This window comes from Phyllobates terribilis, unplaced genomic scaffold (genome assembly GCF_046119375.1).
Source record: "Phyllobates terribilis strain yellow unplaced genomic scaffold, ASM4611937v1 Scaffold_2__4_contigs__length_985480577, whole genome shotgun sequence".
NCBI lineage: Eukaryota > Metazoa > Chordata > Amphibia > Anura > Dendrobatidae > Phyllobates > Phyllobates terribilis.
Genome location: NW_027362762.1, coordinates 397671668 through 397743756, shown reverse-complemented (window position 1 = coordinate 397743756; position 72089 = coordinate 397671668).

Sequence of the window (72089 nt, the reverse complement as noted above, 5' to 3'; positions counted from 1 at the left end):
ATCCTGCGTACTCGTATGCAGGACTCTGACCCCCATCAATCACTCTTAACGCTTGTTCCACTCCGTCCTGCAGTCCTGACAGGAATATGTCCAGTCCAATATCCATTAAGTGAACACCGTCGGGCCGTATGAGGCCTGAGTTATCTCCCTCCAGTTGTCGGTGTTGTATCACTACACCGCCTCTGTCTCTTCTAAATTTTGTCATCCGAATATTTATTACCCGCCTTGTCCGTTCGATGGCCGTGATGTCTCGCGCACCTTGCCATACCGCTATCGGCACAATCTCTGACCATACTATAGTTAGTTTTGTGAAAAATTCTCTGAAGCGCTCAGTGTCTAGTTTCATTATTGCCATTAGTTATGCACTCTTGTGATGACCTTGGTAATTTCCCCGGGCCTGTATAACTAAGATGACCGGACCTCTTGCCTCTCTCCCTACCTTGATTACCTCCATTAGTACCTGTGGCCATAGCAGGCCTCTAATACCTCTCCAGTTGAAATATGTGTTATGAAACTCTAATTTCCTCCCGCCTGGGCGGACATTCGCCCTTTTTTCTGCCCAATATATATGCGAGTGGCCTATCACCCACACTGTTGGCTTAGCGTCACCTGTAAAAGAAACAAGCCACGTTAGGATAACAAGTCCGGTCTTATGTATCTCACCAAACATGTGGATCGCCATCTCCCTATCCTCTGAACTTCCGTTTCTGACAGACCTGCTCTTGCTGCTTCCGTGGCCTCGTCTATGTGGAATGAGTGTGTCCCGTAATCTTTGGGGTGGTTCCCTGTCGATGTTATGCATTTATTAAATATAGCTAGGAACTGGTATCTTGATAATGGTGTTCCATCAATGTGTGATAGGAAGAAATTACTTTGTGATCTGATGGTTATATATGTTTTTACTATTGTTACCCGACTCAGTGTACCGTTTGTGGGTTGTAGAAGTACAAAAGTGCCCCTGCCCGCTGGAACCGTTTTCGATAGGCGTATGCGTAGACGTATTGCATTATTGGCTATGACTGCGTCCTGGTGTAATAAGCCTCCACTGGTGGTAATTTTGGATTGAGGGACTAATTCGCTTATGCATAGCGCCCCGAAGAAGGCGATCGCAAATGCAGTAGACAGTAGTGTTGCTTCAAATTGTGAGTGTCATGTTAATGGTGTTAGGGATATGATGTGAGAAATCAGTTTTAGTGACACGGGACGGGACATCTACACTCCTGACTTGGCTGACCCCTTTTCCACCCTTTTATGGATCGTCTGATGATGAAACTCTTTGTCACATGTCCCCAATTCAGTAGTTGGAAGTGAAATGCTACTCCGGTCAGACACCGCTGCGCTGACGCCCCTGATATACCCCTCATCATTAGCTGGTGGAGAAATTCTATGGTGACTTGTAATCTGGCTTGTTCACATTGGTCAACCCGTCTGCCTGCTACTAGTCGTGTCCACTCTTCCCATGCCTTACCGTATGCTTGCCACGTCAACGGGGCAACTGACGCTCTGATTAATGGCATCAACTATGCGCCACTAGATCCCATAGGCAGGGTGGGCAACTGTTGCCCGATGGGTGGGCGTTGGGCAGGAGCTCTGTGAAAATCTGCCAATTGGATTGTGATAAAGCATTAGCAGCAGCTTTAGACCCCTCAGCATCGTGGCTAGCGCGGACCCATGCATTGTGTTTTAGGCACAGGAATGCTAGACGGCGTAGACGGGAGAGACGATGATGCCATCTTATTAATGCAGTGCGCTAGGCTGGTGTTTTTTGTTAGGAAGCGTATATTTTTGTTAGCCAGGAGAGCGCCCCATATTTCTATTGCTACCACTATTGGGAAGAAAAAAAATTTTCCGGGCTAGATGCAGCTAAAAATTATTATTAATTTCAAAGCTGGTGGAGCTTGGTATGGATGGCCTAATACAATGAGTACCACACACTGCTACTATGCCCAAAATTATTTTCCAGGCAAGATGCAGCTAAAAATTATTAGTAATTTGAAAGCTGGTGGAGCTTAGTATAGATGGCCTAATAGAATGAGTACCACACACAGCTAATATGCCCAAAATTAGTTTACAGGCAAGATGCAGCTAAAAATTATTTTGAATTTGCAACCTGGTGGAGATTAGTATAGATGGACTAATAGAACAAGTCCCACACACTGCTACAAGCCGAAGCCCAAATATTTTTTCAGAGCTAGATGCTGATAAAAATTATTTTGAATTTGCAACCTGGTGGAGGTTAGTATAGATTGACTAATAGCACAAGTCCCACACACTGGTACAAGCTGAAGCCCAAATATTTTTTCAGAGCTAGATGCAGATAAAAATTATTTTGAATTTGCAACCTGGTGGAGGTTAGTATAGATGGACTAATAGAACAAGTCCCACACACTGCTACAAGCCCAAGCCGAAATATTTTTTCAGAGCCAGATGCAGAAAAAAATTATATTGAATTTGCAATCTGCTGGAGGTTAGCATAGATGGACTAATAGAACAAGTCCCACACACTGCTAGAAGCCAAAATATTTTTTCAGAGCTAGATGCAGAAAAAAATTATATTGAATTTGCAACCTGCTGGAGGTTAGTATAGATGGACTAATAGAACAAGTCCCACACACTGCTACAAGCCGAAATATTTTTTCAGACCTAGATGCAGAAAAAAATTATATTGAATTTGCAACCTGCTGGAGGTTAGTATAGATGGACTAATAGAACAAGTCACACACACTGCTACAAGCCGAAATATTTTTTCAGAGCTAGATGCAGTAAAAAATTAGATTGAATTTGCAACCTGGTGGAGGTTAGTACAGATGGACTAATAGAACAAGTTCTACACACTGCTACAAGCCGAAGCCCAAATATTTTTTCAGAGCCAGATGCAGATAAAAATTATTTTGAATTTGCAACCTGCTGGAGGTTAGTATAGATGGACTAATAGAACAAGTCCCACACACTGCTAGAAGCCAAAATAGTTTTTCAGAGCTAGATGCAGAAAAAAATTATATTGAATTTGCAACCTGATGAAGGTTAGTATAGATGGACTAATAGAACAAGTCCCACACACTGCAGAAGCCGAAATATTTTTTCAGAGCTAGATGCAGAAAAAAATTATTTTGAATTTGCAACCTGCTGGAGGTTAGTATAGATGGACTAATAGAACAAGTCCCACACACTGCTAGAAGCCGAAATATTTTTTCAGAGCTAGATGCAGAAAAAAATTATATTGAGTTTGCAACCTGATGGAGGTTAGTATAGATGGACTAATAGAACAAGTCCCACACACTGCTAGAAGCCGAAATATTTTTTCAGAGCTAGAGGCAGAAAAAAATTATATTGAATTTGCAACCTGCTGCAGGTTAGTATAGATGGACTAATAGAACTAGTCCCACACACTGCTAGAAGACGAAATATTATTTCAGAGCTAGATGCAGAAAAAAATTATATTGAATTTGCAACCTGATGGAGGCTAGTATAGATGGAATAATAGAACAAGTCCCACACACTTCTACAAGCCAAAATATTTTTTCAGAGCTAGATGCAGAAAAAAATTAGATTGAATTTGCAACCTGGTGGAGGTTTGTATAGAGGGACTAATAGAACAAGTCCCACACACTGCTACAAGCCGAAGCCCAAATATTTTTTCAGAGCTAGATGCAGATAAAAATTATTTTGAATTTGCAACCTGCTGGAGGTTAGTATAGATGGACTAATAGAACAAGTCCCACACACTGCTAGAAGCCGAAATATTTTTTCAGAGCTAGATGCAGAAAAAAATTATATTGAATTTGCAACCTGATGGAGGTTAGTATAGATGGAATAATAGAACAAGTCCCACACACTGCTAGATGCCGAAATATTTTTTCAGAGCTAGATGCAGAAAATAATTATATTGAATTTGCAACCTGATGGAGGTTAATATAGATGGAATAATAGAACAAGTCCCACACACTGCTAGAAGCCGAAATATTTTTTCAGAGCTAGATGCAGAAAAAATTATATTGAATTTGCAACCTGATGGAGGTTAGTATAGATGGACTAATAGAACAAGTCCCACACACTGCTAGAAGCCGAAATAGTTTTTCAGAGCTAGATGCAGAAAAAAATTATATTGAATTTGCAACCTGCTGGAGGTTAGTATAGATGGACTAATAGAATGATGCTATGCCCAAAAGGTTTTACTTCACTAAGTGCAGTAAAAAAATTTGTATTCTATACACAGGTGGTGTAGCTTGCAACACAGATAGGCTTCTCCACTGACTAATACACACTGCAAGAGGACAAAAAGGATTAGCTTTGCTAGATTTAGCCAAATGCTGTGAAAAAAACTTGCACAGCACTGGCACAGACCTGCCTTGCAAAACTGATGTAACCTAGCCCTCTAAAGGACTGCAATTACAATTAGTCTTTACTCCCAACCTATCTATTTAATAGCACAGACCTGCCTGATAAAAGTGATAGGAACTGATGTAACCTAGCCCTGAAAAGGACTGCAATTACAATTAGTCTTTACTCCCAACCTATCTTGCACAGACTTGCCTGATAAAAGTCGTAGGAAATTATGTAACCTAGTCCTTAAAAGGACTGCAATCACAACTATTCCCTACTCCCAAGCTCTCTGTAGATTTGTGCGAAAATTGGCTTGAAATTAACAAAGTGTAGCGCACACAGCAACAGCGGTGCCGTTTAACACGCAGCTGCAGCAGTGAGAAAATGGTGGCGACGGGGAAAATGGCTGGGTCTTATAGGGCAAGGACATGTGACATACACTGCCAATGACACATGCCCTTGCTTGTGTGAAAAAAAGCAGTTCGCTCCGTGTGTGCGCTGCTGATAGGCTGACAGATTGCACCTCCCCACTGTAAATGCGAGAAAGAGAAAAAAAAATGGAGATCTTCATTATTTCTGCAGAGATCCATCCCCTGCCCCTACCCCCGCCCCGCGGTACACTCAAACTGTGTATTAACATTAATTTTCAGCATTACTGAGAAAAAATCCAGTTATGATTTTGGTGCATGAACTGTTATCGAACACAACCTCGAACAGCCGAATTTTTTTCAAATCGTTCGTGTTCGCCGAACGGCTCGAATACCGCCCAAAACAGCTCGAATTTGAGATTGGCGAACAGTTCGAGTCGAACACCGCTCATCTCTAGTTGGGACCATCAGTTGTGTTGTGCAGAAGTCAGGTGGAAACACAGATGATAGTCCTACTGAATAGACTGTTAGAATTTGTACTATGGCAAGAAAAAAGCAGCTAAGTAAAGAAAAACGAGTGGCTATCATTACTTTAAGAAATGAAGGTCAGTCAGTGCGAAAAATTGGGAAAACTTTGAAAGTGTCCCCAAGTGCAGTTGCAAAAACCATCAAGCGCTACAAAGAAACTGGCTCACATGAGGACCGCCCCAGGAAAGGAAGACCAAGAGTCACCTCTGCTTCTGAGGATAAGTTTATCCGAGTCAACAGCCTCAGAAATCGCAGGTTAACAGCAGCTCAGATTACAGACCAGGTCAATGCCACACAGAGTTCTAGCAGCAGACACATCTCTTCAACAACTGTTAAGAGGAGACTTTGTGCAACAGGCCTTCATGGTAAAATAGCTGCTAGGAAACCACTGCTAAGGACAGGCAACAAGCAGAAGAGACTTGTTTGGGCTAAAGAACACAAGGAATGGACATTAGACCAGTGGAAATCTGAGCTTTGGTCTGATGAGTCCAAATTTGAGATCTTTGGTTCCAACCACCGTGTCTTTGTGCGACGCAGAAAAGGTGAACGGATGGACTCTACATGCCTGGGTCCCACCGTGAAGCATGGAGGAGGAAGTGTGATGGTGTGGGGGTGCTTTGTTGGTGACACTGTTAGGGATTTATTCAAAATTGAAGGCATACTGAACCAGCATGGCTACCACAGCATCTTGCAACGGCATGCTATTCCATCCGGTTTGCGTTTAGTTGGACCATCATTTATTTTTCAACAGGACAATGACCCCAAACACACCTCCAGGCTGTGTAAGGGCTATTTGACCAAGCAGGTGAGTGATGGGGTGCTACGCCAGATGACCTGGCCTCCACAGTCACCAGACCTGAACCCAATCGAGATGGTTTGGGTTGAGCTGGAACGCAGAGTGAAGGCAAAAGGGCCAACAAGTGCTAAGCATCTCTGGGAACTCCTTCAAGATTGTTGGAAGACCATTTCTGGTGACTACCTCTTGAAGCTCATCAAGAGAATGTCAAGAATGTGCAAAGCAGTCATCAAAGCAAAAGGTGGCTACTTTGAAGAACCTAGAATATAAACATATTTTCAGTTGTTTCACACTTTTTTGTTAAGTATATAATTCCACGTGTTAATTCATAGTTTTGATGCCTTCAGTGTGAATGTACAATTTTCATAGTCATGAAAATACAGAAAAATCTTTAAATGAGAAGGTGTGTCCAAACTTTTGGTCTGTACTGTACCTAGAAGAAATTATGTTTTTCTTAAAGGGACTCTGTCATCACAGAATGACATAGAATCATAGAATGTTAGAGTTGGAGGGGACCTCCAGGGTCATCTAGTCCAACCCCCTGCTCAATGCAAGATTCACTAAACCATCTCAGACAGATGCCTATCCAGCCTCTGTTTGAAGACTTCCATTGAAGGAGAACTCACCATCTCTCGTGGCAGCCTGTTCCACTCATTAATCACCCTCACTGTCAAAAAGTTTTTTCTAATATCTAATCTGTATCTTCTCCCATTCAGTTTCATCCCATTGCTTCTAGTCTGTCTTTGTGCAAATGAGAATAAAGCTGACCCCTCTACAATGTGACAGCCCTTGAGATATTTGTAGACAGCTTTTAAGTCTCCTCTCACTCTTCTCTTTTGCAAGCTAAGCATTCCCAAATCCTCTAACCATTGCTCATAGGACATTGTTTGCAGACCGCTCACCATTTTGGTCGTTAATCTCTGAACTTGCTTCAGTTACTTCATGTCTTTTTTAAGATGTGGTGCCCAGAACTTGACACAGTATTCTAGATGACGTCTGAACAAAGAGAAGTAGAGCGGGACAATTATTCCACATGATCTAGACTGTATGCTTCTGTTAATGCAACCTAGAATTGTGTTTGCCTTTTTTGCTGCTGCATCACACTGTTGACTCATGTTCAGTCTGTGATCTATTAGTATACCCAAGTCTTTTTCACATGTGCTGTTGCTTAGCCCTATTCCTCCCATTCTGTATATGCTTTTTAAATTTTTCTTGCCCAGATGTAGGACTTTGTATTTCCCCTTGTTAAAAACCATTCTGTTAGTTGCTGCTCAGATTGTTTAGATCTTTTTGAATCCTCTCTCTCTCTCTTTTCTATTGTTAGCTATCCCTCCAAGCTTTGTGTCATCAGCAAATTTAACCAGTTTACCCTCAAATCCTTCATCTAAATTATTGATAAAGATTTTGAACAACACAGGGTCCAGGACGTGCTATAGCACTACAAAGTGCAGCTTTATTTGTAAGTTAGCACAGAATGACTGACTGTTCAAACCAAATACAGGTGCTCCGTATTTCATTGCGGGGCCAATAATTCAAAAACACCTTCTTGCATGCTTGGTAACACAATTCTGCTATTATTTTTGAGGTTGGAGGTGTTTTGACGGTATTCTCTGTATGGTAAAAATGACCTGGAAACATAATTCTACAGATCAGTACAACTATGTTGATACTAAAGTTGCATAGATTTATTTTTATTTAAGAGCTTAAAAAAAACTGAATTTTGTAAAAGAAAATATTTTTGATTTGTGTCGCCATTTTTCAAGACCGTTACGTTTTTATTTTTCCCCCAATAGAGCAATGTATGTGCTTTTTATTCTGCATGGTGAGCTGACGGATTTATTGAGCACTGATTCCGGTTATGTCAGCATGAGCCGTTGAACTAATTGGTTGTCGCAGTCACATGAGCTACAAAAATGAAGTAACCGCTGCAGCCGGTAAACACAGACCAGAGCAGCAACTGAGATTATATTAATAAAATGATATATAGGAGATTGAACGGGAAAGTCCTTTACAGAGTGAACTATGAAGGAAGCCCATTTTAAGATGTTCCTCTGTGCCCTCGGTCCACGGCACATTGTGAAGTTCAAAGATGTGACATGCCTTGGCCCGAGGGTAGATAGGAACGGTGATAAACTGGTCTGATCGGGAATTTATAAGAAACATAACTTAGATTTGAAATATGATAGCAATCTTGACAGAAAGTTGATGGAGCTTATTATAGTCAGTCGGGCTTTGCTCGGGTGTGTTTTATGATGAACCCGTCCTCAGCTGATTTCCATTGTTCCTTTCCTGTAATGAGACAGGACAATGGAAGGGTTTAACAGGAGTGCGAACACAATCTTAAACTTTCTAACATTTTCTATTGATGGCCTGGATATACACTGCTCAAAAAAATAAAGGGAACACTTTAACAACAGAATATAACTCCAAGTAAATCAAACTTCTGTGAAATCAAACTGTCCACTTAGGAAGCAACACTGATTGACAATCAATTTCACATGCTGTTGTGCAAATGGAATAGACAATAGATGGAAATTATTGGCAATTATCAAGACACCCTAAATAAAGGAGTGGTTCTGCAGGTGGGGACCTCAGACCACATCTCAGTACCAATGCTTTCTGACTGATGTTTTGGTCACTTTTGAATGTTGGTTGTGCTTTCACACTCATGGTAGCATGAGATGGACTCTACAACCCACAGAAGTTGCTCAGGTAGTGCAGCTCATCCAGGATGGCACATCAATGCGAGCTGTGGCAAGAAGGTTTGCTGTGTCTGTCAGCGTAGTGTCCAGAGGCTGGAGGCGCTACCAGGAGACAGGTCAGTACACCAGGAGACGTGGAGTGGGTCGTAGGAGGGCAACAACCCAACAGCAGGACCGCTACTTCCGCCTTTGTGCAAGGAGGAACAGGAGGAGCACTGCCAGAGCCCTGCAAAATGACCTCCAGCAGGCCACAAATGCGCATATGTCTGCACAAACGGTTAGAAACCGACTCTATGAGGGTGGTATGAGGGCCCGATGTTCACAGATGGGGGTTGTGCTCACCGCCCAACACCGTGCAGGACGCTTAACATTTGCCACAGAACACCAGGATTGGCAAAGTTGCCACTGGCGCCCTGTGCTCTTCACAGATGATAGCAGATTCACACTGAGCACATGATACAGAGTCTGGAGACGCCGTGGAGAACGATCTGCTGCCTGAAACATCCTTCAGCATGACCGGTTGGGCAGTGGGTCAGTAATGGTGTGGGGTGGCATATCTTTGGAGGGCTGCACAGCCCTCCATGTGCTCGCCAGAGGTAGCCTGACTGCCATTAGGTACCGAGATGAGATCCTCAGACCCCTTGTGAGACCATATGCTGGTGCGGTTGGCCCTGGGTTCCTCCTAATGCAGGACAATGCCAGACCTCATGTGGCTGGAGTGTGTCAGCAGTTCCTGCAAGATGAAGGCATTGAAGCTATGGACTGGCCCGCCTGTGCTGCAGACCTGAATCTGATTGAGCACATCTGGGACATCATGTCTCACTCCATCCACCAACATGACGTTGCACCACAGACTGTCCAGGAGTTGGCGGATGCTTTAGTCCAGGTCTGCGAGGAGATCCCACAGGAGACCATCCGCAACCTCATCAGGAGCATGCCTAGGCATTGTAGGGAGGTCATACAGGCACGTGGAGGCCACACACAATACTGAGCCTCAATTTGACTTGTTTTAAGGACATTACATCAAAGTTGGATCAGCCTGTAGTGTGTTTTTCCACTTTAATTTTGGGGGTGACTCCAAATCCAGACCTCCATTGGTTAATAAATTTGATTTCCATTGATGATTTTTGTGTGATTTTGTTGTCAGCACATTCAAGTTTGTACAGAACAAAGTATTCAATGAGAATATTTCATTCATTCAGATCTAGGATGTGTCATTTGAGTGTTCCCTTTATTTTTTTGAGCAGTGTATATGACATAATAGCCTCATTCCCCTGATGATGCCAGATTGGTGAAACATGTTGGGGACTCGGAGGCTATGAGCTTATTCACTTTTTAATCAGCAAATGTGATTGTGGGTCAGAGTTATGATGCTATCTATTATGATGATGGACTGCAGACGTAATGTGTGTAGCAATTAGATATGTGACTCTAATAACTTTGCTGGGAAGCATTCAGAAGTTTGCTAACTGCTAACAGAGACAGAGAGTACATACCCTCAGCAAGCCAAAAATCGCTATCTGTGTTTTTAATATAGAGTTTAGAAATTTCCTTAAGTACTTTATATAGAATAAAAGGTAATATTTAAATCACAGTCATTATGCATAGGGATTTTATTGCCTTTGGCAAATAATAAATATAAAACAGGTCCATAACTGCAAGGTGTAAAATACCTTCCACACCAATAATTGACAGCTTCGCACTCTGTTTAGTGGTGAAAATTGTACACATTACTTAAGCATTATTAGGACATCGGTAAGACACAGTAATGTAGAGGGGCCAGTCCTGGTGACAGGTATGTTTAAAAATTAGCTGATCGACAGCCAAGCGCTGCTGCAGTGATATCTGTTTCAAGTGCTGTCAACAAGTTCTCCCAAACTCCACAATGACAGATCTGTCTTATTATGCAGTTATTTGCCAAAAGTCATCTAATACTGCGCTAGTAAGCAAATGTGTTATTCAGGAGTTTCAAAAAGTAGAGTATCGTCTCTTGATTCGACAATGATGGCAGTCATATTGATTGTCAGCTAGCTCTTCTAGATACAGATACAACTAGAAAGAAGAATATTACACCAAACTGATTGAACAGGACAACTCAAGGACTATATTTCATATAGCACAAAGGGAGGCTGCTGCCAAAAAAAAACAGAATAACTGTAGCAGAATTACTGATAAAATTTATGGACCAGTTAAGATATTTTCCAGAGTTGAGCAAAATGAGCAAAATGATTTGCAGAACCTTAGTCTAGTACCCACATTAGTAGTCCGTGACTCTGTGAACTTCCTACTACCTGCCAGTATCCTGGACACCTCTTCTAATTAGCTGGTTCTTGCAACGCCATGATTACGTTATTACGTCACTGACTTACTAATCATAAGAAGTGTCTAGGATACTAGCAGGTAGTAGGAAATATGCAGTGCTCTGGTTGAGCTGTCACAAACTACCAGCATGGCCTTTAGACCAGGGCCCTGAGAGTCATTTTGCTAATCTCTAGTATTACTTATCCTCTAGGATCTCAAGCTTACCTTATGATTTTCACAGCTCTCATGATGCTACACTAGGCTGCCCAATTAAACACCACACCAGGGAACCTGGAAGCTTAGGAAATTCGCATAGCTCCTGTCCACAGCCAGAGAGCACTGTCATAGACCATGGACTGGGGTTGCACGAAGCGATCTCTACCTGCTATTATCACGTACTAGAGCACAGCCTACGATAGCCTATATAAAAGCCAAAGCAGGGAATGCAGCACAACATCTGTATTGTCAAAGTATGTCACACCTCACAGCTTAGCAATAGAAATAGAGAGAAAGAGTAAAGAAACACTCCAACTGAAATGAAAAGATAGGCTCTGATTCAAAACTGTGGTAAGACAACCTGAAATGTGCAATTTTTTTTTACTTTGGGTGCTTCCACGCCAATTTCAGCCAGCAAGTAACTGTGGAGTCGAGATGGGAAGAGTTGTGGCTACGCCAGTCCATCAAATTCATGAAAATTGTCTGTGCTTTTTATGCCAGAAATGTTTCTCTAGTCTTTGACTGGTGTAATATTTCTGGCGAGGCGTACAGAGGTACAGGCCACTGATAAGATGCACCTCTTACAGAATTTTAGCACATCTTATTCTCGGACACCCCTCATGAAGACAATTGAACGAAGCGTCAGTCTTAATGAATAAGTAGTGTGGGTGTTTGTATGTGAACAACAGCCGTGAAGAATGGATGCCATATGTTTACTCATAGCTATATACTGTATGTGGAGGTCACTTTGAAATGACTACGACTGTGTTTGTGTTAACCCCTTCCTGAAAGGCGATTTTTCCATTTTTGCACTTTTGTTTTTTCCTCCTCTTCTTCCAAGAGCTATAAGTTTTTTATTGTTCTGTCCACATTGCAATATAAGGGCTTGTTTTTGGGGGACAAATTGTAATTTTGAATGACACCATTCATATTATCATGTGATGTACTGGAAAGAGAAAAACTAATTCCAAGTGTGGCAAAATAGCAAAAAAGCGCAATTCTGCAATTGTTTTTCAAGTTTTTTATTTACCATGTTCACTATACGATAAAAGTGACCTGGCAATATGATTGTCCAGGTCACTACGATTATGCAGATACCAAACATGTATTGTTTTCATTTTTATTTAAGTGGTAAAAAAAAAAACGGAAATTGAAAAAAAATTCACTTGTGTTGTCATTTTCCAAGACCAGTAACGTTTTCAATTTTCGGGCGGTGGAGCTATATGACGGCTTATTTTTTGTGATCTGAGCTGATGTTTTTAGTGATATTATTTTGAAGTAGCTACAGTGTTTTGATCCCCTCTTATTGCATTTTATTGCAGTCTTGCAGCAGCCAAAAAAAATGTAATCCTGGCGTTTCGATTTTTTTAGCATTACACAGTTTACCAATCGGGTAAAGTTACTTTATATTTTTATAGATTTGACTTTTACGAAAGCAGCGATACCAAATATGTGTATTTTTTTATTATTGCACTTCTCTACAGCCAAATTGGTTCACAGACAAAAACAGTTGAACTCAACTATTTTTGTGGTGCTGAAAACTAATAAAATTTGCTGATTGGATATAATTTTCAAGATCCAGAGGAAATTGCAATTACTTATGACACCTTTCATGCAGGCTTATAGAAAAATTGTGTCTTTATTATTTCATCATCATTATAGCATTGTTAGTAGCTAGTCTATTTCATCATGTATTTAGTCTATTGAGCCTTCAGAATTCTATCATCTTAGGGTGACCAATCAAAAAATGCCAACTCATCTCTGATGTTGTAATCCTAATTACAGTGGCATCACCTACTTTTAGGATTTCTTAGCTTACTTTCTTAGCATACTGACATGTTTCTATATGTTTTCTCCGATATGCCTCCTTCTTACATTAACAAAGTGGATAGTTTTTGCTACATATGCGGAAAAGTCACTTTTGCGCCACAAAGGCAAAACTTGACTACCGTGATAAGTGAAGCCTACAACCTGCATTTTGGCTGCAGAATAGGAAATCAGGACAAGAGTTGGGCTCCACACATATGCTGCAATACATGTGCATCACATCTTACCCAGTGGTTGCTTGAGAAGAGGAAATCTTGCCTATTGCAGTCCCAATGCTCTGGAGAGAGTCAACCGATTACACTATCAATTGTTATTTCTGCATGGTGCCCCCCATTAGGAAATAAGTTTCAAAGAAGAAGTGGACTTTACAGTATCCAAACATTCCATCTGCAATACACCCAGCACCACATACAGAAGAACTGCTGGTTCCAAAAGCACCAGAAACATTTTCTGTCCAGTCAAGTGAGGAAGAAGAGGGTGCTTGTGTCATGAAGCATCTTCCTCTCATGACCCAGACTATCTGTCAGCAACCTCAACTGAACCACACCTCATAACACAAGGTGAACTGAACAATATTGTCAGAGATTTGAATCTGCCTAAAGCCCCTGTCACACTAAGCGAGATCGCTAGCGAGATCGCTGCTGAGTCACAAGTTTTGTGACGCAACAGCGACCTCAGCAGCGATCTCGCTACGTTTGACACGTAGCAGCGACCAGGCCCCTGCTGTGAAATCGCTGGTCGTGTCGAAATGGCCTGGACCATTTTCTGATCGTTGAGGTCCCGCGGGGTAGCATGCATCGGTGTGTTTGACACCTTACCAACGACCTCGTTGGGGACTCAGAACTGAGACACATAGGTGTGCATTTGCGTTGCATCGTTGCATCGTTATATAGGTCGCTACGTATCGCCGTATCGTTGCTGCATCGTTGGGAAGATCTGACTGTTTGACATCTCTCCAGCGACCACACAGCGATGCAGCAACGATCCCTGCTAAGATCTGCTCTGCTCCAGGCTACAGCAGTGGAATCTCCTAGAGGCCGATGTTCGTATTTCTTTGTTCCACAACCATGATAAAGAAAAGATCTTGTCCAATACTTCTTCATGGAGGGCGATCTTGTGTCATGCAACAACATCAACATCAACATCATCTCGCCCCCTATCTGTTGGTGTCTCCCAAGGTTCAGTTCTAGGACCCCTACTCTTCTCCATCTACACCTTTGGCCTGGGACAGCTCATAGAGTCTCACGGCTTTCAGTATCACCTCTATCCTGATGACACACAAATCTACCTTTCCGGACCCGCTATCTCTCCCCTACTAACCAAAATCCCACAATGTCTATCCGCTATTTCATCCTTCTTCTCTGCTAGATTTTTAAAACTTAACATGGATAAAAATGAATTCATCATCTTTCTACCATCTCATTCATCCCCCCCCACCTGACCTATCTATAAATGTCAATGGCTGTTCACTCTCGCCAGTCCAGTCCCGCAAGCTCGCTGCCTTGGGGTAGCCCAGGACTCTGATCTCTCCTTCAAACCACATATCCAAGCACTTTCCACTTCCTGCCGACTCCAACTCAAAAATATCTCCCAGATCCGCACATTCCTCAACCACGAATCTGCAAAAAACTAGTGCATGCCCTCATCATCTCCCGCCTCGACTACTGCAACCTCCTCCTCTGTGGCCTCCCTTCCAACACTCTCGCACCCCTCCAATCTATCCTAAACTCTGCTGCCCGACTAATACACCTGTCCCCCCGCTATTCCCCCACCTCTCCTCTCTGTCAATCTCTTCACTGGCTCCCCATTGTCTAGAGACTCCAGTTCAAAACCCTAGCCATGGCATACAAAGCCATCCACAACCTGTCAACTCCATACATCTGTGACCTAGTCTCCCGATACATACCTGCACGCAACCTCTGATCCTCACAAGATCTCCTTCTCTACTCCCCTCTTATCTCCTCTTCCCACAATCGCATACAAGATTTTCCCCATGCATCCCACCTACTCTGGAACTCTCTACCCCAACATATCAGACTCTCGCCTACCGTGAAAACCTTCAAAAGGAACCTGAAGACCCACCTCTTCCGACAAGACTACAACCTGCAGTAACCCTCGCCCCACCATACCGCTGCATGACCAGCTCTACCTTCACCTACTGTATCCTCACCCATCCCTTGTAGACTGTGAGCCCTCGCGGGCAGGGCCCTTGCTCCTCCTGTACCAGTCGCCGTCATGCTTTGTTCAAGATTATTGTAATTGTTTTTGTATGTATACCCCTTTTTCACATGTAAAGCGCCATGGAATAAATGGCGCTATAACAATAAATAATAATAATACATTACCATTCAAAAGTTTGGGGTCATTTAGAAATTTCATTATTTTTGAAAGAAAAGCACATTTTTTTTCAATGAAGCTAACCCCTCTATACATTGTTAATGTGGTAAATGACTATTCTAGCTGCGAATATCTTGTTTTTATTGCAATATCTACATAGGTGTATAAAGGCCCATTTCCAACAACCACCACTCCAGTGTTTTAATGGTACATTGTGTTTGCTAACTGTGTAAGAAGGCTAATGGATGTGTAGAAAACCCTAGAAAACCCTTGCACAAGTATCTTAGCCCAGCTGAAAACAGTTTGGCTGATTTGAGAAGCTATAAAATTGACCTTCCTTTGAGCTATTTGAGAATCTGGAGCATTACATTTGTTTGTTCTATGAAACTCTCAAAATGGCTAGAAAAAGACAACTTTCATGTGAAATTCGACAGTCTATTCTTGTTCTTAGAAATGAAGGCTATTCCATGTGAGAAGTTGCCAAGAAACTGAAGATTTCCTACAACGGTGTGTACTACTCCCATCAGAGGAGAGCACAAAAAGGCTCTAACCAGAGTAGAAAGAGAAGTGGGAGGCCCCACTGCACAATTGAGCAACAACACAAGTACATTAGAGTCTCTAGTTTGAGAAATCGTTGCCTCACAGCTCCTCAACTGACAGCTTCATTAAATAGTACACGCAAAACGCCAGTGTCAACGTCTACAGTGAAGAGGCGACTCCGGGATGCTGGCCTTCAGGGCAAAGTGGCAAAGAAAAAGCCATATCTGAGACTGGCTAATAAAAGGAAAGGATTAATATGGGAAAAAGAACACAGACATTGGACAGAGGAAGTTTGGAAAAAGTTTTATGGACAGAGGAATCAAAGTTTGAGGTGTTTGGATCACACAGAAGAACATTTGTGAGACGCAGAACTGAAAAGATGCTGGAAGAGTGCCTGAAACCATCTGTCAAGCATGGTGGAGGTAATGTGATGGTCTGGGGTTGCTTTGGTGCTGGTAAAGTGAGAGATTTGTACAAGGTAAATGGGATTTTGAATAAGGTAGGCTATCACTCCCTTTTGCAACGCCATGCCATATAGGGCGGCACAGTGGCGCAGTGGTTAGCTACCCTGTGGACAGCGCTTGATTGGAACCAATTTCATCCTATAACACGACAATGACCCAAAGCACACAACTATTTAGGGAAGAAGCAGGCATCTGGTATTCTATCTATCCACTCCGGCCAGCGCAATCACCAGATCTCAACCCCATTGAGCTGTTGTGAGAGCAGCTTGACCGTACGGTACGCAAAAAGTGCCCATCAAGTCAATCCAACTTGTGGGAGGGGCTTCAGGAAGCATGGGATGAAATTTCTCAAGATTACCTCAGCAAATTAACAGCTAGAATGCCAAAGGTCTGCAATGCTGTAATTGCTGCAAAGGGAGCATTCTTTGACGAAAGCAAAGTTTGAAGGAGAAAATAATTCTTTCTAATAAAAATCATTATTTCTAACCTTGTCAATCTCTGGACTATATTTTCTAATCATTTTGCAACTCATTTGATAAATAAAAGTATGAGTTTTCATGGAAAAAAAAAATTGTCTGGGTGACCCCAAACTTTTGAACGGTAGTGTATATTATATACCTAATTTAAAATGCGCAAGGCATGAGACCCTCTCTCCAAATTTTTAGAGGGTCATCATGTGGACCTCGTTCATAATTTTTAGAGGGTGATCATGCATCTCTCGCTCCAAATTTTTAAAGGATCATCAGGCGGCCCTCACTCATAATTTTTAGATGGTCATCATGCAATCCTCGCTCTTAATTTCTCCCGGGTGTGCATGATGCCCTCCTTCATAATTTTTACAGGATGTGTATAAGCCCTACCTATGCAATTCTCTTACATATATATATGTATACCCACCAGGGGTAAATGCTTTTCAGCCCTTGCACATAATGCGTAGGCTTTACTAATCTAGGAGTCCCACTCCTCAAAAATGGGAAAAAAATCTTTTCTGATGCTCTCCTCTAAGTGTCTTCTAGAGGTCTTCCACTTAGTGCATAGGCTTTATGAGTCTAGGAGTCCCACTACCTAACAATTTTAACAGAATGTGTACGAGGCCCTCCTTTATGTCTAATGCAGAGTGTATCGGAATCTCTCTTCCTTCTAATTTTTGGCAGTTCTTGCATTGTCCACATTGGCTTTGTGAGTTTCAGAGTCCCTCCTTCATAAATTAAACAAGATGTGTCTGACCATGTCACACACAGCACATGCCCAGATAAGGTTGTAAAATTTTAAAATTACATTTACCAGTGACTACCGATGGGTGTAAAACACCCAGACAAAAAATATGAAAAAGGTCCTAATTATTAAGCAACAACCAGAGGAACAACCTCTCTACTATGTCATCTACTGTAGTCATAAGTGACAGGGAAATATAGTGAGAGATGGCCCAGCTATTAAGGGATGGAAAATACATTTTCTTTCTCTTTTTAATTTTGCCTCATATACAATTATACAGGAAAGAATGTTTCCTATCATTTTTTCCTGTAAAATACACTTTAGCTTTGGTTTTATATGTTTTATTGTCAGTCCATAAAAGTGGAGTAATACTCAGACAACATTGTTCCCAACAGCGACCTGGGAGTCAGGGATTTGCCCAGGTGTCTTCCCTATGCTGTTCCCATTCCATTTGAGTGCTGTTTCCATCCATTTCAGAGATTTTCCTGCTACCCCAGCCCTCCTGTTAGGGTCTTTCAGGGAAATGCTCGAGTTTCCCATTGACTTCCATTATACTCGGTACTCAAGTCGATCCCATATGTGGATCTGACCTGCTCGATTTAAGTACCAAACTTCTCTGGATTATTATTCAGGGAAAAAAGTAGATGCACCATTTTAATCAAGTCTCACATCTAAGACTTAACTCTGCTTCCATACATAAAGGTATGAAATACTCAGACACTTCACAGAGATTTAAAAAAATGTGAAGTTTGTTATATATTTTATATGTGCTGGTTACCTCCTATCACTCATGAAGTGCGTGCAGCAACACTCAGGACAGGAAAAACACAGTGGAGGAAACCGACAAGAAATCCATGGCTGCTGTACTGCCCTTCCTCCAGGCATGCTAAGGGAGGTTACCACTATAAAATATGACAAGAGTGACAAAATAACAATTGTGTGTATAGGATATAGTGTGTGTATGTGTTTCTATATTTGTTGTTATTGTATGTATGAGTGTAGTGTCTACATACAGTGGTACATGTGGGAATGTGTGTGTTTTTCTATGAGTGACTATTAAAGGGAACCTGTCAAAAGTTTTTTGCCTTATAAACCCTGTCCATCACCTTTAAGATCATAAGAATGAGGTTCCTGCAACCCCTTAATATCCTCAGATGTGCCCCTTTATACCTCAGAAAAAGTGTTTTATACTTGCCCCGCGCTGTATGTAAATTTCACGGTCTGGTCCGGTCCGATGGGTGTCTCTACATTGTGATCAATGTCGCTCTGGTCCCTTCAAATGCCACCCCCCGTCTCTTCAAACGCCGCCTCTTATAAGTGCATGTACGTAGATGACGTCTCTCTGTCATCGAGTAGTTCCCGTAGTCTTGCGGCTGTGCAGTGGAATCGGAAAGCTGAGCAGGCGCGCCTCATTGTACCCTGTTGAACAGCCAGTGATCCCACTGCGCAAGTGCGAGACATCTTTATTGGTAGAAGAGAATGAAGTAAGAATGGAATTTAAAGTTGCGGAAAAAGATTAGCAGGATCCTGGTTCAGCGGCTGAGTCATTACTCCATGGCAGCCGAACCAGAATACTGTGAATCTCCTACTTCTTACAGCATCTCTGGCACCTCTTCTGATTAGTAGACCCCAGGACATCACTATGTGACATGCATGACATCGAGGAGGCCTACTAAGCAGAAGAGGGGCCAAGGAGGCTGTCAGTAGAAGGAGCTTTACAGTCCTCTGATGCAGCCGCCATGGACTACTGATTTGACCACTAAGCCATCGTCCTGCAAATCTTTTGATTGAACTCTAATGCTAAATATACATGTAAATAAGAGACAGTGTGTTTTTGTATGGAATGTTTAATTAATATTATATTTATACTCATCTTTTTCCGTATATTTCTGTAGGAGACCTGTCTCCACCATAATGTTTGTAATTCTTACTAGGTGCTTCCCCGTTCATAAGTTTTGAATATATTCTGCATTGAGTGACAGCGGTCATCTTATGATTGTTATATAACAATCAGAACACATGATTGCTTTATCTCTGGCCATGCACAGTACAACTATTATGACACTGATGTTTGTTTTTGACTTCGGTGGTAGGTATACAGTACTTAAAGGGAACATGTCCTGATTTTTATTTTTATAGTAATAATTAGTGATTATACAATTAATTATTTTTAATACAAAATGAAACGTTGCGTTGTAACATTTTTTTCTTATTCACTTTTTCTCCAGTTGCTGAGGGCTGCCATTTATTTGCAATTATGTAAGTGTCTGAGCACGACATTTACACACCGCAAACACAGCAGCCCCTGGACATTGGAAAGGCTGCAGTCAGTGTCTGACCACATCTCCTAGACTCCTGCATGGTGCGCAACACAATCAAGAAGTTTACAACCCATGGCACTGTGGCTAATCTCCCTGGATGTGGACGGCAGAGAAAAGATAATGAACGGTTGCAAACCAGGATAGTCCAGGTGGTAGATAAGCAGCCCCAATCAAGTTGTTCCAAAGAAATTCAAGCTGTCCTGCAGGTTTAGGTGTATCAATGTCAATGCAAACTATCTGTCGATATTTGAATGAAATGAAATGAAATGCTATGGCAGGAGACCCAGGAGGACCCCACTGCGGACAAAGAGGCATGAAAAAGTTAGACTGCTGTTTGCCAAAATGTACATGAGTAAGCCAAAATCCTTCAGGGAAAGTGTCTTTTGGACAGATAAGACCAAGATAGAGCTTTAAGGTAAAGCACATCATTCTACTGTTTGCTAAAAATAGAATGAGACCTGCAAAGAAAAGAACACAGTACCTACAGTCAAATATAGTGGAGGTTCAAAGATGTTTTAGGGTTGTTTTCCTGCCTCTGACACTGACTGCCTTGACTGTGTGCAAGGCATCATGAAATCTGAAGATTACCAAAGGATTTTGGGTCGCAATGTAGTGCCCAGTGTCACAAAGCTGTGTTCGCATCCAAGGTCATGGGTCCTCCAGCAGGACAATGACTCCTTACTTCAAGAAACACCCAGAAATGGATGGAAACAAAGCCCTGGAGAGCTCTCAAGTGGCCACCAATGAATATATATCTAAATCCCATTGAACACATGTGGAGAGATCTTAATATTGCACCCTTCAAATATGACACATCTGGAGCAGTTTTCAAAAGAAAAGTGGTCCAATATTCCAGTTGAGAGGTGTAAGAAGCTTGCTGATGTTTATAGGAAGCGATTGATTGAAGTTATTTATTTCAAAGGGTGTGCAACCAAATATTAAGTTGAGGGTGCCAACAATTTTGTCCGACCCATTTTTTGGCGTTTTCTGTGAAATTATGTCCAATTTTCCCTTTTTCTCTGTTTTTTGTGTTGTTCCAATACACACATATGAAATAAACATGTGTATAACAAAACATGTGTAATTGCAATAATTTTCTGGGAGAAATACTTTATTTTCTGGGACAATTTCAAGGGTGCCAAAACAACTGGAATCAAGTCTCACTTCTCAGCTCAACTATATTTTTAGGTGTATAAATCTTTTGACTCTACACACAAAAGTATAAAATAAAGACTCAGACACATCATGGAGAGTTAAAATCATGAGAAGTTTATTAGATATTTTATATGTGCTGGTTACCTCCCATCACTCACGGAGAGTGTACGCAACACTCAGGACAGGAAATACCCCCAGTGGAGGAAACCTGTAGGGAATCCATGGCTGCTGTACTGCCCTTCCTCCGGGCATACTAAGAGAGGTTACCACTATAAAATATAATAAGTGTGACAAAATAACAATTGTGAGTACAGTATATAGTGTGTGTTCAGAATATTGTATGTCTGTGTGCGTGTTGTCTGTGTACAGTGGGGTGTGCATTTTCTGTATGTGATTATTAAAGGGAACCTGTCACCAGTTTTGTCATGTGTCAGCTAAAACTATTATGTTAATCAGTGCCTGTGCTCCTTCCATAAATGGTTTTATAACCCCCTGACTCCCCATGTATAACCCGAAAAAACCTTTTGAAGTTCTCTCACACTGTATGTTAATCCTGTCGGCCCAGTCCGATTGGTGTCCTTTTTGGGTTCTATATTCCTCCTCCAGGCTGCTGCTCACCGTCCACGGTGATCAAAGCAGGAGGATGGTGAGCAGAAGCTCGGAGGAGGAATAAAGAGCCCAAAAAGGACACCTATCGGACTGGGCCAACAGGATTAACATACAGTGTGGGAGAACTTCAAAAGGTTTTTGCGGGTTATACAGGGGGAGTCAGGGGGTTATAAAACCATTTATGGAAGGAGCACAGGCACTGATTAAGATAAGTTTTAGCTGACACATGACAAAAGTGGTGTCAGGTTCCCTTTAAGAATACTTCTCTTCTTTCTCCAGTTCTTCATCCATCACGTCATCTAGATGTTCTTCTCCTTGTAGGTCCAGCAGCTATGTTCCGCATCTGGCAATGTTCTTCTCCTTGGAGGTCCAGCAGCTATTTCCCCATTTTGCAGTGTTCTTCTTGTAGATCCAGCAGCTATATTCCCCGTCCGGCAATGTTCTCCTTGCAGATCCAGCAGCTATGTTCCCCATCCGGCAATGTTCTCCTTGGAGACCAGCAGCTATGTTCCTCGTCCAGCAATGTTCTCCTTGGAGATCCAGCAGCTTTGTTCCCAGTCCGGCAATGTTCTCCTTGCAGATCCAGCAGCTATGTTCCTCGTCCAGCAATGTTCTCCTTGGAGATCCAGCAGCTTTGTTCCCAGTCCGGCAATATTCTTCTCCTTGTAGGTCCAGAAGCTATGTTCCCCGTCCGGCGGTTATGTTCCCCATCTTGGCAGCAGTACATCTAATTGTTATAAAAAATTAATAGAGGAAAACATTATAAGCATATTGATGTTATCATTCAAGTCCTACTTTATGAATTTCTCATTACTAAGAATAAGACAGTGGGTTTTATTTTACAAAACGTACTGATAGTTCATTTTCCACATTGTAAGAGGAATATTCTTCTTACCAATATTCATCCAGAATAAATTATCACTTGGGAGAAATTTCTTTTAGATTTGAACTTTACATTTATATCCTTAAACCCTTTTGCCAGACCAACATTACTCTTACCAGAGATGAGCATGGATCTGCTGTTTCGGTTTCCTCCCTTGTGTCTGTCCGGCATTAGATGTTCTCATCCTCCTTGCATGGAATGATGTTACAGAGAGAGCAGGATGGGGCATTATTCCTCCTGAACCAGCGCACTGCCCAGCTGTGATGGACGTTTCTTTCTCTCTTCCATGCCCAATGGTCAGGGTCTTGTGCCATGATCTAAAATGAAATAAATGATTATAATCAAAGCGTAAAGGCAGTATGTCACCATTAATCATAATCCAATTTGCTTATATTTTAGACCGGATGATGCTGGTGTTATGACTTTAAAAATCCATCAGAATTACTTTTTAACTTATTAAAGTTTTCCTGCTTAATATTTAAACAAGCATTTCATTAGTCAGGCTATTACTGTACTCATAAAATGCTCAATCAAATATCAGGATTAAACCACCATTTTTATGTGAAGTTTAAAAGTAAGTACAACAGCCCCATCAGATGTAAGTGATTTATTTGTATACAGTATACTGTTTTTATTGTGATATCTGGTTACATATCAGCTTTAAATTACTCTTGCTGCATATTGCTAACCAGATCACAGGTGGTCCGATCCACCCAGGCCCGAAATCCCATCCTGGAGAGCAGCACGTCGCGTGAGTGTAGTAGACGGTCCTTCTTCATACTCCACGTCCATCCGAGGGCCCAGCGGTAGATCTCCCGTTGATATGGCACGTCCTCTTCAAACTGGATGGCTAAAAACCTGGAGGGAAGAGGAATGAGACCAAATAAATGATAGTACTCTTCAGAAGAAAATGCAGAAAAATAAAAAGCAACAAGTGCAATTATCATGTATTTAGCTGAGTGGTAGAAGAGATATTTTGTTTTTACAATAACATAAAAAAAAGTTATTTATATACATAAATGTGTAATAATAAAAGAGACTCACAGAGCTGGAAAGAAGAAGGTTCTGTATTCTGAAGTTCGCAGTCCTGCTCTCCTAAAGTAAGCGATGACCATGGCGAGGAGATACTAGAGGGATGAGAAGCAGAGTTAGAGGGTCTATATAATTCAGAACATATATCAGTGTATTCCTATGTTTGTTAGTATCTGTCCACTATTACATAAGAATAAGCCCTTTATTTCTTTATGATGAATCTTCTCAAATTTGAATGATTTTCTATCCCTCAATACTAATAATACCTTGTCCGAAATCTTAAGACAGCTGTCTCTGGCTAGAAAACACCTGATGTATTCTTCTTCTACAAATATGAGAAAAACAAGATTATTTCACCATTAACTCTTTAATCAAAACCTTTGTAATGCCACCGATCCTAAATAAAAGGGGTTATAGAGCATTTAATTAATGATGGCTTATGCTCAGGATAGCTCATCATCAATATCAGATTGGTGGAGATTCAATACCCGACACCCACTGATCAGATAGTGATGAATGATTTGCCATCACTATTTAAGTAATGATTAACCCTTTTAAAATACAATAAGTGGACATGCTATAAAACCTCTATGAGATATCATTATACTAAGTCCCAGAGGAGGAAAGTGAGCGGTTCAGAAGAGTGAAGAGTCTCTCCTGAAGAACACTAAGCCTGATTCATCATTTGTGGGTTTTTTAGGTTACTTTATGTTTTTTATTCGCGGTTTTCAGCAAAATAGCACATTTTATTCATGAATTTTGCATAAAATCCAAACTTGTCTTTTTTTGTCTTTAACTGGTTTTGCAATTTTTTAGCAAGAAAAGTTGCATGCTTTGCAAAAAGTAAAATAAAATGCATCAAAATAACTAGCGTACATAAAATCCCTCCAGAAAACAAGTAGAGTAGAGTTGTATCAGAAAGTCACATTTCATGAATCTGTCTAAAACACCTGAAAAAGCCACATAAACGTAAACATGCAATGGTGTATTGGACTCATTGACCTCATTATTGGGGCTATGACATTAAAGTCATTTATTTCTTTGGTATCAGATGTCTCCGCTGGCAGCAGAATATCAGTCTACTGAGCTAGAATTCTCTAGAAAAGCACATACCCAATAAAAGCCAAATGATTGTATTGTAGATCGGTAGGATGTGGAGTAATCTAATCTGATCTAATATGACCCAACATAGTGTCCGGTCCTGTCTGCTGTATGTCTGTCTTATACTAGGTGTAATTATAAGAGGCTGATGGAGAACAATCTGCCCTACATGTTTCTGTAACATTTAGATTAATATTAAAATTCATGTAATATAATCTAATACTTTGCATCTGGAATCCGTGGAAGGTGCAATGAGTCTTACCAAGGAGTGTGAAGAAAGCTGCCCGCTCTTCTGGCTGCGGGATGTCATCTTCTGTCTTCTTCCTCTTGGCCGCTTCCTGGGCGGCAGACTGTGAACTGTGATAGAAGAAATAGATATTTTAGTGGGAATTTCTCATTGATTTCTATGTATTTTGGGCTCATTCACACTTGTGCTTCATTACAGGGGGTCTTTAATTCCTGATGCACATTGATAGCAGTTTGTGTTGACTGATCAGTCAGGATCAAGTCTTTACAAAAATGTAGCAGCTGCAAATATACGCCCCCTGCTGTGCGATTTGTGCAATGCAACAAATGTAAAATTGTATGGGAACCCGTGATTCACAAATAGTGGCGACTACTTCTCTAATTCCATAGTGATCTGTTGTATCCAAAATATCCATCAGAAAAGCGAGTGTGAGCGTTTCCGTACCAGCAATCCAGCACTTACATCCTGATGGGTGATCTCCTCATGGAGGATCTGATATTAGTTCTGTGCTGTAAATGGTGTAAATCTGTGTAGCGGTGAGATGTAATGGTCACTATGGATCTGCTGGTGTATGGAGGGTGATGGCTGCAGTGATGTAACCTCATCTACTTACCACTCCTCTTCATACTGGGCGATCAGTTCTCTCTTCCGCTTCCTCATGGCCATCCTTCCTCTTCTTCCTGGAAACATACAGAAAAGGTTAAAACATGAATATGTGAGGCATAACTTTTTTTAAAGACCCCCTATTAGGGTATGTTCACATGTGAAATTTTTGGCACATTTTTCCTAAGAAAAACGCAGCATTTTGCTGTTCTGGTAAAGTCTATGAGATGTCTGAAATCTCGTGCACACGCTGCTTATTTTTTTCCTTGCAGACTTGAAGCAGTTTCAGATCTGCAGCATGTCAGTTCTTTCAGAGGTTATCACCCACTTTGATGAATGGGGAAAAAAACACATAAAAATGCATCAAGATAGCTCACAAAAACATGCAAAAATACAAGCTTTTTATGTAGGATTTTTCTTGCCAACAGACAGGTTTTTGATGCAGACTGAACATGTCATATTCAACATATCTACATACCCATAGAGTTCTACTGACAACCTAATGTGTAACCCATAGATTAACTCCATTACATGTGCTGCACTATTTTCACCGCTTGTATATGTCTACACAGATTGATTTTATGTCTTATGATAAGAAAAAATCATCTACATTGTACTGCCTGTAGTGTGATCTGTGACACCCCAGGGGTCTGGTTGCCACAGTGATAGAGATATTATGTCTGAGAGCAGGTGGGAGGTCCTTTGGTCAGGGATCCTGTGCATGCCACACCTCCTGCCCAGTCTTGGGAGGGGAAGAACTTCCCCTGTATAAACCCTGGGCTGAGGCAGGGTTAGTCAGTCAAGGAGAGTAGAGACAAGAAACAGTCACAGGAAGAAACAGCAGAAGCTCAGTGGGAGCAATACTACTACAAGTCAGGGGCTGGCAGCTGCAGAGCTCGCCCTGACTGAGAAGCTTTCTTACCGGACCCGGCGTCCGAGGCTGTGGGGACTAACTCTTACCCAGCAGCAGAAGCCGACCGGCAGGGGATTTCAGGTCCTCAGGCCCAGAAACCCGAAGGCACGGTCACACGCGTGGGACCAGCACCGCCATCGTGGAGCGGAAGCCATTAGAAGGCCCCGACTCACCGGCCATACGGGTGAGCACCACACGGTACACTCAGGGACGTGGGCTACTTATATCCGCTTCTAGCAAGGTAGCCAGAAGAGTGCAGTCAGTTTGGGAGGCCTACAACTCCGCCTGGCCAGGGGAGATCCCATCTGCTCAAGGACTGACCAGGCCCCGTTCACTAGCAAGTACTCCGGGAGGGTCTATCGTTGTTACCAGTAAAGACCCTGAATTACACCGCACCGTCTCTGAGTGGTTCCTGCTACCCCCATCATCCATCTGCTGCCCTGAGGCCATACCCCTCCCGTTGGGGGTTATACCATCTACGCTGCACCATCCATCCACCGGCCTCAGCGGACTGTCCTGCAGCGGCAGCTCCATAGCTGCATTCAACGGGTGGCGTAGTCGTCCTACATCTACCGTTGTTACATCGCCGCTCAGTTTGACTCCCTGGGCACGGACCGGGTCGCCGCCAATAGACTACAACCCTCAAGAGATCCGGCTCCGGGTAAGCTCCCGCGTGCGCAACGCAGCGCGACACAGGCCCAGGGGCGCGTCAACTTTGGCGTAGTCGGCAGGATTTCGTGCCCGCAACCACCGGGTACTGCGTGCCTGAAAAGCAAAGACTGTTCAAACTTACCAGTGGTGAAGATTCCCGCTATCCGTGGAGGTTTCCCGCCATCTGGCGCCATCTTCTACCTTCTTCCCGCCATCCGCGAAGTTTTCCCGCCATCCGGCGCCATCTTCGACCTTCTTCCCGCCATCCGTGGAGTTTTCCCGCCATTGGATGCCATCTTGAGGACGCCGCGCGGGAAGAAGGGGGGCGTGGACTCCGAAAGCGCGCGAGAACTGAAGCCCCGCCTCACGTCCGGACGTTGCGTAAGGTCCTGGAAGGAGCCCAGCAGACGCCGACGTCACCGGAGCGCGACGGAAGGTCCTCAACCCTGACGATCCACTGCGGAGCCGCGGCCTACGGAACAGGATCATCGCAAGGTAGGCCACGGTCCACTAGGGGGGAGGAAGATGTCGGATACAGAGGAGAGCTTCACTGCCTCAACCCCCGCCAGCGCTACCGCTGCTGCAGTTATGCCCTTCACCATGCCCTATATCCCGGGAGCAGCTTGGCTACCCCAGTACTCAGGGGAGTCACATACCCTGCATGACTTTAGAGAAAAGCTGGATAGCCTCTTCCAGGTGTACCCCCTCACAGAAGAGCAAAAAGTGAGCATCCTGGTGGCCCAACTAACCGGGGCAGCCAAAAGGGAAGTAAAATCCTGGCCACCTGGGAGGAAGACTGTCGCAGGGATACTAACCCGGCTGAAGGACACCTTTGATACCCGCACCTCAGCCGAGATTAAGCTTAGATTCTACGGGTGCAAGCAGCGAGCGCATGAGAGTATAAGGGACTATGCACTAAACCTACAAGAGGCCCTGAGGGCCATTAAGCAGACCGACCCTGATGGAGTGGGAAACGAGGACAGGCTGTTGACCGAACAGTTTATAGAGGGACTGTATTGTAATACCCACCGAACCCAGTTGCGGGCAATGGCCTTACAGGATCCCCATCTGGGCTTTGCACAGTTCAAGGACAGAGCCATCCGGGTGCTCCGAGAACCGGCACCGGGTGGCGTTGTGACCCACAAGCGCCCTGCTATCACTTACCACCAGGAGGCGGCGCCCTTGTCGGCAGGGCCTGTGGGAGCTGATGCGCAGGCTTTGGACAATGACCCGGCTCCAGACCTACACCATCAGGTCCAAGAGCTAGCTAAGAGCGTTGCTGCGCTAACCCGAACTGTGCAGTCTTTACAGGCTTCCACCCCAGGGAAGATCCAGCTGGCATCCGGACCGGAGGACATCCCGTGGCGTCGACCAAGGAGGACCCCACCGGCCAGAGGAAGACCCAGTGACCGATACAGCGAGGACGGACGACCCATCTGCCGCCGCTGCAATCAACCTGGATATATGGCAAGGTACTGTTCTTTAAACGGGCACAACCTGGGGTAGAGGGCCAACCCCCAGGAAAAAGATCACCAGGCCCATCGAACTGGCGCGACAGATATGTGGGAGGACGTCCAGTCTTGCCTGTGGTACTGGATGGCATTCCCATGAGTGCCCTACTGGACACCGGGTCACAGGTCACCACCATCCCGTACGTGCTCTTTAAGCAGTACTGGAATGACTCGGATATTACCCGCTACCCTGACGACGACTTGAGTATCATCGCCAGCAATGGCCAGCCCGTGCCACAGATCGGATTTAAAGAGGTGACCATCAAAATCGGTAGAGTCGAACTGGCAGCACAGGGACTGATCATTGTAGATATTGACAAACATGAGAGTCACCCAAAAATAACTCTAGGAACTAATGTAATTGAAAATTGTCTTGCAGAGGTGATTTTCCTTTTACAGCAGGTTGCCAAGAACGCCAGCTCCGGCGAGCAGCGGGTGCTCCAGAAAGAGATCCGGTCACTGATGCGACGGCAACAGGTGGAACTCTCCGGCGGTGAGATTGGTAGCGTAAGAATGTGTGACCCTTTTCCTATTGCCATGCCCCCAAAAAGTGAAATGATGATTTGGTGCCGGGCAGCTATTGGTCTGAGAGGTAGAGATTACCAGGCAATGGTAGAACCAGTTTACTCAGACAGTAGGCCCACCATTTTGACAGCACGGGGGGTGGTCAATGTACGCCATGGGAGGGTGCCCGTTCGCATAATCAATATCGGGGAGAGGGAAGTGTACCTGCCCCGGTATGCCACGCTAGCCAAATTATATACCATCAACCAAAACTCTATACAGTCTGTGGAACCCTTGCCTCCATCTCACCCGGAGGAAGGTAACGGCTCTAAGAAAGTAATGGAGGATTGGTGTCAGCAACTACACTTGGGAACTGACTCCACTCCCTCCCACCAGAAACAGGGAGTCTACCGGGTGGTTCAAGAGTATGAGAGAGTGTTTAGTAAACACCCGTTAGACTTCGGGCGAGTCAAGGGGGTAGAACACCGCATCCCCACGGGAGATCATCCTCCCATAAAAGAGAGGTATCGACCCGTACCCCCTGCACATTACCAACACGCCAAGGGGATGCTTAGAGACATGAAGGAGGCTGGGGTAATCCGGGATAGCTGTAGCCCCTGGGCAGCCCCACTAGTTTTAGTCAAAAAGAAAGACAACACTATGAGGATGTGTGTAGATTACCGGAAAATCAACCGTATCACACACAAGGATGCGTACCCTTTACCAAGGATAGAGGAGTCTTTGGCTGCTTTAAGATCTGCTAACTTCTTCTCCACCTTGGATCTCACTAGCGGGTACTGGCAGGTTCCTGCAGCAGAGGCGGACCGGGAGAAGACCGCATTCACCACCCCGATGGGACTTAGCGAGTTCACCTGCATGCCGTTCGGACTCTGCAACGCTCCGGGAACCTTCCAACGACTAATGGAGTGTTGTCTGGGCCACAGAAACTTCGAGACGGTCCTGTTGTACCTGGACGATGTCATCGTATATTCCAAGACGTATGAGGACCACCTGAAACACCTGGCGGAAGTGTTCGAAGCTCTGGCAAGTTACGGCCTAAAGGTGAAACCCTCCAAGTGTCACCTCCTGAAACCAAAGGTGCAGTACCTGGGACACGTGGTGAGCGCTGACGGAGTGGCTCCCGACCCTGATAAGATCACCGCAATTAAGGAATGGCCAAGCCCCTCCAGCGTAAAAGAAGTGCGGCAGTTCCTCGGGTTGGTAGGCTACTACCGAAGGTTTATTCCCGGTTTCACCAAAAAGGCAGCACCTATGCAGGACCTCCTGATAGGCCAGTCCCGGAAGGCCAAGAACCAGAAGCCGCCCTTCAAATGGGAGGAGCTGGAAGAAGAGTCCTTCCGCCAGCTGAAGATGGCCCTCACGGGGGACGAAATCCTGGCGTACCCGGATTATAGCCAGCCCTTTATTCTCTACACCGACGCCAGTAACATCGGGCTAGGAGCCGTACTGTCCCAGATCCAGCAGGGGAAGGAACGAGTAATCGCCTACGCCAGCCGAAAACTGCGACCCACCGAAAGGAACCCCGAGAATTACAGCTCATTTAAGTTAGAGTTCCTGGCCGTAGTATGGGCAGTCACCGAGCGCTTTAAGCATTACCTCGCTTCTTCCCGGTTCACCGTGTACACGGATAACAACCCGTTGACACACCTGGACACGGCAAGACTCGGTGCCCTGGAGCAGAGGTGGATGGCCCGTCTGTCCAACTACGAGTTCACAATCAAATACCGGGCAGGACGCTCCAATACCAACGCGGACGCCCTGTCCAGGATGCCCAACCTGCCGGACGGAGGAGAAGATCCGGAGGGACTGGAAGAAGTTGAACTCCCTGCGTTCCACCGTCATGGGACTATCCAGTATTCCCACCGGGTAAGGAGTAAGCAGGCTGCTACGTTGGACCCCTTACCCCACTACAACTGGGCGGAAACACAAGACAGCGACCCTGCCGTCCGACTGGTGAAGGAGATGCTGACTCGGCCGGAGGCTCGCCTTGAACCAGACGCTCCGGAGGAAGCCAAACAACTATGGGCAGAGAAGAGTCGACTGTTCCTTTACAAAGGGAAGTTGTGCCGCAGAATGGTTAACTCCCGGACGCATGAATTACTCTGGCAAGTAGTGGTGCCACGAAGAGACGCAGCCATGGTGATGGAGGCATACCACGACGGAGCTGGACACTTCGGGTGGAAGAAGCTGGAGTTCCTGCTGCGCGAGCGGTTCCACTGGGTAGGCATGAGGGGAACCATCGAGAAGTGGTGCAGAGACTGTGGCCCGTGCAACCTGAGAAGGAAGGACCGTGCCAGCCAGAAGACTCCCCTGCAGTCCATCGTCACCCGGCAACCGTTGGAACTGGTAGCCTTGGATCATGTAAAACTGACCCCAAGCAGAAGTGGCTACGTCTACGCGTTAACCATCGTGGATCATTACTCCCGGTTTCTGGTTGTCGTCCCCGTCAAGGACTTAACGGCTCAAACAGCAGCTAGAGCCTTCCAGCAGCACTTTTGCCGTCCACACGGGTACCCGGACCAAGTGCTGACGGACCAGGGACCTGCCTTTGAAGCGGAGGTCTTCCAGGAATTCTGCAATCTGTATGGCTGCCGGAAGATAAGGACGACACCCTACCATCCGCAAACTAATGGACTTTGTGAGAAAATGAACCAGGTGGTAATGGATCTTCTAAAAACGTTGCCCCTGGAAGAACGCAGTCTGTGGCCTGAGAAGTTGCCCGATCTGGTGGACCTATACAACCACATCCCGGTAGGTTCCACCAACTGTACCCCGGCTTACCTAATGAGGGCAAGACCTGGTAAGTTACCTGTTGACCTGGAAATGGGAGTCCTGACACCCGAGGACACTTCACCAGAAACAGACTGGGACACAGAGAGGCAGCAGCAGTACCGGAGAGTACAGGAGAGCGTGGAGCGAAGTCTCTGTCAGGCTAGGGAAAGACAAGAGAAAACTTACAACCAGTATGCTCCCGCTGTTCCCCTGGTACCCGGAGAGCAGGTCTTGAAGAGGAAGAGACGGCTCCACAAGTTGGATGACCAGTGGAAGAAGGACCCGTACACCGTACTGCCCTCAAGCCACGAGAACCCGAAGGTTTGTACCATCAGTAAAGACGGAGGGGAAACCACCGCCATTGTATCCCGGGACCACCTGAAGAAGTGTCCCGAACAACTGAGGAACCCTGAAGAGGAACAAGAAGACCATCGACCCGTAGAGGAAAGGGAAGATATGGTTAGTACTGTGCTCGGGGACTTCCCTCGGTGTTGGACTCAAGTCAATGGTGCAGTTGTGGTACCCGTACTCACCTTCCTCCAACCAGCATCCCAAGCACCTACGGAGCAACAGGTAGAGCTGGAAGAACAGCCGGTCCAGGAGGCAGAAGACTCCACACAAGCAGAACAGGAGGATCAACCCTCTGCTTATAGTGAGCCTGCCGTACCCCTAGTGAGACAAAGAGCCGGTAGACAGCTGCCCAGTTTACCCTTGACAGCTCCTACACCCTGTAGTTCAGGGCCAGACAGTCAGCTCCGTAGGTCCACTAGGGCCACTAGAGGCCAGTTACCCGCACGCTGGAGGATTTGAAGTGTATAAATTGTTTTATTTATGTTTATCTGTGTATTGTTGCTTGTGTATAATTTTGTGTTTCCAGTTATTTTTAGGAATCCTTGGTGGATTTACCGGGAATCCTTGTACATAGTTGGAGCGTAACCCAGGATGGACTAGAGACTGTTAAGGACTCGGGGTAGGACAGACCCCTACCTGGTTACGTCTCCCTGTTTTGGTGAAATGGACACCTTGCTTTCTTCAAAGACTGCACCCGGTTACGGACATGCCGTGACCACCTTTATGTGTTTCTTATTGTATTGTTATTGTTATATCTTGTTATGTTTTTCTAAAATATGTTTAGTCCCGGAGTACTAAATTTCACTAGGGGGGAATGTGACACCCCAGGGGTCTGGTTGCCACAGTGATAGAGATATTATGTCTGAGAGCAGGTGGGAGGTCCTTTGGTCAGGGATCCTGTGCATGCCACACCTCCTGCCCAGTCTTGGGAGGGGAAGAACTTCCCCTGTATAAACCCTGGGCTGAGGCAGGGTTAGTCAGTCAAGGAGAGTAGAGACAAGAAACAGTCACAGGAAGAAACAGCAGAAGCTCAGTGGGAGCAATACTACTACAAGTCAGGGGCTGGCAGCTGCAGAGCTCGCCCTGACTGAGAAGCTTTCTTACCGGACCCGGCGTCCGAGGCTGTGGGGACTAACTCTTACCCAGCAGCAGAAGCCGACCGGCAGGGGATTTCAGGTCCTCAGGCCCAGAAACCCGAAGGCACGGTCACACGCGTGGGACCAGCACCGCCATCGTGGAGCGGAAGCCATTAGAAGGCCCCGACTCACCGGCCATACGGGTGAGCACCACATGGTACACTCAGGGACGTGGGCTACTTATATCCGCTTCTAGCAAGGTAGCCAGAAGAGTGCAGTCAGTTTGGGAGGCCTACAACTCCGCCTGGCCAGGGGAGATCCCATCTGCTCAAGGACTGACCAGGCCCCGTTCACTAGCAAGTACTCCGGGAGGGTCTATCGTTGTTACCAGTAAAGACCCTGAATTACACCGCACCGTCTCTGAGTGGTTCCTGCTACCCCCATCATCCATCTGCTGCCCTGAGGCCATACCCCTCCCGTTGGGGGTTATACCATCTACGCTGCACCATCCATCCACCGGCCTCAGCGGACTGTCCTATATTTATTTAAAGTCACCAATTCTTAACCTATTTATCCATAATCACCCCGTTATCTATATTTGGGTTTTTATGGGGAAATCATTTGCTTTTTTATATCCAATTAATTTCAGTTTTCTGATAATATAGATCCCAACTGTCAGAATCCGGGATGACATAAATCTGCAGCTTCTTCATCACACAGTGATACTCACCTCTGTAGAGCGGCAGGCAGCGGCTGTCAATCAATCCGCAGATAACAATCCGGGTGTAAATCAATCCGCAGGTAACAATCCGGGTGTAAATCAATGAGCAGGTAATAATCCGGGTATAAATCCAAAAAAGAGTCGCTTCTATCGATCAATAAGGAGCCGGTCCTATCTCTAATAGAGCTATCGCAGACTGGCACCAACTGACAGTTTTTTTCTTGCTTTAAGTTCAAATCCTGCGATGCGATTGGTTGTTGGTTGCGGCACATGCCATGATGATGCGGTGATAGATTTAAAGGGAAAGCGCAATCTAATAATATTATAAGGAGATACAGTGTATTACTTTATTATCCATCTTTATAGTTTTCATCCTTACTCTTGTTAGTGTTATTTGGAAAAGCAGCCATGTTGTTTCCATGATTGTAATACAATATGTCATACATTTATAGACTTTTTGCTTTAGGTTTTATCAGTGAATGGGATTTTACACTTGTAATAAAACCTCAGCTTGCTCTTTTCTGACGTCCTCCCAAATTATTTGATGTTTGGAAAACGGCAGCAGTGAATAATGGTGACACTAAAGTCATGTGATGTGAGATGTGTGATGTATACATATGATGGAGCCTTCAGTGTATATGGAGTAAGAATAATTGTCATTTGCTTTCTTGCTTCCTGTAAAGTCAATATGTGAAGAGACTCATTATTTAACCAATTAAACCCCAATCATGACCAGGCACATTTTTTTTTTCAATTTGAGCTTTCTCAAAATGATTTTCTTGTTCGGTTATTAACAACATATTTGCTTCCTCTTCAATTCGTAATTCTTTAGGCCTATCATTTATGGCATTTTTATATTTATGTTTTTTTATTTTTAAAATATAAGTGAAAATATTAATTGAAAAAGGAAATACATGTTTGTTTTACATATTTTTTTCTATTTTTTTTTATGACCACAAAGACTGAAAAACAACATTTTATATTGTGTTACCCCCAATACATTACAAATAATTGTATATATCGGACATATGGGGGGTTAAAACAATGGTTTGCACTAGTAGTGGCTTGCCTCTTTTTGAATATTGTTTTATTTATTGCCTTTTCTTTACGTTTTACCTATTTCACACATTGTGCCCCCATAAGGTGGTAGAATAAGTCAGGAAACATTAACACATCTTGTTCTTGCTGATTTGCTCAGTAACTGGAGCAGCCATATAAGCCACATAGGGCAAATTCCGCCTCCTGTTGGCACCTCCATAGCTGATGTGGATCAGACCCGGCAGCCCCTGCTCCATCCTGACACCCGGCGATCACACGATCACTAGGACCGGGCGAGGAATCGCTCTTATTGCCTGAGTCCTGAGTCAGCTGCACAATTTCTCCATCTAAGCGCTCACTCACACAAGCGCATAACATTGCTGAGTGCTGTGCGATAAAACATAGTATAGCACTCGGACCAGTGATATTCTATGGGGCAGCTCAGATCTGCCATTAGTTTCTCATGCCGATTCGGAGAACAATTGCAGCATGATGCTAGTGCATTCAATAATTGAATCGTACTCACCCATACAAGTCTATGGGTACGTGCTAAACATCGAACTGCACTCGGATATCATCTCAGTGCAGTGCGATTACCACAGACCCGGCAATGGAGGAGATGGAGAAATTACTTTCTCCATCTCCTCCGGATCTGTGCCAATCTATTCCTTTATTTTTTCAGAGAATTATTGTGGATTTCAACCCTTTGACCAAGTTTGCACAGATGTCCTCATCCTCCCAGAGAAAATGACTCAGCGGGCAATGCAATAGCATACGTGCCTCAACAAATATCTGTATATAGGTTGTATGACACACTATGACAGGGTTTTTTAAGTTTTTAGTCGTTATTTAGATTTTTTACATTACAGCACCTGTTCTCTTTGCCAATGATCCAAAATAGTACGGCAGTAAAGTGGAAACATCCATCCACTTCTTGCTACAGATCCAGAGGTGTAGGTGCCTGTTTAGTTATGCAATTTGCGTCTCTGTCATTTTCTTCAGTTTTTGGGCCCTAACCTTCCTAGTGGCAATTGATAATAATTCCATATCATTAGAACATTCCATAACCTGATAGGTGGGGTTCTGACCTCTAGGACACCCACTCATCCTTAGGCCATGGCCCCACTATCAGTATTTGGTCAGTATTCGGTCAGTATTTTTTCTCAGGAGTGGAAAATACTGACCAAATACTGATAGTGGGGCCGTGGCCTTACAATAAGGATTTTTATTTCTTTTCTTTTCTATTTCCATCTGTGGAAAACTGATGTAACTCAGACCACACTCTGATGGTAAAAACTGACACACTGACCAAAAACACTAAAAGAAACTTCACAGAAGTGTGAATGAAGGCTAAGGCTATGTTCCCAAAATGAGATTTTGGTGAGTTTTTGATGTTGCAGATGTTTGGCAGCATTTCTTTACCTATTAAGTAAATTAAGTTGCTTCCTTTTTTATAGCGTTCTTGACGCTGCATTGTTTGTCTTTGATTGATGTGTCATGTTTTAAACAAAGCTGCTTTGTTTTTAATATGTTGTGGAATTTGGCTTTGACTTTGATACAGTCAGGAATTGAAGCTCGAGGAAGGTAATTTGCATATGTCCCGTGCAATCTGGGAAGAGTGAAGAGTCGCTGTGCGTCTGAAGATCTTTGAGTGTAGCTGAATCGAGCTGCTTGAAGGAAATCGACAAACCAGGAATTGTAGCTCGAGGAAGGTAATTTGCATATTTCCAGTGCATTCTGGGAAGAGTGAAGAGTCGCTGTGCGTCTGAAGATCTTTGGGTGTAGCTGAATCAAGCAGCTTGAAGGAAATCGACAAACCAGGAATTGAAGCTTGAGGAAGGTAATTTGCATATTTCCGGTGCATTCTTGGAAGAGTGAAGAGTCGCTGTGAGTCTGAAGATCTTTGGGTGTAGCTGAATCAAGCAGCTTGAAGGAAATCGACAAACCAGGAATTGAAGCTGGAGGAAGATAATTTGCATATTTCCGGTGCATTCTGGGAAGAGTGAAGAGTCGCTGTGAGTCTTTACAACAATTCAACAACAATTTATTTTGTTCAACATGGAGAAGGAGATTACCCACGTGGTGTGCTGCAATGTGTGCTATATGTTCATAGACTTGCCAGAGGTAAAAACAAACTTTACGTGCCAGAAATGCAAGCTTGTGACTCTGTTAGAGCAAAAGGTGCAAAGTCTTCAAGAGAGAATAGCTACACGGAAGCTCATCAAAGAAGATGAGGATTTCCTTGACATAGCAGAAGAATCTCTTTCGAATGTTGCAAGAGAAGAACTTTTCAGCGTTCCTGCAGAAGCTAATGACAGAATAGAAATAACTATTCAGAATGTTCGTAGAGAAGCACCTTTCAATGTACCTGCAGAAGCATGTGACACAAAGAAGCAGAAGGATGAGGAGGCAGTCAGCACCCATATCGATGAAGAACCGCTACCAGGCTCTCACGCAGGACAACTACGAAGATGTACATCAAAAAAGTGCTTTACCTACAAAGAACATTCCAGTAAGCAATCAGAAGCCTCTTGAAGAGAGAAAAAGTAGCGCTGTGGTGAAGAAGAAAAGGAGAGTGGTGGTCTTGGGGGATTCCTTCCTGAGAGGAACAAAAGTCGCTATCTGCCAACTGGACATCACATCACGAGAAGTGTGCTGTCTTCCAGGTGCCCTAATCAAAGATGCAACAGTAATGGGTCCAGAAAATTCTTATCTTCTCTCACTGACAACTTTATCTTTCAAAAGGGAGAATAGAGAAAAAGAGGATCTGCCATCTTGGACCTAATTCTTATCAGCAGGGAGGAAATGGTTGAAGAAGTAAAGATGGCTAGGAATTTAGGAGGCAGCGATCATGCTATCCTCAAATTTTTTGGATTACAAGAGGAGGAAGACTTGTGAGGACTCAGACTTTAAGGTTGGACTTCAGAAACTCAGATTTTAAAAAGGGCAGGGAAGGTCCAATGGCTTGATGGTCTAAAGGACAAAACTGTCCAAGAAGGATGGGAGATTTTGCTAAATGAAATTCTCACTGCACAATCAATAACAATCCCAAGAAGAAGGAAGAATTGGAAGCATTTAAAGAGAACAGGATGGATGAACACAGAACTTATACACTTGCTAAAAAGGAAAAAAAAATATAACAAATGGAAAGGGGAGCATAGATAAAGAAGAATATAATGCTGTCTGCAGGTAATGCAGGGCAAGCATTAGAAGAGCTAAAGCCCGTAATGAAGTAAGGCTTGCAAGGGAGACCAAAAGCAATAAAAAAAAGTATTTTGGGGGAATGTCAAAAGAAAAAGATAAGTCAAAGATGTCATAGGATTTTTACAGGATGAAAAGGGTGACATGGTCAAAACTTTTAAATTACTATTTTACATCTGTGTTCTCTAAGAAAGCAAATGTAACATCAACTGATCTTCACTGTACTAGAGAAGGAATAAAATAATCCACACTATCTATAAACAGAGAGATGGTGACGGAACACTTTGCTAATTTAAATTAATTTAAATCTCCTGGTCCAGATGAATTACATCCTAGGGTACTGAAAGAGATAGCAGAGGAAATTGCAGAACCACTAGCCAGAATCTTTGAAAATTCCTGGAGAACAGAAGAAGTCCCAGAAGATTGGAGAAGGACAAATGTTGTCCCTATTTTCAAAAAAGAAAGAAGATGGAGCCAGGAAATTACAGGCCAGTGAGTCTTACTTCAATACCAGGAAATATATTTGAACAAATTATTAAACGACATGTATGTAAGTATTTGGATAAGAATATAGTAATTAACCAGAGACAGCATGAGATTGTAGCAAACAAGTCATGCCAGACTAAGCTAATTTCCTTCTATGATGGAATCACTGACTGGGTGGATCAGGGAAATGTGGTAGATATAGTATATCTCGACTTCAGCCAAGCATTTTATAAAGAATCTCATACTATCCTTACTGAAAAAATTACCAAGTATGGGATTGAAAAGGCTACTGTTAGGTGGATTCATATCTGTCTCAGTGATTGTACTCAAAGAGTGGTAATAAATGATTGCAAATCCAATTGGAAGAGTGTTTCAAGTGGGGTACCACAAGGCTGTGTCCTGGCCTCAGTCTTGTTCAACATTTTTATAAATGATCTAGATAAGGGAACTGAAGGTAAACTAATCCAATTTGCAGATGACGCAAAGCTAGGAGGGATAGCTAACATTAGAGAAGACAGAAAAGAATTCAGAAGGATCCACATAAGCTTGAACAATGGGCAGCTAATAGAATGGTATTTAACAGGGAGAAATGCAAGATTCTACATCTGGGCAAGAAAAATAGAATGGGAGGAATATAAATAAGCAACAGCACATGTGAAAAAGACTTGGGTATACTAATAGATCACAGATTGCACATGAGTCAGCAGTGTGATGCAGCAGCAAAAAAAGGCAAACACAGATCTGGGATGTATTAAGAGAAGCAAAGAGTTTAGATCACATAAAGTAATTATCCACCTCTACTCCTCTTTGGGTCATACCTCATCTGGAATACTGTGTCCAGTTCTGAGCAACACATTTTAAAAAAGACATAATAAAATTTGAGCAAGTTCACAGAAGAGCTACCAGGATGGTGAGCAAACTGCAAACTATGTGCCACGAGGAACAGTTAAAGGATCTTGGAATGTTTAGCTTACAAAAAAAAAACCTAAGAGGAGACTTAATAGCTGTCTACAAATATCTGAAGGGATGTCACAGTATAGAGTGATCATCCTTATTCTCATTTGCACATGGAAACAAGAGAAGCAATGGAAGAAACTGAAAGGGAGAACATACAGTTTAGATATTAGAAAAAACTTTTTGACAGTAAGAGTGATAAGTGAGTGGAACAGGATGCCATGAGAGGTTGTGAGTTCTCCTTCAATGGAAGTGTTTAAACAGAGGCTGGACCAACATCTTTCTGAGATGATTTAGCGAATCCTGCTTTGAGCAGGAGGTTGGACACGATGACCCTGGAGGTCCCTTCCAACTCTAACATTCTATGATTCTATGATCCTATGTGCAGATTAAATGAGCCTTTGATGCATTTCCACTGCGGGAAGCGCACTAAAAATGCATGTGCATTTTTTACCTGCTGCTTTTTCTCATTTAGTGCAAGTCTATGGGTAAAATCTGCACAAAAAAATCAGTGAACTCGCAAGAGAAATTGACATGTGGCGAGTTTAAAACATGCACCACAGGGCAGTTTATGCTGAGTAAAAAAGAAGCTTAGTGGGCATGTGATATGTACTCACAAAACCCTGATCTCAACATCATCAAGTCTGTCTGGGATTACATGACGAGACAGAAGAATTTGTACAAACTTACTTCCACAGATCTGTGGTTAGTTCTCCAAGATGTTTGGAACAATCTACCTGCTGAGCTCCTTCAAAAACGGTGTACAAATATACCTAGAAGAAATTATGTTTTTCTTAAAGGGACTCTGTCATCACAGAATGACATAGAATCATAGAATGTTAGAGTTGGAGGGGACCTCCAGGGTCATCTAGTCCAACCCCCTGCTCAATGCAAGATCCACTAAACCATCTCAGACAGATGTCTGTCCATCCTCTGTTTGAAGACTTCCATTGAAGGAGAACTCACCATCTCTCGTGGCAGCCTGTTCCACTCATTAATCACCCTCACTGTCAAAAAGTTTTTTCTAATATCTAATCTGTATCTTCTCCCATTCAGTTTCATCCCATTGCTTCTAGTCTGTCTTTGTGCAAATGAGAATAAAGCTGACCCCTCTACAATGTGACAGCCCTTGAGATATTTGTAGACAGCTATTAAGTCTCCTCTCACTCTTCTCTTTTGCAAGCTAAGCATTCCCAAATCCTCTAACCATTGCTCATATATCACTGTTTGCAGACCGGTCACCATTTTGGTCGTTATTCTCTGAACTTACTCCAGTTTCTTTTTTAAGATGTGGTGCCCAGAACTGGACACAGTATTCTAGATGAGGTCTGAACAAAGAGAAGTAGAGGGGGGAAATTATTCCACATGATCTAGACTGTATGCTTCTGTTAATGCAACCTAGAATTGTGTTTGCCTTTTTTGCTGCTGCATCACACTGTTGACTCATGTTCAGTCTGTGATCTATTAGTATACCCAAGTCTTTTTCACATGTGCTGTTGCTTAGCCCCATTCCTCCCATTCTGTATATGCTTTTTTTAATTTTTCTTGCCCAGATGTAGGACTTTGTATTTCCCCTTGTTAAAAACCATTCTGTTAGTTGCTGCTCAGATTGTTTAGATCTTTTTGAATCCTCTCTCTCTCTCTTCTCTAGTATTAGCTATCCCTCCAAGCTTTGTGTCATCAGCAAATTTAACCAATTTACCCTCAAATCCTTCATCTAAATTATTGATAAAGATGTTGAACAACACAAGGGTCCAGGACGTGCTATAGCACTACAAAGTGCAGCTTTATTTGTACGTTAGTACAGAATGACTGACTGTTCAAACCAAATACAGGTGCTTCGTATTTCATTGCGGGGCCAATTATTCGAACACACCTTCTTGCATGCTTGGTAACACACTTCTGCTATTATTTTTGGGGTTGGAGGTGTTTTGACGGTATTCTCTGTATGGTAAAAAATTACCTGGAAACATAATTCTACAGATCAGTACAACTATGTTGATACTAAAGTTGCATAGATTATTTTTTATTTAAGAGCTTAAAAAACCCTGAATTTTGTAAAAGAAAATATTTTATTTGTGTCGCCATTTTTCAAGACCGTTACGTTTTTATTTTTCCCCCAATAGAGCAATGTATGTGCTTTTTATTCTGCATGGTGAGCTGACGGATTTATTGAGCACTGATTCCGGTTATGTCAGCATGAGCCGTTGAACTAATTGGTTGTCGCAGTCACATGAGCTACAAAAATGAAGTAACCGCTGCAGCCGGTAAACACAGACCAGAGCAGCAACTGAGATTATATTAATAAAATGATATATAGGAGATTGAACGGGAAAGTCCTTTACAGAGTGAACTATGAAGGAAGCCCATTTTAACATGTTCCTTTGTGCCCTCGGTCAACGGCACATTGTGAAGTTCAAAGATGTGACATGCCTTGGCCCGAGGGTAGAGAGGAACAGTGATAAACTGGTCTGATCGGGAATTTATAAGAAACATAACTTAGATTTGAAATATGATAGCAATCTTGACAGAAAGTTGATGGAGCTTATTATAGTCAGTCGGGCTTTGCTCGGGTGTGTTTTATGATGAACCCATCCTCAGCTGATTTCCATTGTTCCTTTCCTGTAATGAGACAGGACAATGGAAGGGTTTAACAGGAGTGCGAACACAATCTTAGACTTTCTAACATTTTCTATTGATGGCCTGGATATACACTGCTCAAAAAAATAAAGGGAACACTTGAACAACAGAATATAACTCCAAGTAAATCAAACTTCTGTGAAATCAAACTGTCCACTTAGGAAGCAACACTGATTGACAATCAATTTCACATGCTGTTGTGCAAATGGAATAGACAATAGATGGAAATTATTGGCAATTATCAAGACACCCTAAATAAAGGAGTGGTTCTGCAGATGGGGACCTCAGACCACATCTCAGTACCAATGCTTTCTGACTGATGTTTTGGTCACTTTTGAATGTTGGTTGTGCTTTCACACTCATGGTAGCATGAGATGGACTCTACAACCCACAGAAGTTGCTCAGGTAGTGCAGCTCATCCAGGATGGCACATCAATGCGAGCTGTAGCAAGAAGGTTTGCTGTGTCTGTCAGTATAGTGTCCAGAGGCTGGAGGCGCTACCAGGAGACAGGTCAGTACACCAGGAGACGTGGAGGGGGTCGTAAGAGGGCAACAACCCAACAGCAGGACCGCTACCTCCGCCTTTGTGCAAGGAGGAACAGGAGGAGCTCTGCCAGAGCCCTGCAAAATGACCTCCAGCAGGCAACAAATGCGCATGTGTCTGCACAAATGGTTAGAAACCGACTCCATGAGGGTGGTATGAGGGCCCGACGTCCACAGATGGGGGTTGTGCTCACAGCCCAACACCGTGCAGGACGCTTGGCATTTGCCACAGAACACCAGGATTGGCAAAGTCGCCACTGGCGCCCTGTGCTCTTCACAGATGAAAGCAGGCTCACACTGAGCACATGTGACAGACGTGACAAGAGTCTGGAGACGCTGTGGAGAGCGATCTGCTGCCTTCAACATCCTTCAGCATGACCGATTTGGCAGTGGGTCAGTAATGGTGTGGGGTGGCATTTCTTTGGAGGGCTGCACAGCCCTCCATGTGCTCGCCAGAGGTAGCCTGACTGCCATTAGGTACCGAGATGAGATCCTCAGACCCCTTGTGAGACCATATGCTGGTGTTGTTGGCCCTGGGTTCTTCCTAATGCAGGACAATGCCAGACCTCATGTGGCTGGAGTGTGTCAGCAGTTCCTGCAAGATGAAGGCATTGAAGCTATGGACTGGCCCGCCCGTTCCCCAGACCTGAATCCAATTGAGCACATCTGGGACATCATGTCTCGCTGCATCCACCAACATCACGTTGCACCACAGACTGTCCAGGAGTTGGCGGATGCTTTAGTCCAGGTCTGCGAGGAGATCCCACAGGAGACCATCCGCAACCTCATCAGGAGCATGCCTAGGCATTGTAGGGAGGTCATACAGGCACGTGGAGGCCACACGCAATACTGAGCCTCATTTTGACTTGTTTTAAGGACATTACATCAAAGTTGGATCAGCCAGTAGTGTGTTTTTCCACTTTAATTTTGGGGGTGACTCCAAATCCAGGCCTCCATTGGTTAATAAATTTGATTTCCATTGATGATTTTTGTGTGATTTTGTTGTCAGCACATTCAACTTTGTACAGAACAAAGTATTCAATGAGAATATTTCATTCATTCAGATCTAGGATGTGTCATTTGAGTGTTCCCTTTATTTTTTTGAGCAGTGTATATGACATTACAGCCTCATTCCCCTGATGTTGCCAGATTGGTAAAACAAGTTGGGGTCTCGGAGGCTATGAGTTTATTCACTTTTTAATCAGCAAATGTGATTGTGGGACAGAGTTATGATGCTATCTATTATGATGATGGACTGCAGACGTAATGTGTGTAGCAATTAGACATGTGACTCTAATAACTTTGCTGGGAAGCATTCAGAAGTTTGCTAACTGCCAACAGAGAGAGAGAGTACATACCCTCAGCAAGCCAAAAATCGCTATCTGTGTTTTTAATATAGAGTTTAGAAATTTCCTTAAGTACTTTATATAGAATAAAAGCTAATTTTTAAATCACAGTCATTAGCATAGGGATTTTATTGCCTTTGGCAAATAATAAATATAAAACAGGTCCATAACTGCAAGGTGTAAAATACCTTCCACACCAATAATTGACAGCTTCGCACTGTTTAGTGGTGAAAATTGTACACATTACTTAAGCATTATTAGGACATCGGTAAGACACAGTAATGTAGAGGGGCCAGTCCTGGTGACAGGTATGTTTAAAAATTAGCTGATCGACAGCCAAGCGCTGCTGCAGTGATATCTGTTTCAAGTGCTGTCAACAAGTTCTCCCAAACTCCACAATGACAGATTTGTCTTATTATGCAGTTATCTGCCAAAAGTCATGTAATACTGTGCTAGTAAGCAAATGTGTTATTCAGGAGTTTCAAAAAGTAGAGTATCGTCTCTTGAGTCGACAATGATGGCAGTCATATTGATTGTCAACTAGCTCTTCTAGATACAGATACAACTAGAAAGAAGAATATTACACCAAACTGATTGAACAGGACAACTCAAGGACTATATTTCATATAGCACAAAGGGAGGCTGCTGCCCAAAAACTAGAATAAGTGTAGCAGAATTACTGATAAAATTTATGGACCAGTTAAGATATTTTCCAGAGTTGAGCAAAATGAGCAAAATGATTTGCAGAACTTTAGTCTAGTACCCACATTAGTAGTCCGTGACTCTGTGAACTTCCTACTACCTGCCAGTATCCTGGACACCTCTTCTAATTAGCTGGTTTTTGCAACGCCATGATTACGTTATTACGTCACTGACTTACTAATCATAAGAAGTGTCTAAGATACTAGCAGGTAGTAGGAAATATGCAGTGCTCTGGTTGAGCTGTCACAAACTACCAGCATGGCCTTTAGACCAGGGCCCTGAGAGTCATTTTGCTAATCTCTAGTATTCCTTATCCTCTAGGATCTCATGCTCACCTTATGATTTTCACAGCTCTCATGATGCTACACTAGGCGGCCCAATTAAACACCACACCAGGGAACCTGGAAGCTTAGGAAATTTGCATAGCTCCTGTCCCTAGCCAGAGAGCACTGTCATAGACCATGGACTGGGGTTGCACGAAGCAATCTCTACCTGCTATTATCACGTACTAGAGTACAGCCTACGATAGCCTATATAAAAGCCAAAGCAGGGAATGCAGCACAACATCTGTATTGTCAAAGTATGTCACACCTCACAGCTTAGCAATAGAAATAGAGAGAAAAAGTAAAGAAAAACTTCAACTGAAATGAAAAGATAGGCTCTGATTCAAAACTGTGGTAAGACAACCTGAAATGTGCAATTTTTTTTTACTTTGGGTGCTTCCACGCCAATTTCAGCCAGCAAGTAACTGTGGAGTCGAGATGGGAAGAGTTGAGGCTACGCCAGTCCATCAAATTCATGAAAATTGTCTGTGCTTCTTATGCCAGAAATGTTTCTCTAGTCTTTGACTGGCGTAATATTTCTGGCGAGGCGTACAGAGGTGCAGGCCACTGATAAGATGCGCCTCTTACAGAATTTTAGCACATCTTATTCTCGGACACCCCTCATGAAGACAATTAAACGAAGCGTCAGTCTTAATGAATAAGTAGTGTGGGTGTTTGTAAGTGAACAACAGCCGTGAAGAATGGATGCCATATGTTTACTCATAGCTATATACTGTATGTGGAGGTCACTTTGAAATGACTACGACTGTGTTTGTGTTAACCCCTTCCTGAAAGGCGATTTTCCATTTTTGCACTTTTGTTTTTTCCTCCTCTTCTTCCAAGAGCTATAAGTTTTTTATTGTTCTGTCCACATGGCAATATAAGGGCTTGTTTTGGGGGGAAAAATTGTAATTTTGAATGACACCATTCATTTTATCATGTGATGTACTGGAAAGAGAAAAACTAATTCCAAGTGTGGCAAAATAGCAAAAAAGCGCAATTCTGCAATTGTTTTTCAAGTTTTTTATTTACCATGTTTACTATACGATAAAAGTGACCTGGCAATATGATTGTCCAGGTCACTACGATTATGCAGATACCAAACATGTATTGTTTTCATTTTTATTTAAGTGGTGAAAAAAAAAACGGAAATTAAAAAAAAAATCACTTCTGTTGTCATTTTCCAAGACCAGTAACGTTTTCAATTTTCGGGCGGTGGAGCTATATGACGGCTTATTTTTTGTGATCTGAGCTGATGTTTTTAGTGATATTATTTTGAAGTAGCTACAGTGTTTTGATCCCCTCTTATTGCATTTTATTGCAGTGTTGCAGCAGCCAAAAAAAATTTAATCCTGGCGTTTCGATTTTTTTTATCAATGCACAGTTTACCAATCGGGTTAAGTTACTTTATATTTTTATAGATTTGACTTTTACGAAAGCAGCGATACCAAATATGTGTATTTTTTTATTATTGCTCTTTTCTACAGCCAAATTGGTTCACAGACAAAAACAGTTGAACTCAACTATTTTTGTGGTGCTGAAAACTAATAAAATTTGCTGATTGGATATAATTTTCAAGATCCAGAGGAAATTGTAATTACTTATGATACCTTTCATGCAGGCTTATAGAAAAATTGTGTCTTTATTATTTCATCATCCTTATAGCATTGTTAGTAGCTAGTCTGTTTCATCATGTATTTAGTCTATTGAGCCTTCAGAATTCTATCATCTTAGGGTGACCAATCAAAAAATGCCAACTCATCTCTGATGTTGTAATCCTAATTACAGTGGCATCACCTACTTTTAGGATTTCTTAGCTTACTTTCTTAGCATACTGATATGTTTCTATATGTTTTCCCCAATATGCCTCCTTCTTGCATTAACAAAGTGGATAGTTTTTGCTACATATGCGGAAAAGTCACTTTTGCGCCACAAAGGCAAAACTTGACTACCGTGATAAGTGAAGCCAACAACCTGTATTTTGGCTGCAGAATAGGAAATCAGGACAAGAGTTGGGCTCCACACATATGCTGTAATATATGTGCATCACATCTTACCCAGTGGTTGCGTGAGAAGAGGCAATCTTGCCTATTGCAGTCCCAATGCTCTGGAAAGAGTCAACCGATTAAACTATCAATTGTTATTTCTGCATGGTGCCCCCCATTAGGAAATAAGTTTCAAAGAAGAAGTGGACTTTACAGTATCCAAACATTCCATATGCAATACACCCAGTACCACATACAGAAGAACTGCTGGTTCCAAAAGCACCAGAAACATTTTCTGTCCAGTCAAGTGAGGAAGAAGAGGGCGCTTGTGTCATGAAGAATCTTCCTCTCATGACCCAGACTATCTGTCAGCAACCTCAACTGAACCACACCTCATAACACAAGGTGAACAGAACAATATTGTCAGAGATTTGGATCTGCCTAAAGCCCCTGTCACACTAAGCGAGATCGCTGCTGAGTCACAAGTTTTGTGATGCAACAGCGACGTCAGCAGCGATCTCGCTACGTTTGACATGTAGCAGCGACCAGGCCCCTGCTGTGAGATCGCTGGTCTTGTGGAAATGGCCTGGACCATTTTCTGATCGTTGAGGTCCCGCTGGGTAGCATGCATCGGTGTGTTTGACACCTTACCAACGACCTCGTTGGGGACTCAGAACTGAGACACATAGGTGTGCATTTGCGTTGCATCGTTGCATCGTTATATAGGTCGCTACGGATCGCCGTATTGTTGCTGCGTCATTGGGAAAATCTGACTGTTTGACATCTCACCAGCGACCACACAGCGATGCAGCAACGATCCCTGCTAAGATCTGCTCTGCTCCAGGCTACAGCAGTGGAATCTCCTAGAGGCCGATGTTCGTATTTCTTTGTTCCACAACCATGATAAAGAAAAAATCTTGTCCAATACTTCTTCATGAAGGGCGATCTTGTGCAATGCAACAACATCAACATCATCTCGCCCCCTATCTGTTGGTGTCTCCCAAGGTTCAGTTCTAGGACCCCTACTCTTCTCCATCTACACCTTTGGCCTGGGACAGCTCATAGAGTCTCACGGCTTTCATTATCACCTCTATCCTGATGACACACAAATCTACCTCTCCGGACCCGATATCTCTCCCCTACTAACCAAAATCCCACAATGTCTATCTGCTATTTCATCCTTCTTCTCTGCTAGATTTTTAAAACTTAACATGGATAAAAATGAATTCATCATCTTTCTACCATCTCATTCACCCCCCCCCACCTGACCTATCTATAAATGTCAATGGCTGTTCACTCTCGCCAGTCCCGCAAGCTCGCTGCCTTGGGGTAACCCTGGACTCTGATCTCTCCTTCAAACCACATATCCAAGTCCTTTCCACTTCCTGCCGACTCCAACTCAAAAATATCTCCCAGATCCGCACATTCCTCAACCACGAATCTGCAAAAATACTAGTGCATGCCCTCATCATCTCCCGCCTCGACTACTGCAACCTCCTGCTCTGTGGCCTCCTTTCCAACACTCTCGCACCCCTCCAATCTATCCTAAACTCTGCTGCCCGACTAATACACCTGTCCCCCTGCTATTACCCCGCCTCTCCTCTCTGTCAATCTCTTCACTGGCTCCCCATTGTCTAGAGACTCCAGTTCAAAACCCTAGCCATGGCATACAAAGCCATCCACAACCTGTCAACTCCATACATCTGTGACCTAGTCTCCCGATACATACCTGCATGCAACCTCTGATCCTCACAAGATCTCCTTCTCTACTCGCCTCTTATCTCCTCTTCCCACAATCGCATACAAGAGTTTCCCCATGCATCCCACCTACTCTGGAACTCTCTGCCCCAACATATCAGACTCTCGCCTACCGTGAAAACATTCAAAAGGAACCTGAAGACCCACCTCTTCCGACAAGACTGCAACCTACAGTAACCCTAGCCCAACCATACCACTGCACGACCAGCTCTAACCTCACCCATCCCTTGTAGACTGTGAGCACTCGCGGGCAGAGTCCTTGCTCCTCCTCTTCCAGTCGCCATCATGCTTTGTTCAAGATTATTGTAATTGTTTTTGTATGTATACCCCTTTTTCACATGTAAAGCGCCATGGAATAAATGGCGCTATAACAATAAATAATAATAATACATTACCATTCAAAAGTTTGGGGTCATTTAGAAATTTCATTATTTTTGAAAGAAAAGCAAATTTTTTTTCAATGAAGCTAACATTAAAGGAATCAGAAATACACTCTATACATTGTTAGTGTGGTAAGTGACTATTCTAGCTGCAAATGTCTTGTTTTTATTGCAATATCTACATAGGTGTATAAAGGCCCATTTCCAACAACCACCACTCCAGAGTTTTAATGGTACATTGTGTTTGCTAACTGTGTAAGAAGGGTAATGGAAGTTTAGAAAACCATAGAAAACCCTTGCACAAGTATCTTAGCCCAGCTGAAAACAGTTTGGCTGATTTGAGAAGCTATAAAATTGACCTTCCTTTGAGCTAGTTGAGAATCTGGAGCATTACATTTGCTTGTTCTATGAAACTCTCAAAATGGCCAGAAAAAGAGAACTTTCATGTCAAATTCGACAGTCTCTTCTTGTTCTTAGAAATGGAGGATATTCCATGTGAGAAATTGCCAAGAAACTGAAGATTTCCTACAACGGTGTGTACTACTCCCTTCAGAGGAGAGCACAAAAAGGCTCTAACCAGAATAGAAAGAGAAGTGGGAGGCCCCACTGCACAATTGAGCAACAACACAAGTACATTAGAGTCTGTAGTTTGAGAAATCGTTGCCTCACAGCTCCTCAACTGACAGCTTCATTAAATAGTACACGCAAAACGCCAGTGTCAACGTCTACAGAGAAGAGGCGACTCCGGGATGCTGGCCTTCAGGGCAAAGTGGCAAAGAAAAAGCCATATCTGAGACTGGCTAATAAAAGGAAAGGATTAATATGGGAAAAAGAACACAGACATTGGACAGAGGAAGATTGGAAAAAGTTTTATGGACAGAGGAATCAAAGTTTGAGGTGTTTGGATCACACAGAAGAACATTTGTGAGACGCAGAACAACTGAAAAGATGCTGGAAGAGTGCCTGACACCATCTGTCAAGCATGGTGGAGGTAATGTGATGGTCTGGGGTTGCTTTGGTGCTGGTAAAGTGGGAGATTTGTACAAGGTAAATGGGATTTTAAATAAGGGAGGCTATCACTCCATTTTGCAACGCCATGACATACCCTGTGGACAGCGCTTGATTGGAATCAATTTCCTCCTATAACAGGACAATGACCCAAAGCACACCTCCAAATTATGTATGAACTATTTAGGGAAGAAGCAGGCGGCTGGTATTCTATCTGTAATGGAGTGGCCAGCGCAGTCACCACATCTCAACCCCATTGAGCTGTTGTGAGAGCAGCTTAACCGTACGGTTTGCAAAAAGTGCCCATCAAGCCAATCCAACTTGTGGGAGGGGCTTCAGGAAGCATGGGATGAAATTTCTCAAGATTACCTCAGCAAATTAACAGCTAGAATGCCAAAGGTCTGCAATGCTGTAATTGCTGCAAAGGGAGCATTCTTTGACGAAAGCAAAGTTTGAAGGAGAAAATAATTCTTTCTAATAAAAATCATTATTTCTAACCTTGTCAATCTCTGGACTATATTTTCTAATCATTTTGCAACTCATTTGATAAATAAAAGTATGAGTTTTCATGGAAAAAAAAAATTGTCTGGGTGACCCCAAACTTTTGAACGGTAGTGTATATTACATACCTAATTTAAAATGCGCAAGGCATGAGACCCTCTCTCCAAATTTTTAGAGGGTCATCATGTGGACCTCGTTCATAATTTTTAGAGGGTGATCAGGCAGCTCTCGCTCCAAATTTTTAGAGGCTCATCCTGCAGCCCTCGCTCCAAATTTTTAGAGGGTCATCATGCGGCACTCACTCAATATTTTTAGAGGGTCATCAGGTGTTCCTCATTCAAAATTTTTAGAGGGTCATCAGGTGGCACTCACTCAAAATTTTTAAAGGATCATCAGGTGGCCCTCACTCATAATTTTTAGATGGTCATCATGCAACCCTCGCTCTTAATTTCTCCTGGGTGTGCATGATGCCCTCCTTCATAATTTTTACAGGATGTGTATAAGCCCTACCTATACAATTCTCTTACATACATGTATACCCACCAGGGGTAAATGCTTTTCAGCCCTTGCACATAATGCGCAGGCTTTGCTAATCTAGGAGTCCCACTCCTCAAAAATGGGAAAAAAATCTTTTCTGATGCTCTCCTCTAAGTGTCTTCTAGGGGTCTTCTACTTAGTGCATAGGCTTTATGAGTCTAGGAGTCCCACTACCTAACAATTTTAACAGAATGTGTACGAGGCCCTCCTTTATGTCTAATGCAGAGTGTATCGGAATCCCTCTTCCTTATAATTTTTGGCAGTTCTTGCATTGTCCACATTGGCTTTGTGAGTTTCAGAGTCCCTCCTTCATAAATTAAACAAGATGTGTCTGACCATGTCACACACAGCACATGCCCAGATAAGGTAGTAAAATTTTAAAATTACATTTACCAGTGACTACCGATGGGTGTAAAACACCCAGACAAAAAATATGAAAAAGGTCCTAATTATTAAGCAACAACCAGAGGAACAACCTCTCTACTATGTCATCTACTGTAGTCATAAGTGACAGGGAAATATAGTGAGAGATGGCCCGGCTATTAATGGATGGAAAATACATTTTCTTTCTCTTTTTAATTTTGCCTGATATAAAGTTGACTCGCCCCCTGGGCCTATGCTGTGCTGCTGTGCAGGGGGAATACCCGGAGCCGGATCGCTAGGGGTTGTAGTTCTCCGTGGCGGTGACCCGGTCCGTGCCCAGGGTGGTCAAACCAGTGGCAGTCTATTTGTATTGTAATAAGTGTCCGACTACGCCACCCGTGGATTGCGGTCAGTGGGGACCGCCGCTGCGCTGCAGACCGCTGAGGCTGATGTTGTTTGGGCAGCCGAGTATGGGATGACTCCCCACGGGAGAAGTATTGCCTCAGGGCAGCTAATGTGGAAGATGATGGGAGTGATGGTCTGAGGGTCCCAGTGCTAATGGTGCAGGAGCGGCAAGGAATCACAGAGACGGGAGGTGCAGTTTAGGGTCTTTACTGATGGTACAAGGCAGACCCTCCCGGGAGTACTGGCTAGTATAAGGGGCCTGGTCAGTCTGCGAGCAAGCAGGAGTTCCCCTGGCCAGGTGGAGTTGTAGGCCTCCCCGTTTATCTGCACTCTTCCTGGCTACCTTGCTGTCAGCGGTTACAAGTAGCCCACGTCCCTGAGTATACCGTGTGGTGCTCACCCGTATGGCTGGTGACTTGGGGCCTTCTGTTAGCCTCCGCTCCTGGATGGCGGCGCTGGTCCCTTCTTTGTGACTGAGCCTCCGTACTTCTATGGCCAGAGGACCTGGAATCCCCTGCCGGCTGGTTTCTGCTGCTGGGTGTATATCAGTCCCCACAGCCTTGGACTCCTGTGTCCGGTTTTAGTGTCTTCGTCCAGGGCGAGCTCTGCTCAGCTCCAGCCCCTGGACTTCAGCTACTGCTCCTACAGAGCTCCTGTTCTCACTTTCCCTGTGTCTGGAACTGAACTCCAGGCTCTGACTCTGTCTAATCCCGCCCCAGACCCAGTTTATAAGGGCAGATTCCTCCCCTCCCAGGTCTGGGCGGACCGTGTAGCATGCTTAGGGATCCTGACCAGAGAAACCTCCCACTTGCTCTCAGACATAATATCTCTATTACTGTGGCAACCAGACCCCTGGGGTGTCACACAATTATACAGGAAAGAATGTTTCCTATCATTTTTTCCTGTAAAATACACTTTAGCTTTGGTTTTATATGTTTTATTGTCAGTCCGTAAAAGTGGAGTAATACTCAGACAACATTGTTCCCAACAGCGACCTGGGAGTCAGGGATGTGCCCAGGTGTCTTCCCTATGCTGTTACCATTCCATTTGAGCGCTGTTTCCATCCATTTCAGAGATTTTCCTGCTACCCCAGCCCTCCTGTAGGATCTTTCAGGGAAATGCTCGAGTTTCCCATTGACTTCCATTATACTCGGTACTCAAGTCGATCCCATCTGTGGGTCTGACCTGCTCGATTTAAGTACCAAACTTCTCTGGATTATTATTCAGGGAAAAAAAGTAGATGCACCATTTTAATCAAGTCTCACATCTAAGACTTAACTCTGCTTCCATACATAAAGGTATGAAATACTCAGACACTTCACAGAGATTTAAAAAATGTGAAGTTTGTTATATATTTTATATGTGCTGGTTACCTCCTATCATTCATGAAGTGCGTGCAGCAACACTCAGGACAGGAAAAACACAGTGGAGGAAACCAGCAAGAAATCCATGGCTGCTGTACTGCCCTTCCTCCAGGCATGCTAAGGGAGGTTACCACTATAAAATATGACAAGAGTGACAAAATAACAATTGTGTGTATAGTATATAGTGTGTGTATGTGTTTCTATATTTGTTGCTATTGTATGTATGAGTGTAGTGTCTACATACAGTGGTACATGTGGGAATGTGTGTGTTTTTCTATGAGTGACTATTAAAGGGAACCTGTCAAAAGTTTTTTGCCTTATAAACCCTGCCCATCACCTTTAAGATCATAAGAATGAGGTTCCTGCAACCCCTTAATATCCTCAGATGTGCCCCTTTATACCTCAGAAAAAGTGTTTTATACTTGCCCCGCGCTGTATGTAAATTTCACGGTCTGGTCCGGTCCGATGGGTGTCTCTACATTGTGATCAATGTCGCTCTGGTCCCTTCAAATGCCACCCCCCGTCTCTTCAAACGCCGCCTCTTATAAGTGCATGTACGTAGATGACGTCTCTCTGTCATCGAGTAGTTCCCGTAGTCTTGCGGCTGTGCAGTGGAATCGGAAAGCTGAGCAGGCGCGCCTCATTGTACCCTGTTGAACAGCCAGTGATCCCACTGCGCAAGTGCGAGACATCTTTATTGGTAGAAGAGAATGAAGTAAGAATGGAATTTAAAGTTGCGGAAAAAGATTAGCAGGATCCTGGTTCAGCGGCTGAGTCATTACTCCATGGCAGCCGAACCAGAATACTGTGAATCTCCTACTTCTTACAGCATCTCTGGCACCTCTTCTGATTAGTAGACCCCAGGACATCACTATGTGACATGCATGACATCGAGGAGGCCTACTAAGCAGAAGAGGGGCCAAGGAGGCTGTCAGTAGAAGGAGCTTTACAGTCCTCTGATGCAGCCGCCATGGACTACTGATTTGACCACTAAGCCATCGTCCTGCAAATCTTTTGATTGAACTCTAATGCTAAATATACATGTAAATAAGAGACAGTGTGTTTTTGTATGGAATGTTTAATTAATATTATATTTATACTCATCTTTTTCCAGATATTTCTGTAGGAGACCTGTCTCCATCATAATGTTTGTAATTCTTACTAGGTGCTTCCCCGTTCATAAGTTTTGAATATATTTTGCATTGAGTGACAGCGGTCATCTTATGATTGTTATTTAATAGTGTTGAGCGAGCATGCTCAACACTGCTCGGTACTCGCCCGAGCATCACGCTACTCGGGATGTTCGGCGAGCACCGAGCATTTCTGGGTTACTCGGGCGGGAGCTCGGGTCTCCGACCTGCATGTTTGGCGCTCTTTACAGAGAAAAAATGAACATGCAGGGATTGCTAGCCAGTCACTGTAATGCTGCAGCCATGTTGGTTGTGGGCATTACAGTGATTGGCTGGCCGCACAGCGTCACCTCGAGTATTTAAAACCGGGCGCCGCCATCTTGGACACAGTCGCTCCGGATTAGACAGTGTAGGGACAGCGCTGCTGATTTAGGGAGAGATATAAACTGCGAAATAGTTAGTGTAGGGTCTGTAAAGGCTGCCAGAACAAACAAACAGTCCTTTTCAGGACTAATATCCATCCCAGATACCAGGCAGGCAGGCTGTATAGGAGACACAGTGGTTATACCAGCAAACGTTGCATTACAGTCCTGTGTGCTCCTGTTGCTCAAATTGCTGGACTTAGCACCAGGTGTCGGGGGCCAGGAAAAATCCTTTTTTTTCATCTAAATCCTCCTTTTATTTTCCTCCTTCACACTGTACAAATACCAGTCTTATTAACCTTTTGGTGTGTGTCCCCCCCCAAAAAAAAAGCGTGTCTCTGATTTTTCAGACACAAATATAACTGTTGAAAATAGTCTGGTGTAGACTAGAGAAACAGAAGTGTTGTTTTGCACTTCCATGGTTCAAACCTCTGTATTATCCATTTTGGGCCATTTGTATCAAAAAAAAAAAAACAGTTTGAGTGTGTCGCTCACTGTTCAGCCGCAAATATCTCTATTTAAAAAAGTGTGGTATACCCCAGTAAACAATAACTGTGGTTTTGCCATCCCACGGTAAAAAATCTCTATTATTCAGCTTTTGGTAGTTTTTTCCGTAAAAACAGTAGTGTCTCCTGACTGTTGTGACACAAAAATATGTCTGTTGAAAATAGTCTTGTGTAGGCCCAACATCCCAGTGTGGTTTCGCAGTTCCACGGGTCAAATCGCTGTACTATCCAGTTTTGGGCCTTTGGTATCTAAAAAAAACTCAGGACAGGAAAAACCCAGTGGAGGAAACCGGCAAGAAATCCATGGCTGCTGTACTACCTTTCCTCCAGGCATACTAAGGGAGGTTACCACTTTAAAATATGACAAGAGGGACAAAATAACAATTGTATGTATAGTATATAGTGTGTGTATGTGTTTCTATATTTGTTGTTATTGTATGTATGAGTGTAGTGTCTACATACAGTGGTACATGTGGGAATGTGTGTGTTTTTCTATGAGTGACTATTAAAGGGAACCTGTCAAAAGTTTTTTGCCTTATAAACCCTGCCCATCACCTTTAAGATCATAAGAATGAGGTTCCTACAACCCCTTAATATCCTCAGATGTGCCCCTTTATACCTCAGAAAAAGTGTTTTATACTTGTCCCGCGCTGCATGTAAATTGCACGGTCTGGTCCGGTCCGATGGGTGTCTCTACATTGTGATCAATGTCGCTCTGGTCCCTTCAAATGCCACCCCCAATCTCTTCAAACGCCGCCTCTTATAAGTGCATGTACGTAGATGACGTCTCTCTGTCATCGCGTAGTTCTCGTAGTCTTGCGGCTGTGCAGTGGAATCGGAAAGCTGAGCAGGCGCGCCTCATTGTACCCTGTTGAACAGCCAGTGATCCCACTGCGCAAGTGCGAGACATCTTTATTGGTAGAAGAGAATGAAGTAAGAATGGAATTTAAAGTTGCGGAAAAAGACGCTGCATTGTTTGTCTTTGATTGATGTGTCATGTTTTAAACAAAGCTGCTTTGTTTTTAATATGTTGTGGAATTTGGCTTTGACTTTGATACAGTCAGGAATTGAAGCTCGAGGAAGGTAATTTTCATATGTCACGTGCAATCTGGGAAGAGTGAAGAGTCGCTGTGCGTCTGAAGATCTTTGGGTGTAGCTGAATCGAGCTGCTTGAAGGAAATCGACAAACCAGGAATTGAATCTCGAGGAAGGTAATTTGTATATTTCCGGTGCATTCTTGGAAGAGTGAAGAGTCGCTGTGAGTCTTTACAACAATTCAACAACAGAAGCTAATGACAGATTAGACATAACTATTCAGAATGTTCGAAGAAAAATGTGGCACCCCAGGGGTCTGGTTACCACAGTAATAGAAATATTACGTCTGAAAGCAAGTGGGAGTTTTCCTGGTCAGGAGCGCTTAAGCATGCAACACCTCCTGCCAGTCCTGGGAGGGGAGGAATCTGCCCTTATAAACTAGGTCTGGGGCGGGGTTAGGGGAGAACAAGCAGACACAGGGAAAGAAACAGCAGGAGCTCTGTAGGAGCAGGAGCTGAGTGCCAGGGGTTGGAGCTAAGCAGAGCTCGCCCTGGCAGAAGAATCTAAGTACCGGACACAGGAGTCCGAGGCTGTAAGGATCTCTAAGTCCAACAGCAGAACCCAGCCGGCAGGGGATTCCAGGTCCTCTGGCCATAGAAGCCCGGAGGCTCAGTCACAAGCAAGGGACCAGCACCGCCATCGAGGAGTGGAGGCTAACAGAAGGCCCCAAGTCACCAGCCATACGGGTGAGCACTACACGGTACACTCAGGGACGTGGGCTACTATCACCCGCTTATAGCAAAGTAGCCAGGAAGAGTGCAGACAGACGGGGAGGCCTACAACTCCACCTGGTCAGGGGAACTCCTGTTTGCTCACAGACTGACCAGGCCTCTTATGCTAGCCAGTACTCCCGGGAGGGTCTGCCTTATTATTATCAGTAAAGACCCTGAACTGCACTGCAAAGACTCTGAGTCGTTCCTGTTGCGCTCGTGCACCATTACTCCCATCATTCACACTCATTGCCCTAAGGCTATACTCCTCCCATGGGGAGTCATCCCATTCTCTGTTGCGCATACAACACCAGCCTCAGCGGCGGTACACCCTGACTGCAATCCACGGGTGGCGTAGTCGGACAATTAACCTAAAACCTTACAAATAGACTGCCACTGGTTTGACCACCCTGAGCCACGGGACCGGGTCACCGCCACGGAGACTATAACCCCGGAGACCCGGCTCCGGGTATCCCACACACGTGCCCACACGGCCCAGGGGATGCGTCAACTTTGGCGTAGTCGGCAGGATTTCTAGCCCGCAACCACCGGGTACTGCGCGCCTTTAAAAGCCTGTCATACCTGCCGTGGTGAAGTTTCCCGCGATCTTCAGCCGTTTTCCCGCCATCCGCAGCTGTTTTCCCGCCATACGCAGTCGTTTTCCCAACATCGGGTGCCATCTTCGGGACGCCACGCGGGAAGAAGAGGGGCGTGGATGCCGAAAGCGCGCGAGACCTGAAGCTCCACCCTATGCACCGACGCTGCGCAAGGTCCTGGAAGGGAGAGAGAGCGACGCTGACGTCACCAGTACGCAACGCAAGGTCCTCGTCCGGAGCCGCACCAGCGGAGCCGCGGCCTACAGAAGAGGATCGTCGGAAGGTAGGCCACACTTAACTAGGGGGGAGGAAGATGACGGACACGGAGGGACCCTCTACCACCAGCGCGGCCACCGCCGCAGTAATGCCATTTACAATGCCTTACATCCCCGGAGCGGCCTGGCTGCCCCAATACTCAGGGGAGTCGCATACCCTAAGCGACTTTAAAGAGAGACTGTACAGCCTATTTAAGGTATACCCCCTGACGGAGGGCCAGAAAGTGAGCATATTAATAGGCCAGCTCACCGGCGCAGCCCAACGCGAAGTAAAGTCCTGGTCAGTCCGGGACAAGGAGACCGTAAAGGAGAGCTTAGCCCGGCTGAAGGACACTTTTGATACCCGCACCTCAGCCGAGATCAAAATTGGATTTTATGGGTGCAAGCAGCGGGACCAAGACAGTATAAGAGACTATGCTTTGAGTTTGCAAGAGGCCCTGGGAGCCATTAAACAGGCAGACCCTGACAGTGTGCGGAATGCAGATGAAGTATTAACTGAGCAATTCATTGAGGGTCTGCTGTCCAACGGCCACCAAACCCAGTTACGTGCAATGGCCTTGCAGAACACTGGTTTAGACTTTGCAAAGTTAAAAGACAGGGCCATCCGGGTGCTCAGAGAACCGGCAACGGGTAGTGCTGTAACCCACCGGCGCCCTGCTATTACCTATCACCAGGAGGCGGCGCCCTTGCCTGCAGAGCCTATAGGAGCTGGTGCGCAGGCTTTGGACAACAACCCGGCTACAGACCTGCACCATCAGGTCCAAAAGCTAACTAAAAGCGTGGCCGCGCTAACCCGAACTGTGCAGTCTTTACAGGTCTCTCCTCCAGGTAGGATCAAGCTGGCCACCAGTCCGGAGGACGTCCCGTGGTACCAACAGAGCAGGATCCCATCGTCCAGAAGAAGACCCAGCGACAGATCCAACGAGGACGGACAACCCATCTGCCGCTGCTGCAATCAACCCGGACATATGGCAAGGTACTGTCATTTAAACGGGCACGACCTGAGGCAGAGGGCCAACCCCCAGGCATAAGATCATCAGGCCCTTCAAAGTGGCGTGATAAATATATAGGGGGACGTCCAGTCTTGCCTGTGGTACTGGATGGCATTCCTATGAGTGCCCTACTAGACACTGGGTCACAGATGACTGCCATCCCGTGCGTGCTCTTTAAGCGGTACTGGAATGACTCGGACATAACCCGCTACCCAGATGACGACCTGAGTATCATCGCCAGCAATGGTCAGCCCGTGCCGCAGGTGGGATTCATAGAGGTGACCATTAAGATCGGTAAAGTCGAACTAGCGGCACAAGGACTGATCATTGTGGACATTGACCGTCGTGAGATTCACCCTAAAATAACCTTGGGTACTAACGTGATTGAAAATTGTCTTGCAGAGGTAATTCTCATTTTACAGCAGGTTGCCATGAACGCCAGTTCCAGCCAGCAGCGTGTCCTCCAAAAAGAGATCCGGGCACTGATGAAACGGCAACAGGTGGAATTATCTGTTGGTGAGATTGGTAGCGTGAGAATGTGTGAGTGACCCGTTCCCTATTGCCATGCCCCCGAAAAGTGAGATGATGATATGGTGCCGGGCAGCTATTGGTCTAAGAGGTAGAGACTACCAAGCAATGGTAGAGCCCGTCTACTCAGACAGTAGGCCCACCATTTTGACAGCACGGGGAGTGGTCGATGTACGCCATGGGAGGGTACCTGTCCGCATCGTAAATATCGGGGAGAGAGAAGTACACCTGCCCCGGTATGCCACGCTAGCCATATTGTTCACCATAAACCAAAATTCTGTGAAGGCCGTAGAACCCTTGCCTCCATCTCAACCAGAGGAAGGTAACGGCTCTAAGAAACAAATGGAGGACTGGTGTCAGCAACTGCATTTGGGTACTGACTCCACTCCCTCACACCAAAAACAGGGAGTCTACCGGGTGGTTCAGGAGTACGAAAGAGTCTTTAGTAAACACCCGCTAGACTTTGGGCGAGTAAAGGGGGTAGAACATCACATCCCCACAGGAGACCATCCACCCATAAAGGAAAGATACCGACCTGTACCCCCTGCCCACTATCAGCATGCAAAGGGGATGTTGTGGGACATGAAGGAGGCTGGGGTAATCAGGGACAGATGTAGCCCCTGGGCAGCTCCACTAGTTCTAGTGAAAAAGAAGGACAACACAATGAGAATGTGTGTAGACTACAGAAAGGTCAACCGTATCACACACAAAGATGCGTACCCGTTACCTAGAATAGAAGAATCTTTAGCTGCATTAAAATCTGCTAACTTCTTCTCCACTTTGGATCTTACTAGCGGGTACTGGCAGGTTCCGGTAGCAGAGGCGGACAAGGAGAAGACTGCATTCACCACCCCGATGGGTCTCAGCGAATTCAACTGTATGCCGTTCGGGCTCTGCAACGCACCAGGAACCTTCCAGCGGTTGATGTAATGCTGTCTGGGACACCGGAATTTCGAGACGGTCCTGTTATACCTGGACGATCTCATCGTTTATTCCAAAATCTACGAGGACCATCTGAAACACCTGACAGAAGTGTTTGACGCCCTGGCAAGCTACGGCCTAAAGGTGAAACCCTCCAAGTGTCACCTGCTGAAACCAAAGGTACAGTACCTGGGACACGTGGTGAGTGCTGACGGAGTGGCTCCCGACCCCGATAAGATCACCGTGATTAAAGACTGGCCAAGACCCTCCAGCATAAAGGAAGTGCGGCAGTTCCTCGGGTTGGTAGGCTACTACCGAAGATTCATTCCCGGTTTCACCAAAATAGCAGCTCCTATGCAGGACCTCCTGATAGGTCAATCCAGGAAGGCCAAAAACCAGAAGCCGCCCTTCAAGTGGGAAAAGCTGGAAGAGGAGTCCTTCCGCCAGCTGAAGATGGCCCTCACGGGGGATGAAATCCTGGCGTACCCTGACTACGGCCAGCCCTTTATCCTCCACACGAACTCGAGCAACATCGGGCTAGGAGCCGTACTGTCCCAGATCCAGCAGGGGAAAGAATGGGTAATCGCTTACGCCAGCCGAAAACTACGGCCCATGGAGAGAAACCCTGAGAATTATAGCTCATTCAAGCTAGAGTTCCTGGCAGTGGTGTGGGCAGTGACCGAACGTTTCAAGCATTACCTTGCCTCTTCCAAGTTCACCGTGTACACGGATAACAACCCGTTGACACACCTGGACACTGCAAGACTTGGTGTCCTGGAGCAGAGATGGATGGCCCGCCTGTCCAACTATGAATTCACCATCAAATACCGGGCGGGACGCTCAAATGCCAACGCGGATGCCCTGTCCAGAATGCCAAACTTACCGGACGTAGGGGAAGATCCAGAAGAACTGGAAGAAGTCCCTCATGGGATTACCCTGTATTCCCACCGTGTAAGGGACAGGCGCTCTGCTACGTTCAATCCCTTACCCCACTACAGCTGGGCGGAGACACAAGACAGTGATCCCGCAGTCCGTCTGGTGAAGGAAATGCTGACACAGGCTGATGCCCGTCTTGATCCAGACACTCCGGAGGAGACCAAGCAACTGTGGAAAGAGAAAAGTAAGCTGTTTCTTTACAAGGAGAAGCTGTGCCGGAGAATGGTCAACTCTCGAACACATGAGCTGACCTGGCAGGTAGTGGTCCCAAGACGAGATGCGGCTATGGTTCTGGAGGCATACCACGACGGAGCAGGACACTTCGGATGGAAGAAGCTGGAGTTCCTGTTGCGTGGACGGTTCTACTGGGTAGGCATGAGAGGAGCTATCAAGAGGTGGTGCAGGGACTGTGGCCCGTGCAACCTAAGAAGGAAGGACCGTGCCAGCCAGAAGACTCCTCTGCAGCCCATCATCACCAGGCAGCCACTGGAGCTGGTAGCTCTCTACCATGTGAAACTGGCTCCAAGCAAATCTGGGTACGTCTACGCCCTCACAATCGTAGATCACTACTCCCGGTTCCTGGTGGTGGTCCCTGTCAAGGACTTAACGGCTCAAACAGCAGCTAGAGCCTTCCAGCAGCATTGCTGCCGTCCACACGGGTATCCGGAGCAAGTGCTGACGGACCAAGGACCAGCCTTCGAAGCGGAGGTCTTCCAAGAGTTCTGCAATCTGTATGGCTGCAGGAAGATAAGAGCAACGCCCTATCACCCTCAGACCAACGGACTATGTGAGAAAATGAACCAGGTGGTGATAGACTTGCTAAAAACATTGCCCCTGGAAGAACGCAGTCTCTGGCCTGAAAAACTGCCTGATCTGGTGGACTTATATAATCACATCCCTGTAGGTTCCACCAACTGTACCCCGGCTTACCTAATGAGAGCAAGACCTGGTAAGCTGCCTATTGACCTGGATATGGGAGTCCTGACACCTGAGGACACCTCGCCAGCGGCAGACTGGGATACAGAATGGCAGCAGCAGTATCGGAAAGTACAGGAGAGCGTCGAGCGGAGTCTGTCTCAAGCAAGAGAAAGGCAAGAGAAGACTTATAACCAGCATGCTCCCGCTGTTCCCCTAGTACCTGGAGAGCAGGTCTTGAAGAGAAAGAGGCGGCTCCACAAGTTGGACGACCAGTGGGAGAAGGACCCGTACACAGTACTGCCCTCAAGCCATGATAATTAGTGTTGAGCATTCCGATACTGAAATATCGGGTATCGGCCGATATTCGCGGTATCGGAATTCCGATACTTAATTCCGATACTTTTAGAATATCGAATACCGGAATCGGAAGTTCTCATAATGCCTGCGCTCTGCAGTGTCTCTGAAGGATGACAAGCTGGATGGCAGCGCTCAGCTGCGATCCAGCCTGTCATCAGAATGCCATCCCAGCGTGGGAGAATTCTCCTGATTATTTAAAAGCCGGCGGGCGGTAAAAAGCCGCCGGCTTTTAAACAATCACACAGCCCCATACTGCTTCCCCGCAGCCTCCCACCCCGATCCTCCGCTCCCCCCGCCACCTCCCATCCCGATCGGAAATTAGGACCGGGCAGGGAGCGCAGCACCAAGGAGCGGGGAGCGAAGGACCCGGGCGGGGAAGCTGGCAGTGAAAAGACTTCACCGCCGGATTTCCCGTTCTGTGCTGCGCTTTCCCGCCGGTTATTTCAAATGAACAGCTGAGGTATCAGGTGATGCTGATCAGCTGTTCATTTGAAGTAGCCGCGGTGCCCTCAGAGGGTTCATGTGAGTTCATGCTTGACTGCATTGCATGAACTCACATGAACTTTCCCACAGCCGCACAGGTCAGCCTCACCTCCCAGACCGGTCATGATTGGTGTGTGTGGGTGTCTGTGCGGGTGTGCGCGGTGTGTGTGCGGTGTCTGCGGGTGTGTGCGATGTGTGCGGGTGTGTGCGGTGTGTGTGCGGTGTGTGTGCGATGTCTGCGGGTGTGTGCGTGCAGGAAGATATAGGCCGATGTGACACTACTACTCCCATCGGCCTATGTCTGTCCCCCGTCCACTCGTGCCAGCAGGATCAGCTTGATGGGAGCAGTAGTTCCCATCAGCCTGATCCTGCTATTTAAACTGCCCCATATGTTATTTTGGCCCCCATAGGTTTATATTTTTGCCCCTATACAAGTTTTATTTAGGCCCCCATATTTTTTTTTGTTTTTGGTCCCCAATAAATTTTAAATACATGTCATTGGTGGCCAGTGGTTACCAAAAATAAATTAGTTTATACATTACCTGTCCCCGCCGATCACCACCTAAAATAAAGTAAAAAATAAAAAACTACACCTATACTCACCTAGACACCTAATTCCCCGAAGCCATCGATCTCCTGTAATAAAATGTAAAATAATAAACCACAACCTTATCCTTACCCCTCCGTAGTAGTCCACGAGTCTCCCACGAAGATCTCCAGTTTAGAGCAGCCACATAGAATGTGACCGCTCTGAACCGCCGCCGCCGCTAGAATGACGGGGCCGTAAAGCAGCCCCGTCATTGCATAAGCGGGTTCGCCGGAGTTCAGGCAGCGCTGCTCCGGTTAGCTGCTTTACGGCCCCGCTGTACCGTGAGAAATTCCCACGGTACAGCAGTGCCGTAAAGGACGTCTCCGGAGCTGGGCTGACTGAATGCACTCCGGTGACCTCAGTCAGTGGCTCCCGCTGCCGGGAGCGGACGTGTTCCCGGCAGTGTGAACTTACAGCAGCCATGCACAGCTGTCACCATCTCCAGATGTGACAGCTGTGCATGGGAGATCAGCGCAGGAACGTGGACAGGTAAGTTTTTTTTTTTTAGTAAACTAAGAATTAAATAAAATGTTGTGTTTTATTTCAAATAATTTTTTTTTTTTCTGGGTGTAGTGTGTGTTTTTTATTTTTAACTCTTTGTAGGTTAGTAATGGGGGTGTCTTATAGACGCCCCTCATTACTAACCTGGGCTTCATGGCAGCTGGCACTGACATGAACCCCAACCCTATTACCCCCTACCACCGCACCAGGGCAGCGTGGAAGAGCGAGGCTAAGTGCCAGAATTGGCGCATCCTATGGATGCGCCATTTCTGGGGCGGCTGACGGCTGGTGTTTCTAGCCTGGGAGGGGGCCAATATTCATGGCACCCTTCCTGGGTTATTAATATCAGCCCCTAGCTGTCTGCCTAGCCTTTGCTAGCTATTAAAATAGGGGGGACCCCACGTCATTTTTTTGGGGGGTCTCCCATTTTAATAGCTAGTAAAGGCTAGGTATTCAGCTGGGGGCTGATATTAGTAGCCTGGGAAGCTCCGTGTGTATTACCCCCTTCCCAGGCTTCAAACATCTGCCCCAGCCGTCTGCTTAACCTCCGCTAGAGACTAAAATTATGGGGGATCCCACGCCAATTTTATTTTTAATAAATCCTTTATTTTAACACTAAATGACACTTGAGGGGTTAATAAAGATGCAGTCCCTAAATTATTATTTATTTTTTAATTAATTTTTCCCAAAAATTTTGACGTGGGCTTTGCCATATTTTTGTATGCCAGCCAGGTACAGCATCCAGGAACGGGCTGCCCCCAACTCCCAGCTGCCTATTTGTACCTGGCCAGACACAACAATATAGGGAAGCCCTTTTTTTTTAATTATTTCATGAAATAATTTAAAAAAATTGACGTGGGGCTTCGCACTATATTTGTGTCCAGCCAGGTACAGCAGGCAGGAACGGGCTGCCCCCAACCACCAGCTGCCTATTTGTACCTGGCTGGACACAACAATATAGGGAAGCCCTTTTTTTAATTATGTAATGAAATGATTAAAAAAAAATTGACGTGGGGCTTCGCCCTCTTTTTGTGTCCAGCCAGGTACAACTAGGCAGCTGGGGGCTGTAATCCGCAGTGCTGGGAGGCCCAAGCTTTCTGGGCCACCCCCACTGCAAATTGTAGTCCGCAGCCACCCCAGAAAATGGCGCGTTCATAGAAGCGCCATCTTCTGGCGCTGTACCCAACTCATCCAGGGCCCTGGTGCGGTGGCTCACTGGGTAATAAAGGAGTTAGGGCCAGCTTGGCATTATCAGCTGGCCCTAAGCCCGAAATTCATGGGGTCACGCCAATATTAGACATGACCACCATGAATTTCTAGTAAAGTATTTAAAAAAAACACAACACCCAGAAAAAAGTCCCTTAATTTAAATAAACACACAATTCTTTATTGTTCTAAATTAAACCATACTTACCATCACGCCCATTCCAGCTGAAGCCAACGATCTCCTGCCATAAAATAAAAATAATAAAGCAACCTCATCCTTACCTTTCCATGGTTCCCACGACAGCTTCAGCTCTGCTACATCGAGATGACAGGCTGGACCGCAGCAGAACGCTGCCATCCAGCCTGTCATCCCACAGACACTGAGAAGCGCAGGCATGCTTGCGCTCCTCAGTGTCTCGCTGTGACGGCATAAAGATGAGCCGAGGTCATGTCCAATGAACTCGGCTCACCTCATGCACGTCACTGACAGCGTGGGAAAATTCTCCTGCACTCAGCGCTTCAGCGTGAGAATTCTCCCACGCTGTCAGTGACGTGCATGAGGTGAACTCATGTCCAATGAACTCAGCTAACCTCATGCACGTCACTGACAGTGTTTGTGTTTTTTTTTAACTTTGACTATGGGGTTAGTAATGGGGGTGTCTTATAGACGCCTCTCCATTACTAACCTGGGCTTGATGTCAGCTGGCATTATAAGCTGACATCAACCCCAACCATATTACCCCACTGCCACCGCTACAGGGCAGTGGGAAGAGCGAGGCTAAGTGCCAGAATTGGCGCATCCTATGGATGCGCCATTTCTGGGGTGGCTGACGGCTGGTGTTTCTAGCCTGGGAGGGGGCCAATATTCATGGAACCCTTCCTGGGCTATTAAAATCAGCCCCCAGCTGTCTGCCTAGCCTTTGCTAGCTATTAAATTAGGGGGGACCCCACGCCATTTTTTGGGGGGGGTCCCCCATTTTAATAGCTAGTAAAGGCTAGGTATTCAGCTGGGGGCTGATATTAGTAGCCTGGGAAGCTCCATGGGTATTACCCCCTTCCCAGGCTTCAAACATCTGCCCCAGCCGTCTGCTTAACCTCTGCTAGAGCCTAAAATTACGGGGAACCCCACGCCAATTTTTTTTTAAATAAATTCTTTATTTTAACACTAAATGACAAGTACAGTAATCAACACTATCACTGTACTTCATATATATGTGACTGACATGTTTTTATCTATCTAATCTATGTGTGATTCTCTATTTCTTCTATTCTAAATTGTCGGGTACCGCTGCTGAATTGCCAGCCGGCTTTTTTAAAGAGACGGTGCATGAAAACACTATTATTTTTTTTAATAAATCCTTTACACTAAATGACAAGTACAGTAATCAACACTGTCAATGTACTTCATATATATGTGACTGACATGTTTCTATCTATCTAATCTATGTGTGATACTCTATTCTTTCTGTTGTAAATTGTCGGGTACCGCTGCTGAATTGCCGGCCGGCTTTTTTAAAGAGACGGTGCATGAAAACACTATTATTTTTTTTAATAAATCCTTTACACTAAATGACAAGTACAGTAAGCAACACTGTCACTGTACTTCATATATATGTGACTGACATGTTTCTATCTATCTAATCTATGTGTGAAGCTCTATTCTTTCTTTTGTAAATTGTCGGGTACCTGTGTATGCCGCTGATAAATTGCCGGCTTTTCGCGTAATACATTCTACATTATTCTTAGTTGTTTTACTTCATGTAGAATTAACCTACAAGGAAAGAAAGGGTTTATTTTCATTCCGATATTTGTGTCCCATTGACTTGCATTGGTTTCCGGTATCGGAATCGGCGATATCCGATACGTTTTGGGTATCGGCCCGATCCAATCCGATACGATATTTCCTGATATCGGAAGGTATCGCTCAACACTAATGATAATCCAAAAGTCTGCATAATCAGTAAGGATGGAGGAGAAATCACAGCCATTGTCGGCCCAAGAGGCAGAAGAATCCATACCAGCAGCCCAGGAGAATCAACCCTCTGCTAGTAGTGAGCCTGCTGTGCCCCTAGTAATCCAAAGAGTACGCAGAAAGCTGCCAGGCCTACCAACAACACCTCCTACACCCTGTAGTGCAGAACCAGATAGTGGGTTACCTAGATCCACCAGGAGCACTAGAGGACAGATGCCCGCTCGCTGGAGAATCTAAACTGTAATGTGAATTTACCTGTAAACTGCAAATGTTGAAAATGGTTTATGTTTGTTGCCTGTTTATTAATTATGTTTCTCTAGTTACCCTTCAGGTTTATTTGGACTGACAGGTTATGGACGCTGAGTAACCGGAACTACATTATAGATAGTTACACTTGGTGCTTCTTGCGAAAACGGCCACGGAAGAAAAACCTGTCTGGCGTGGCCTCCTTGTGGCCCAAAGTAGCTAGCCTCAGGCTTGCAGCCACGCCCAGGGCCAACGTTTAGGGTTTGCTTTGGACAGGTCCCCTACTCTGTTCTAAAAACGTCACCTTGGGTGATATGGACACATGGTTACGGAAATGCCGTGACCTTAAAGACAAAATGTACTTTTTCCTGTTGTTGTTTATAACCTTTTATATTATGCTTTAAAAATGTGTTTAGTCACGGAGTACTAAAATTTACTAGGGGGGAATGTGGCACCCCAGGGGTCTGGTTACCACAGTAATAGAAATATTACGTCTGAGAGCAAGTGGGAGGTTTCCTGGTCAGGAGCCCTTAAGCATGCAACACCTGCTGCCCAGTCCTGGGAGGGGAGGAATCTGCCTTTATAAACTGGGTCTGGGGCGGGGTTAGGGGAGAACAAGCAGACACAGGGAAAGAAACAGCAGGAGCTCTGTAGGAGCAGGAGCTGAGTGCCAGGGGCTGGAGCTAAGCAGAGCTCGCCCTGGCAGAAGAATCTAAGTACCAGACACCGGAGTCCGAGGCTGTAAGGATCTCTAAGTACAACAGCAGAACCCAGCCGGCAGGGGATTCCAGGTCCTCTGGCCATAGAAGCCTGGAGGCTCAGTCACAAGCAAGGGACCAGCACCGCCATCGAGGAGCGGAGGCTAACAGAAGGCCCCAAGTCACCAGCCATATGGGTGAGTACTACACGGTACACTCAGGGATGTGGGCTACTATCACCCGCTTATAGCAAGGTAGCCAGGAAGAGTGCAGACAGACGGGGAGGCCTACAACTCCACCTGGTCAGGGGAACTCCTGTTTGCTCACAGACTGACCAGGCCTCTTATTCTAGCCAATACTCCCGGGAGGGTCTGCCTTATTATCATCAGTAAAGACCCTGAACTGCACTGCAAAGACTCTGAGTCGTTCCTGTTGCGCTCATGCACCATCACTCCCATCATCCACACTCATTGCCCTGAGGCTATACTCCTCCCGTGGGGAGTCATCCCATTCTCTGCTGCGCATACAACACCAGCCTCAGCGGTCTGCCTCGCAGCGGCGGTACACCCTGACCGCAATCCACGGGTGGCGTAGTCGGACAATTAACTTAAAACCTTACAAATAGACTGCCACTGGTTTGACCACCCTGAGCCACGGGACCGGGTCACCACCACGGAGACTACAACCCCCAGAGACCCGACTCCGGGTATCCCACACACGTGCCCACACGGCCCAGGGGGTGCGTCAGAAGCACCTTTCAATGTACCTGCAGAAGCATGTGACACAAAGAAGCAGAATGATGAGGAGGCAGTCAGCACCCATATCGCTGAAGAACCGCTACCAGGCTCTCACGCAGGACAACTACGAAGATGTACATCAAAAAAGTGCTTTACCTACAAAGAACATTCCAGTAAGCAATCAGAAGCCTCTTGAAGAGAGAAAAAGTAACGCTGTGGTGAAGAAGAAAAGGAGAGTGGTGGTCTTGGAGGATTCCTTTCTGAGAGGAACAAAATTCGCTATCTGCCAACCGGACATCATATCACGAGAAGTGTGCTGTCTTCCAGGTGCCCTAATCAAAGATGAGTCTGATAGGGTATGAAGACTCTTCAGTGCTACAGACGACTACCCATGCCTGCTAATACACATAAGAACAAATGACACAGCAAAAATTACCTGGAAACTATATGCAGAGACTTTGAAAACCTAGGCAGGAAAGTGAAGGAATTTGGAGCCCAGTTCGTCTTCTCATCCATCCTCACAGTGAATGGACATGGAACAAGGAGATTGAACAGGATTGTACAGGTGAAACATTGGCTACATTGATGGTGTCATCACCAATATTTTGGGGTTTTTGTCCATGGAGTGAATGACCTGTATGATGGACTCTTTGCTAGAGATGTGTTGCATCTTACGAAAAAAAGGAATGCATATTTAATAGACGCTTTGCTGCACTCATCAGGAGAGTTTTAAACTAATTCAATGCAGGAATGAGAAATATACGGCCAGGAAAAGGTATTTGATATTAGAAGTGGAAATAAGAAACAAAGACAACACATTCTGAATGAAAATAGAGGAGCAAGAGAAACCGACTACAAACTGAAATGTGTCTATACAAATGAATAGAACATGGGAAACAAACAAGGAGAATTGGAGCTGCTAACACAGGAACAGAGATCTGATTGGAATACAAACCTTGAAGGCTGCAACTTATTTATAATAAACAGGCTTAACAAGAGGGGAGGAAGTGTTGCATTGTATGTTAAAAAAGCGTATATCTTCACAGAGATCCAAGCTTCAGAGAATGGTAGCACTGTAGAAACTGTTTGGGTAAGAATATGAGGAGAGAAGAACATAAAGGACACTATTGTAGGTGTTTATTATAGACCACATGAACAGACTGAAGATATGGATGAACTCCTTTTACATCACATGTCTTTGTTCTCAAAAAAGTACAACATAGTGATCATGGGAGAATTTAACTATCCAGATATTTATTGGGAATCTCTCAGGCAACAGTAATGAGTCCAGAAAATTCTTATCTTCTCTCACTGACAACTTTATCTTTCAAAAGGGAGAATAGAGAAAAAGAGGATCTGCCATCTTGGACCTAATTCTTATCAACAGGGAGGAAATGGTTGAAGAAGTAAAGATGGCTAGGAATTTAGGAGGCAGCGATCATGCTATCCTCAAATTTTTTGGATTACAAGAGCAGGAAGACCTGTGAGGACTCAGACTTTAAGGTTGGACTTCAGAAACGCAGATTTTAATGAACTTAGAAAAAGGGCAGGGAAGGTCCAATGGCTTGATGGTCTAAAGGACAAAAATGTCCAAGAAGGATGGGAGATTTTGCTAAATGGAATTCTCAGTGCACAATCAGTAACAATCCCAAGAAGAAGGAAGAATTGGAAGCATTTAAAGAGAACAGGATGGATGAACACACAACTTATACACTTTCTAAAAAGGAAAAAATATATATAACAAATGGAAAGGGGAGCAAAGATAAAGAAGAATATAATGCTGTCTGCAGGAAATGCAGGGCAAGCATTAGAAGAGCTAAAGCCCGTAATGAAGTAAGGCTTGCAAGGGAGACCAAAAGCAATAAAAAAGTATTTTGGGGGAATGTCAAAAGAAAAAGATAAGTCAAAGATGTCATAGGATTTTTACAGGATGAAAAGGATGACGTGGTCAAAACTTTTAAATTACTATTTTACATCTGTGTTCTCTAAGAAAGCAAATGTACCATCAACTGATCTTCACTGTACTATAGAAGGAATAAAATAATCCACACTATCTATAAACAGAGAGATGGTGAGGGAACACTTTGCTAATTTAAATGAATTTAAATCTCCTGGTCCAGATGAATTACATCCTAGAGTACTGAAAGAGATAGCAAAGGAAATTGCAGAACCACTAGCCAGAATCTTTGAAAATTCCTGGAGAACAGAAGAAGTCCCAGAAGATTGGAGAAGGACAAATGTTGTCCCTATTTTCAAAAAAGAAAGAAGATGGAGCCAGGAAATTACAGGCCAGTGAGTCTTACTTCAGTACCAGGAAAGATCTTTGAACAAATTATTAAACAACATGTATGTAAGTATTTGGATAAGAATATAGTAATTAACCAGAGCCAGCATGAGATTGTAGCAAACAAGTCATGCCAGACTAAGCAAATTTCCTTCTATGATGGAATCACTAACTGGGTGGATCAGGGAAATGTGGTAGATATAGTATATCTCAACTTCAGCCAAGCATTTGATAAAGAATCTCATACTATCCTTATTGAAAAAATTACCAAGTATGGGATTGAAAAGGCTACTGTTAGGTGGATTCATATCTGTCTCAGTGATTGTACTGAAAGAGTGGTAATAAATGATTGCACATCCAATTGG